This window comes from Electrophorus electricus, chromosome 4 (assembly GCF_013358815.1).
Source record: "Electrophorus electricus isolate fEleEle1 chromosome 4, fEleEle1.pri, whole genome shotgun sequence".
NCBI classification, from domain to species: Eukaryota; Metazoa; Chordata; class Actinopteri; order Gymnotiformes; family Gymnotidae; genus Electrophorus; species Electrophorus electricus.
In genome coordinates this window covers 2,644,185-2,699,184 of record NC_049538.1, presented here as the reverse complement: position 1 = coordinate 2,699,184, position 55,000 = coordinate 2,644,185, and the positions used below count along the sequence as shown (strand labels likewise).

General features: G+C 43.1%; 2 protein-coding genes across 2 annotated transcripts; both read left to right on the top strand.

Moving 5' to 3' along the window:
- Positions 1–4,227: 4,227 nt before the first annotated feature.
- On the top strand, positions 4,228–20,794 carry LOC113568409 (ectonucleotide pyrophosphatase/phosphodiesterase family member 7-like). The gene is made up of 8 exons (XM_035525075.1): positions 4,228–4,322; positions 8,924–9,001; positions 9,097–9,224; positions 13,195–13,340; positions 13,656–14,288; positions 17,845–18,079; positions 18,774–18,903; positions 20,782–20,794. Exons 1-8 carry the CDS (start codon positions 4,228–4,230, stop codon positions 20,792–20,794), a joined length of 1,458 nt encoding a protein of 485 aa, XP_035380968.1.
- Positions 20,795–21,106: 312 nt separating this feature from the next.
- Positions 21,107–27,017, top strand: cbx2 (chromobox homolog 2 (Drosophila Pc class)). Its single transcript, XM_035525803.1, has 5 exons — positions 21,107–21,413; positions 21,502–21,545; positions 23,157–23,222; positions 24,205–24,274; positions 24,478–27,017. The coding sequence occupies exons 1-5, from the start codon at positions 21,255–21,257 to the stop codon at positions 25,861–25,863; spliced, it is 1,725 nt and encodes a 574-aa protein (XP_035381696.1). The 5' UTR covers positions 21,107–21,254; the 3' UTR covers positions 25,864–27,017.
- The last annotated feature ends 27,983 nt before the right edge of the window (positions 27,018–55,000 follow it).

Here is a 55,000-nt window from a genome sequence, read left to right as displayed (position 1 = left end):
GTGTTACAGAATTCTTCATCCTTACTGACAGATTTCATATGAACAATCCACATTTGTTAGTCAGAGTGTTAATCACTCGCATCACTGTATCGCACTGGCTAGTTAGCTCATCAGTCATTGTTAATGGCTCCTACAAACCCAAACACCAGATTCAAACACACACACACACACACACACACACACACACACAGAGGCATTCCCTTTCTCTCTGTGTCTCTCTCCCTCTCTCTATCTTTCCATCATTTCATAGTAATTACTGTCAGTGACTCAGAGCTCAGTGCTGTAGACACTCGGGGGGAAAGACCACTTCACTAATCACTTACACAGAGGAATCACTGATTAGCACATTAGCGCACACTCACTTTGGCTAAATGGTTTCCACTTACTCCGTGTTTGGAAACGGTGGTGATTATGTTGAGAAATTCAGCTTTTCGTTGTCTTTAAATAGGTGTATTATGCTGGGTATATGCAAGAGGAGGAGAGGAGAAGCATATTCATAACATCAGGAGTCAAAGTCATAGGGATATTCTTTCTTTCTCATATCCGAGCTCCCATACTCCTCTTCCACTGGAAGAGCCCAGGGCTTCACTCAGATCCCAGAGCCACACTACCAAAGCTTTAGCCATGTCCCAAAATTTCAGCCATGCCCCATAACTTCAGTCACACCCCACAGCACAGCCACACCCCACAGCACAGCCACACCCCACAGCTTCAGCCACACCCCACAGCACAGCCACACCCCACAGCACAGCCACACCCCACAGCACAGCCACACCCCACAGCTTCAGCCACACCCCACAGCACAGCCACACCCCGGGGCTTCAGCCACACCCCACAGCTTCAGCCACACCCCACAGCACAGCCACACCCCACAGCAAACCCACACCCCGGGGCTTCAGTCACACCCCACAGCTTCAGCCACACCCCACAGCACAGCCACACCCCACAGCACAGCCACACCCCGGGGCTTCAGCCACACCCCACAGCACAGTCACACCCCACAGCACAGCCACACCCCACAGCACAGCCACACCCCAGGGCTTCAGCCACACCCCACAGCTTCAGCCACACCCCACAGCACAGCCACACCCCACAGCACAGCCACACCCCGGGGCTTCAGCCACACCCCACAGCACAGCCACACCCCACAGCACAGCCACACCCCAGGGCTTCAGCCAGGCTCCCTATCTTTCCCCTTCATAGGCACCAGGGCATGACGGATAGTTCAACACTGTTCAACCCTAGAGACCCCCACTCATCCCCAGAGACCCCCACTCAACCCCAGAGACCCCCACTCAACCCCAGAGACCCCCTCACAGCTGATCAACCACTCCTACTGGAGAACTGAGGCCTATCAGTTTTTCTCTCCCTCCCTCCCTCTCTCTATCTTGTGTGCTATCTCTCTCTCTCTCTTTTTTTCTCTCTTTCGCTCTCTCTGGATAAAATGCAGGTCACTTATGTGAGTTAATGCATCAACTTTCAAGAAAGACCAAAATAATGAGAAAGAGTCCTGCAGTACCTCAACACTCTACAGTCCTGCGGTACCTCAGCACTCTACAGTTCTGCGGTACCTCAACACTCTACAGTCCTGCAGTACCTCAGCACTCTACAGTCCTGCGGTACCTCAACACTCTACAGTCCTGCGGTACCTCAACACTCTACAGTCCTGCAGTACCTCAGCACTCTACAGTCCTGCAGTACCTCAGCACTCTACAGTCCTGTGGTACCTCAGCACTCTACAGTCCTGCAGTACCTCAGCACTCTACAGTCCTGCAGTACCTCAACACTCTACAGTCCTGCAGTACCTCAGCACTCTACAATCCTGCAGTACCTCAACAATCTACAATCCTGCAGCACCTCAGTACTCTACAGTCCTGCAGCACCTCAACACTCTACAGTCCTGCAGCACCTCAACACTCTACAGTCCTGCAGTACCTCAACACTCTACAGTCCTGCAGTACCTCAGCACTCTACAGTCCTGCAGCACCTCAGCACTCTACAGTCCTTTAGAACACAGCAGTATATTTTTAGTGTTGATTTAGTATGATTCACATTTAAGAATCTGTGGCCTATTTTAAACGTTTTCTCTCTCACTTGACCAACTTCCGTCTCCCTTTTCCATCAGTCCAAAATTACCTGAGCTATGACTGTATAAACAGTTTGTATATACAGAAAAGACACTCCATTTATACGTTATGTTTTTGTTTACTGTTTAGAAGTCTCAAATATGTCCTCAAAGTCCATATCAGTAGCGATGAATCACAGCATTGTTTCTCTTCCTCATTAGTGTGGAACATTAGCACACTCTCCAAAATGGATACCCTCATATCAGCTCCTCCCTCATGTCAGCTCCTCCCTCATATCAGCTCCTCCCTCATGTCAGCTCCTCCCTCATATCAGCTCCACCCTCATATCAGCTCCTCCCTCATGTCAGCTCCTCCCTCATATCAGCTCCTCCCTCATGTCAGCTCCTCCCTCATATCAGCTCCTCCCTCATGTCAGCTCCTCCCTCATATCAGCTCCACCCTCATATCAGGTCCTCCCTCATGTCAGCTCGTCCCTCATATCAGCTCCTCCCTCATGTCAGCTCCTCCCCCATGTCAGCTCCTCCCTCATGTCAGCTCCTCCCCCATGTCAGCTCCTCCCCATGTCAGCTCCTACCTCATGTCAGCTCCTCCCCCATGTCAGCTCCTCCCCCATGTCAGCTCCTACCTCATGTCAGCTCCTCCCCCATGCTACAAGCACACACCCCAGTGTGAGATTTAAGTACTATTTACACTAACTCACTGCTATATTTAATCACACATTCATTTGATTCATCTAATTATTTAAGTGTTTTACTCTTTCACAGTGCTACACAGCTCTGTGCCTGTATAACCACTAGCCTGTGCTACACAGCTCTGTGCCTGTATAACCACTGGCGTGTGTTACACAGCTCTGTGCCTGTATAACCACTAGCATGTGCTACATAGCTCTGTGCCTGTATAACCACTAGCGTGTGCTACACAGCTCTGTGCCTGTATAACCACTAGCTTGTGCTACACAGCTCTGTGCCTGTATAACCACTAGTGTGTGCTACACAGCTCTGTGCCTGTATAACCACTAGCCTGTGCTACACAGCTCTGTGCCTGTATAACCACTAGCCTGTGCTACACAGCTCTGTGCCTGTATAACCACTAGCCTGTGCTACACAGCTCTGTGCCTGTATAACCACTAGCCTGTGCTACACAGCTCTGTGCCTGTATAACCACTAGCCTGTGCTACACAGCTCTGTGCCTGTAAACCACTAGCGTGTGCTACACAGCTCTGTGCCTGTATAACCACTAGCGTGTGCTACACAGCTCTGTGCCTGTATAACCACTAGCGTGTGTTACACAGCTCTGTGCCTGTATAACCACTAGCGTGTGCTACACAGCTCTGTGCCTGTATAACCACTAGCGTGTGCTACACAGCTCTGTGCCTGTATAACCACTAGCCTGTGCTACACAGCTCTGTGCCTGTATTACCACTAGCGTGTGCTACACAGCTCTGTGCCTGTATAACCACTAGCATGTGCTACACAGCTCTGTGCCTGTATAACCACTAGCGTGTGCTACGCAGCCTGCATGTTCTCAGCCTGGGGCTCATGATCCACACTAGTTCTATTACCTGATTTTCGGCTGAACACTGAATCCCAGTCCCATCCAATATTATCCAACAGGCCTCTCCTCTCCAGGGCCTCCGGCTTCAGAACAAGTCCTCGGCTGTGTGGATGCAGGTAAGCGATCCTTATTTAGATGTGGCGGGTTAATGGAGGAGTGATAGGGAAGGTTTTGTTAGTGCAGGCAGGCAGGGCCCTGCAGTAGCAGGTACTTGTGACGTGTCCTGATGTCTTGAGGTACAGGCTGAGTTGGGGACGGACTGAGGAAGTAAGGACATCAGAGAGAGAGAGAGAGAGAGAGAGAGAGAGAGAGAGAGAGAGAGAGAGAGAGAGAGAGAGAGAGAGAGAGAGAGAGAGAGAGAGAGAGAGAGAGAGAGAGAGAGAGAGAGAGAGAGAGAGAGAGAGAGAGTTTTTAAAAAATCATACCCAGTCAAATTCTAACCAAATAAATACAACAATACCTCACTTTTGAGGCAGAATCTACAAAGGTAAAACATTTGAATACTGTGCAAAGCTAAATGAAGCTTCTGTGCCATCTGAGAGAGGGAGCAGTGGAGACAGAGCTGGGCTTCCTTCCAAAGTAGCCAATGAGGAGGACGAACTGTGAGAGAAACATCCACAAATCCACCCTGAGTCTTCAGAATGCAGCAATGAAGGAAAAGTGGCCCAGGGTTCAGAGAAGGTCAGAGGTTAAGAGGTCAAACAGTCTGTGTGGCATCCCGTTACTACCTACAGTAGACGACTCATCAGTGTCCCGTTACTACCTACAGTAGACGACTCATCAGTGTCCCGTTACTACCTACAGTAGACGACTCATCAGTGTCCCGTTACTACCTACAGTAGACGACTAATCAGTGTCCCGTTACTACCTACAGTAGACGACTAATCAGTGTCCCGTTACTACCTACAGTAGACGACTAATCAGTGTCCCGTTACTACCTAAAGTAGACGACTCATCAGTGTCCCGTTACTACCTAAAGTAGACGACTCATCAGTGTCCCGTTCCTACTTAAAGTAGACGACTCATCAGTGTCCCGTTCCTACTTAAAGTAGACGACTCATCAGTGTCCCGTTCCTACTTAAAGTAGATGACTCATCAGTGTCCCGTTACTACCTACAGTAGACGACTAATCAGTGTCCCGTTACTACCTAAAGTAGACGACTAATCAGTGTCCCGTTACTACCTAAAGTAGACGACTCATCAGTGTCCCGTTACTACCTAAAGTAGACGACTCATCAGTGTCCCGTTCCTACTTAAAGTAGATGACTCATCAGTGTCCCGTTACTACCTACAGTAGACGACTAATCAGTGTCCCGTTACTACCTAAAGTAGACGACTAATCAGTGTCCCGTTACTACCTAAAGTAGACGACTCATCAGTGTCCCGTTACTACCTAAAGTAGACGACTCATCAGTGTCCCGTTCCTACTTAAAGTAGATGACTCATCAGTGTCCCGTTCCTACTTAAAGTAGATGACTCATCAGTGTCCCGTTACTACCTACAGTAGACGACTAATCAGTGTCCCGTTACTACCTAAAGTAGACGACTCATCAGTGTCCCGTTACTACCTAAAGTAGACGACTCATCAGTGTCCCGTTACTACCTAAAGTTGTTGACTCATCAGTGCAGTTGTGTGTCTTACTTTCTCTTCATCCCTTCTTCATTTTTAGTTTTAATTGCCTTGGCACTTAATGTAACTCATAACATTTATGGCAATAAAGCACTGTTGAACTGAGAGAGAGAGAGAGAGAGAGAGAGAGAGAGAGAGAGAGAGAGAGAGAAGAACAGTGTGTGGCTCTGTTTCAGAGCAGACGACAGCTCAGTGTAAGGAGACATTGGCACCTGTCATAGGGTAGACTCTCTATGACTCACACCTATTCACACACACACACTCATTCCAGATCCACATCCACATTCTCTTGCAGCAGTGAATTATGGGGTTTTTACCCACGGAAGAGATTGTATGAGTCAGATCACCCTTGAAGTGCATTTTACTGAGTCATATGTCCACAGTATACATATCTCTGAAAATAATCCATATTGTTGTTGTTGATGATGATGATGTTGATGATGATGATGATGCAGTCATTAATAGCACAGGCACTGTAGGCGTCCATGTTTATTATTATGGAATGCGGGATTATTGTAAGAATAGCAATAGTAGGTTCGATACATTTTGCCAGCAGCCAGTAGATGGCGCTAAAACACAGGCAATGATTTAGCACACAACCTCTGAAGAGGAAAAGACGGGACGCTGTCCTCTTCTCTTAGTTATGAGTTAAACTCCACAACAGGAAAACAAAGGGTACAACTTTTTAAATATACACTTAGTAGTGATATTTTGCTACATTTTGTTAAAAGTTTCTCAAAAAATTTGACTGCTTGGGAAACATTATTTTTGATGGCATCAACATCATTGAAGAGACATAAAACACAAACTTTAGACTGTGTTCTTAACAACGAGTGTTTAGAGATCATTATAATACCAATAAAACCATCTTATCTGGCTCCTCCACAGTCCATCAGATCAGTGCAGCAAATAATAAGTCTTAAGATTACCTGTGTCTACACATTTAGCTGACACTTACAATTATGACTGAGTACAAATTCAGCAATTGAGGGTTAAGGGTCTTACTCAGGGGCCCAACAGTGGCAACTTGAACCAGCAACCTTCTGATTACAAGCCAAATACCTCAACCACTGAGCTCCGACTGCCCACCAGAGTTCTCTCTTTTGTCATTAAACATCTGAAACAAACCCACCAGTTAGCAGCATCTGTCTGCATTTCTCTTGTTTTTTCACTTGTCTGTGTTCCACCACAGGGCTCTGTGCAGGGACTCACTGTGTGCAGGGACTCTCTCTGTGCAGGGACTCACTCTGTGCAGGGACTCTCTCTGTGCAGGGACTCACTCTGTGCAGGGACTCACTGTGTGCAGGGACTCACTCTGTGCAGGGACTCTCTCTGTGCAGGGACTCACTCTGTGCAGGGACTCTCTCTGTGCAGGGACTCACTGTGTGCAGGGACTCACTCTGTGCAGGGACTCTCTCTGTGCAGGGACTCACTCTGTGCAGAGACCCTCTCTGTGCAGGGACTCACTCTGTGCAGGGACTCTCTCTGTGCAGAGACCCTCTCTGTGCAGGGACTCACTCTGTGCAGGGACTCTCTCTGTGCAGAGACCCTCTCTGTGCAGGGACTCACTCTGTGCAGAGACCCTCTCTGTGCAGGGACTCACTCTGTGCAGGGTCTCTCTCTGTGCAGGGACCCTCTCTGTGCAGGGACCCTCTCTGTGCAGGGACTCTCTCTGTGCAGAGACCCTCTCTGTGCAGGGACTCTCTCTGTGCAGGGACTCACTCTGTGCAGGGACTCACTCTGTGCAGAGACCCTCTCTGTGCAGGGACTCACTGTGTGCAGGGATTCACTCTGTGCAGGGACTCACTCTGTGCAGAGACCCTCTCTGTGCAGGGACTCACTCTGTGCAGGGACTCACTCTGTGCAGAGACCCTCTCTGTGCAGGGACTCACTCTGTGCAGGGACTCACTCTGTGCAGGGACTCACTCTGTGCAGAGACCCTCTCTGTGCAGGGACTCACTCTGTGCAGGGACTCACTCTGTGCAGAGACCCTCTCTGTGCAGGGACTCACTCTGTGCAGGGACTCACTCTGTGCACTCATCCATCTGCTGACAGAAACACTGGCAAGTAAGTAGGCGACTGTTAACTACACCAGGTGTGACTGTTAACTACACCAGGTGTGACTGTTAACTACACAGTGTGACTGTTAACTACACCAGGTGTGGCTGTTAACTACACAGTGTGACTGTTAACTACACCAGGTGTGACTGTTAACTACACCCAGGTACTTTAAGGTTTAGTGCAAACTTTATGAATGTACAAATGTAATTTTTTAACTCAAATATCTCCAATTTTAACTCATGCTACACACACACACACACACACACACACACACACACACACACACACAGCAGACCTTGACTTGAACGTGAATCTGAGTGTGATAAGGGCTGATGATCACTGCCGTTATCTCCACCATGATTAGAGCACAAGTTCCCTCTGGTTCTCAAGGACAAGAGGAAGCGGAAGAGAGAGAGAACGAGAACAAGTGTGTAAGAAAGAGAATGAGAGTGTGTGAGAAAGAAACTGAAATAAAACAGGTTATTAACTGAATACTGGTGGCACATATCTTTTTTAAATTTCTGAAACACATGGAGCAGTATTCTAGAACACAGGGAGCAGTGCTCTAGAACACAGGGAGCAGTGCTCTAGAACAGAGGGAGCAGTGCTCTAGAACACGGGGAGCAGTGCCCCAGAACATGGGGAGCAGTGCTCTAGAACACGGGGGAGCAGTGCTCTAGAACATGGGGAGCCGTGCTCCAGAACACAGGGAGCAGTGCTCTAGAACACAGGCAGCAGTGCTCTAGAAAAAGGGGGTGCGGTGCTCTAGAGCACAGGGAGCAGCTCTCTGGGGCATGGGGAGCAGTGCTCTAGAACACAGGGAGCAGTGCTCTAGAACACGGGGAGCAGTGCTCTAGAACATGGGGAGCAGTGCTCTAGAACATGGGGAGCAGTGCTCTAGAACACATGCTATAAGAACACAAAGCATAAGAACAAAACCATATAGCAGAACTTCTACTATATGGGGGGCACTGCAGTCATTTGTTTTCCTGCTGAACATATAGTTCAGCATTCTGGTGGGACCTTTACTTTCTGTAAGTAAATCTATCAAAGCAGAAACAAGCTTCTCCATCGTGTTGCTTTCTGGAGTTTCTTGTGAGAGGGTGTTGTTGTCTGACATGACTGCGCAGTGTTGTCTAACGTGAGAGGGTAGAGTTGCCCTCAAATTAAAATGTTACATGCTATATGAGTTAAATACTTTCGATTTTCTAACTTTATAACATGCCCTGCTGGGACAGCAGCTCTGTAATCGAGGAGATAACATCAGAGATAAGGAGGGTTAATCATAAAATAAAGTCCCTCTGTTCTCTAGGGTCTGAACACACAGACACCCTGTCCTCAGTCAGTCAGAGATTGAGAGTGAAGGAACAACTCAGAGAGAGAGAGAGAGAGAGAGAGAGAGAGAGGGATAGAGAAAATATTGTCAAAAGAGAAAGCAGGTCTTATTTAAGAGTCTAGTTAGCTAGCAGTGTTTCAGAGTTAGCCGAGGAGAGGCCGTGAGGACATACTGACATCACTGGAGCTGCGTGGTGGAGAGTTCTGATCCCATCATGCTGTGGGTGACGTGTGTGTGTGCGTGTGTGTGTGCCAGTTCTCTGGCTGCTCCGCTGACTCAGCGTGGCCACGCAGGCCGCACCAAGCTTCTGCTCGTCTCCTTTGATGGCTTCAGGTGGGACGCTCACAGCTCTCCTCCTCACGTGTGCCTCACGTATGCCTCACGTGTGCCTCACCTGCCTCCTCTTCCTCCTCACCAAACCCACCCAGATGGGACTATGACCGGGACGTAGACACGCCGAACCTGGATGCCATGGCCCGAGATGGGGTGAAAGCTCCGTATGTGACCCCGGCCTTCTTCACCATGACCAGCCCCACACACTTCACCCTGCTCACAGGTAAGAGTGCACCACACACACCCCTCCCCCGCTGCCTCGTCCTCTCCCAGCGTCAGTAATGCACACACTAACCCAGCTGATCCCTTACCTAATCCCTTACCTAATCCCTTACCCAATCCCATACCTAATCCCATACCTAATCCCTTACCCAATCCCTTACCTAATCACATACCTAATCCCTTACCTAATCCCTTACCTAATCCTTTACCCAATCCCTTACCTAATCACATACCTAATCCCTTACCTAATCCCATACCTAATCCCTTACCTAATCCTTTACCTAATCCCTTACCTAATCCCTTACCTAATCCTTTACCTAATCCTTTACCTAATCCCTTACCTAATCACATACCTAACCACATACCTAATCCCTTACCTAATATCATACCTAATGCCTTACCTAATCCCTTACCTAAGAACATACCTAATCCCATACCTAATCCCTTACCTAATCCCTTACCTAAGGACATACCTAATCCTTTACCCAATCCCATACCTAATCCCATACCTAATCCCTTACCCAATCCCTTACCTAATCACATACCTAATCCCTTACCTAATCCCTTACCTAATCCTTTACCCAATCCCTTACCTAATCACATACCTAATCCCTTACCTAATCCCATACCTAATCCCTTACCTAATCCTTTACCTAATCCCTTACCTAATCCCTTACCTAATCCTTTACCTAATCCTTTACCTAATCCCTTACCTAATCACATACCTAACCACATACCTAATCCCTTACCTAATATCATACCTAATGCCTTACCTAATCCCTTACCTAAGAACATACCTAATCCCATACCTAATCCCTTACCTAATCCCTTACCTAAGGACATACCTAATCCCATAACTAATCTTTACCTAATCCCTTACCCAATCCCATACCTAAGAACATACCTAATCCCTTACCTAATCCCTTACTGACCTTCAGCTCTGCCCTCTCCAGAGCATAGGTCCACCATGTTCATTTATCTGTCTCTTGATCTGGGCCAGTCTCTCTAATCTGTCCCATCCTGCCTGGGATCCATGTGCTTCACATCTGCGTCTGTGTCTTTTAACCCCAAACCAGTAATCGTGTTTATTGTATCATGCACCCTGTAGCTGGAAAGCTCCCATGGTCTGGAGGCACGTGCCTTTGTAAATTCCATCATTACTCTGTTTGGTACTAATCATCTCTCCGAACTTCTTTCTGATGACTTCCATGTTCTTGGTTTCATGCAGAACTCCACTGTTGTCACTGGGGTGATCTAGTAGTGAGAGAAAACACCTGCACTCTGACTTTACACCTGCTCCTCATTCTGGGCCAGATTGTATCATTCTGCCTCTCACTCCCCACTCACTCCACTCTCACTCCCCACTCACTCCACTCTCACTCCCCACTCACTCCACTCTCACTCCCCACTCACTCCACTCTCAGTCCACTCTCACTCCTCACTCACTCCCCATTCACTCCACTCTCACTCCCCACTCACTCCACTCTCACTCCTCACTCACTCCCCACTCGCTCCCCACTCACACCCCTCTCCTAACATACTTTGCTCCAGGCCTTTCTTAGTATTTCTCCACAGACTCTCATTCCTGATCTTCTCCAACCTTATGATTCACCAGTGCCTGATAAAAAAAAAAGGGTAGATTGACTTTATTAATCATATACCATATCATAGAAGCATCTAAATAATTATGGAATTCCTGTCATTCCTGTTATTCCTGTCATTCCTGTTATTCCTGTTATTCTTGAGATTGCTTTGGTTATTCAGCATGTCTCAGAATCAAAGAATATTCAAATATTAGAAATTAATATTCTTAATCTTGTTTACCTTGATACACAAATGAAAGTTCCATATTTTTCCGTAACATGTTATAAAGGTTATCATGTTATAGCGTGTTATCACATGAGTCACTGCTCTAAAGCTCTTCTGCAGTGCTGCACACACACGTTCTTAGCGTCGGTACACAGTGGGGATAAACAGGGCACACAGCACCCCGGCAAAGCAGCTGGTCTCTAATGACTGCACGCAAAAGCCCACATTAATGCTCACTTATCAGAACTTATCTCACTTCAGCTGATCTGCTCGTATTATTCATCCAAACCTCCATCTGTGTGAACTCCTCCACCCTGGGCCTGCATCTTGACCTTCTCCACCCTAACCCTGCACCTTGACCTTCCATTCATCTACATTTAGATTACACAGTTAATCAATTATCCAGTGCACTATATAAAAAAGCACACTGTATAAGGAACACACACTGTGTAAGAAACACACACTGTATAAGGAACACACACTGTGTAAGGAACACACACTGTATAAGAAACACACATTGTGTAAGAAAGACTTACTGTGTAAGAAACACACTGTGTAAGAAACACACACTGTATAATAAACACACACTATATAAGAAACACACACTGTACAAGGAACACACACTGTATAAGGAACACACATTGTATAAGAAAGACTTACTGTGTAAGAAACACACTGTGTAAGAAACACACACTGTATAATAAACACACACTATATAAGAAACACACACTGTACAAGGAACACACACTGTATAAGGAACACACATTGTATAAGGAACACACACTGTATAAGAAACACACACTGTATAAGAAACACACTGTGTAAGAAACACACACTGTATAACAAACACACACTATATAAGGAACACACACTGTATAAGGAACACACACTCTATAAGGAACACACATTGTGTAAGAAAAAAAACTTTTTGATCTTAATTGCTCAAATGAAATAAAACCTTGCACATCTTTCTGCAATGACACCATCCCACGAGTGGGCGTGTTTGCTGGATGTGGGCGTGTTTGCTGGATGTGGGCGTGTTTGCTGGATGTGGGCATGTTTGCTCTGCAGGGTTTAGCTGGTGGCTTTGCATTAGTCAGCAGCATACAGTATGTCCAGCACTCACCTCTGTACCACATACAGTAAGTCCAGCACTCACCTCTGTACCACATACAGTAAGTCTATCACTCACCTCTGTACCACATACAGTAAGTCCAGCACTCACCTCTGTACCACATACAGTAAGTCCAGCACTCACCTCTGTACCACATACAGTATGTCCAGCACTCACCTCTGTACCACATACAGTATGTCCAGCACTCACCTCTGTACCACATACAGTAAGTCCAGCACTCACCTCTGTACCACATACAGTATGTCCAGCACTCACCTCTGTACCACATACAGTAAGTCCAGCACTCACCTCTGTACCACATACAGTATGTCCAGCACTCACCTCTGTACCACATACAGTATGTCCAGCACTCACCTCTGTACCACATACAGTATGTCCAGCACTCACCTCTGTACCACATACAGTAAGTCCAGCACTCACCTCTGTACCACATACAGTAAGTCCAGCACTCACCTCTGTACCACATACAGTATGTCCAGCACTCACCTCTGTACCACATACAGTAAGTCCAGCACTCACCTCTGTACCACATACAGTATGTCCAGCACTCACCTCTGTACCACATACAGTATGTCCAGCACTCACCTCTGTACCACATACAGTATGTCCAGCACTCACCTCTGTACCACATACAGTATGTCCAGCACTCACCTCTGTACCACATACAGTATGTCCAGCACTCACCTCTGTACCACATACAGTATGTCCAGCACTCACCTCTGTACCACATACAGTAAGTCCAGCACTCACCTCTGTACCACATACAGTATGTCCAGCACTCACCTCTGTACCACATACAGTATGTCCAGCACTCACCTCTGTACCACATACAGTAAGTCCAGCACTCACCTCTGTACCACATACAGTAAGTCCAGCACTCACCTCTGTACCACATACAGTATGTCCAGCACTCACCTCTGTACCACATACAGTAAGTCCAGCACTCACCTCTGTACCACATACAGTATGTCCAGCACTCACCTCTGTACCACATACAGTATGTCCAGCACTCACCTCTGTACCACAGGCAAATACATCGAGAACCATGGCGTGATCCACAACATGTGGTTCAACACCAGCACGTCTGAGAAGAAGCCATACTATCAGACCCAGTTTGTCAATGAGTGGTGGGACAACGGAAGTCTGCCCATCTGGATCACAGCCCAGAGACAGGTAGACACCCTGGGCCACTCCTTACACCATCGGCTGGGCCGGGACTTCGCTGGGTTCGTCTTGCTCAAACATTACAGCCTACACTTAACGCACGAATGGTAGTGTGATTGTTACATGGCCAAATGATGGATGAAGCGTCATGCTAACCACTCCAGGGTGTGTAAGTCTTCTGGTCAGTACTGCTGAGTATAAACAAGACACGTTAACAGAAAATGTAAACATCATTCATGTCACAGCACTTGTTTTTACAAGTGCTAACGTAGCGCTATGCTAACTCGCGGAATGGTGGTTTTCGTTGTGCCATGTGGTGTGCAGGGTCTTCGCACTGGCTCCCTCCACTTCCCAGGCACTGCCTCCACCTACCAGGGTGAAGCCCCCATGATCCAGGAGGTGGAGCCTCGCTTCTACAACTACAGCAACGAGACGGCCTGGCGGGAAAACGTGGATAAGGTGATGGGCGCCTGGTTCCGGGACGCGGACCTGGACTTTGTGACGATGTATTTTGGTGAGCCGGACAGCACAGGGCACAAGCACGGGCCGGACTCGCCACAGCGGCGCCGGATGGTGGAGCAGGTGGACCGCACAGTCGGCTACCTGCGCAGCTCGGCTGTGCACCACAATATCTCGGACCACCTCAACATCATCATCACCGCCGACCACGGGATGACCACGGTGTTCCGGGGCAGCTTGGTGGAGGAGATCGTCCTGTCCAAGATTCCCGGATTTGCCTTCAAGGACCTGGCCTTCCACCTGGTGGACTACGGCCCATCCGGCCTGCTCCTGCCAAAGGAGGGCAGGTTGGAGAAGGTATATAATGCCCTAAAGGGAGCTCACCCACACCTCCACGTCTACAGGAAAGAGGAGATGCCCGCAAGGTTGCACTTTGCCAACAACAACCGAATATTACCCATCATCCTCTGGGCCGACGAAGGTTATGTCATTAATGGGGTGAGTCCAATTTCCAAGGAATTTTACAGGCCTTAGATTACACTTTAATCCGTTATGTGTTCTTAAAGTCCATTGTTAAAGCAGCACTAAGCATGTGCTACTAACAATGATACCATGACAACAATTCTACAAGATTGAGAATTCTAGAACCAGACAACCTCAAAAAAGAGTTTTGGACTCAGAATAGCTTAAGAGAGTTAGTCATAGGTGTCATGACACCAACCAATTTTTGATGGACCCAAAGCAAAGTAGAAACTACACCCTGGATTTTACCCACACACCTTTGCTAACCAGCACATCGATTGCTGTATGACAGTCAATCAGATGCATGGCATCATCCTGTTGCCATGACACTGAGAACAGGCTGAATACTGACCCAGAGAGGCTGGACTATAATGCAAAGTGTGTGGTTATGGCTGGCGTTACGGCTGACGTTACGGTGATTCAGCACACCTCATATCTACATCAGAATCCTTATGCAATAATACAGGTCCCTGTATTATTAGAGGGGATGGTCCAAAATAAATGCATCCTGTAACTGTCCGCATGCATGCACACATTGATTTTAGCTGCTAATAAATGTATCATCTTTGTCAGTCAGCTGACTGACCAGCAGCTCATGGCTATAAATCTTGTATGAAACTGAAGGTGAGATGCTTTGATTCCTTTTGGTGACTTTGAGACTTTCTGCTAATCTACCTACACTTCCACAGTCAGTTTTGCATTCAGTGTTCACCATTACATATGTTTATATTACACATGTTTACATTAGGTATGTTTACATTATATATGTTTACATTACATGTTTACATTGTGTGTGTTTACATTGTGTATGTTTACATTACACATGTTTACATTATGTGTGTTTACATATGTTACATTATGCATGTTTACATATGTTTACATTATGCATGTTTACATTACGTATGTTTACATTACATCTGATGACTCAACACACACTAAATTAGCGTTTTCTTAGCAGTTTGTATTTCACACATATACAGCTCCAGAAAAAAATAAGAGACCACTCAATTTTTTCTTAAATCGGCATCTCCACATGTACAGCAGCCATTCCATTCAAGTGTTTGTGGAATTCCTCCATAGACACACCTCATTCTAATGAGATGCTGAATAGGTGATCAGCTTAACAGAATCCTGTTCTAACGAGCAACAGTATAAAAACCGCTGCTGCTGTCATCACTGTTCTCTGGTTGTAGAACCAGCTGGATGGGAAAAGCAAAGGTTGCTTCTATCTTGAAAATTTCAAAAACTACAGTTCATAAGAACAAGGTCAAGCAGCAAACACACAGGACAACAGCAGCTACAGACTGGCAGAGGTCAAAAACGACTACTGACTGTGATGATCACCACCTCATTCGAACGTCACTTAACAACCGTAAGATGACGTCAAGTGACCTACAAAAAGAATGGCATGCAGCAGCTGGGGTAAACTGCACAGCGAGGACGTTTGAAACAGGCTTCTGGAAGCAGGGCTGAAGTCGTGCAAAGCTAGAAAAAAGTCCTTCATCAATGAGAAGCAAAGAAGAGTCAGACTGAAATTTGTGAAAGACCATAAGGACTGGACCATGGAGGACTGGAGCAAGGTCATCTTCTCTGATGAGTGCAATTTTCAGCTTTGTCCAACACCTGCTCATGTAATGGCTAGACGGAGACCTGGAGAGGCCTACAAGCCAGAGTGTCTCACACCCACTGTGAAATCTGGTGCAGGATCGGTGATGATCTGGGGGTGTTTCAGCAAGGCAGATTTGTCTTCGTGAAGGGCACATGAATCAAGTCACTTACAAAACTGTGCTGGAAAACTTGCTTCCTTCTACTCTGATAATGTTCCCCAACTCTAATGATTGTTTTTTTCACCAGGACAATGCTCCATGTCACACAGCCAGATCAATCAAAGTGTGGATGAAGGACCACCAGATCAAGACCCTGTCATGGCCAGCCCAACCTCCAGACTGGAACCCCACTGAAAACCTTTGGAATGTGATCAAAACCGGAACCCCACTGAAAACCTTTGGAATGTGATCAAAACCTGAACCCCACTGAAAACCTTTGGAATGTGATCAAAACCTGAACCCCACTGAAAACCTTTGGAATGTGATCAAAACCTGAACCCCACTGAAAACCTTTGGAATGTGATCAAAACCTGAACCCCACTGAAAACCTTTGGAATGTGATCAAAACCTGAACCCCACTGAAAACCTTTGGAATGTGATCAAAACCGGAACCCCACTGAAAACCTTTGGAATGTGATCAAAACCGGAACCCCACTGAAAACCTTTGGAATGTGATCAAAACCTGAACCCCACTGAAAACCTTTGGAATGTGATCAAAACCGGAACCCCACTGAAAACCTTTGGAATGTGATCAAAACCTGAACCCCACTGAAAACCTTTGGAATGTGATCAAAACCTGAACCCCACTGAAAACCTTTGGAATGTGATCAAAACCGGAACCCCATTGAAAACCTTTGGAATGTGATCAAAACCTGAACCCCACTGAAAACCTTTGGAATGTGAGTGAGGAAGATAGATGGTCACAAGCCATCAAACAAAGCTGAGATCCTGGAATTTCTAACTTTTTTGGCATAAATAACCTTTTTTGGCATAAAGTTACCCAACAGCAATGTGAAAGACTGGTGGAAAGCAGGCCAAGATGCACAAGCCAGGAGCTGTGATTAAAGCCGTGATTAAAAAGCAGGGTTATTCCACCAAATACTGATTTCTTGACTCATCCTGAGTTGAAATATTAGTACTGTGTTGTTTCTAAATGAATATGAGCTTGTTTTCTTTGCATAATTTGTGGTCTGAAATTTCTGAAATTGTTTTATTTTGACCATTAGTCATTTTCATAAAAAAAACATGCTCTAAAATATAATATATTTATCTGGAATTTGGAAGAAATGTTGCCAATAGTTTATAGAATAAAACGAAACTGCTCAGCCTGGTCAAACACATACCCATCAATCGTAAAACTAGAAAAACTGATGATTTTTAGTGGTCTCTTATTTTTTTCCAGAGCTGTACATCACCTTTCCGAATTTGTAACTACTGTTCTTAATATAAACATCACATAGGCAAAACTGTAAATTGCATTATGAGTATAGTGGGAATCTAACAATCCTAACAGGAATTACTAGCTGCATAAGGCAGTGTTTAATTACAACTTCACGAGTATCCACAGAAAGTTTCACATGTAAGACCATCCAGAACCGTCTCCTTCATTTATCCAACTACGCCCCCTGCTGTCCAGTAGAAACAGAACGCAGGTCTCTCAGACAGGGTCTGTCCTCAGAAGTGGCTGGGCGCTGTGGACTGGGTGAGACCACAAACAGCAACTACACTAATGAGGACAGAGAAATGAAGATAGAACCTCCAAAAACAAGTGCCAAACACATCATATCAGATTTAAAGGTTTTAACAATTTCCACAGGAGTGTCTTGATGACAGACATGAAGGCGTCTCTGTGAACACGCTCTGGTTCGACGTTTGCCGTCTCCATAAACACACCTCTCTTCCCTGTGCACTTGGTCTGCTGGCAGTATTTCCCGGTGCAAGCCAACAAAGGTGAGCACGGCTTCGACAACAACAACCTGGACATGAAGCCATTCTTCCGGGCGGTGGGACCAGCCTTCCGGAGGAACGTGGTGGTGGAACCCTTCGAGACGGTGAACATCTACCCTCTGATGTGTCACCTGCTGGGCATCACCTCTGAGCGCAGCGACGGGCACCTGGACGCCACATGGGCTATGCTACGCTCCTCCGAGCCACCAGGGGGTGAGCTGCTATAAATATTTATCCATGCATACACGCATACATACCTATACATTTTACATATACATATATGTACTTCAGAAGCAAGTGTCCTTGCCTGCACTGCTGATGAAGGACCTACATGCTAAACATGCTGTTCTCTGGAAACCTTGTATAACACATTGCCATGTTTCCTCCCTCTGTGTCTTTATCGTGGGCAGTCCTGTGCTTTGGTACATCACACTCAGTTCATTAAATGCTTGGAGAGTTGTGATTTCTACCATGTTATGAAGTAAAGCAGCATAATGTCTCATAATACCTCATAATGTCTCGTGATGAGACTGAAAACCTGCTTCAAGTCATTGATTGGTTCCAGAGAAATCACACTGACTTTCAAACAACCTGAGATCTCATGTTATCTCACAAACAACCAGAGATTTCACACTGACTCACTTTCAAACAACCAAAGATCTCACACTGACTCACTTTCAAACAAGAGATCTCATGCTGTCTCACTTTCTAATAACCAGAGGTTTCATATAGTCTGAGAAATGCCCTGAGCCACTGGAATTTTGCACTTCTTCTTAATCAGGACAGAGTAATGAGACAGGAATATAATCTGCCATTCTCTCTCTCTCTCTCTCTCTCTCTCTCTCTCTCTCTCTCTCTCTCTCTCTATCTATCTATCTGTCTGTCTGTCTATCTCTGTGCCTTGCAGACGAAGTTTCTTCCAGCAGTGTCCTGTCGAGGGTGTTCATCGGTCTGAGTGCAGTCACTGGCTTCCTGTGCCTCGTGTTTGTCATCGTAGTTACCAAAGGCACCATTAAACGCAGACAGAAAGAGCAGAGGTATGAAAAAAGATTCACACCCCTCTCTACAGTCAAAGATGGTACAGCCCTCTCTACAGTCAGAGATGGTACACCCCTCTCTACAGTCAGAGATCCACACCTCTCTCTACAGTCAGAGATCCACACCCCTCTCTACACTCAGAGATGGTACGGCCCTCTCTACAGTCAGAGATCCACACCTCTCTCTACAGTCAGAGATAGTACACCCCTCTCTACAGTCAGAGATGGTACACCCCTCTCTACAGTCAGAGATGGTACACCCCTCTCTACAGTCAGAGATCCACACCTCTCTCTACAGTCAGAGATGGTACACCCCTCTCTACAGTCAGAGATGGTACACCCCTCTCTACAGTCAGAGATGGTACACCCCTCTCTACAGTCAGAGATAGTACACCCCTCTCTACAGTCAGAGATGGTACACCCCTCTCTACAGTCAGAGATAGTACACCCCTCTCTACAGTCAGAGATAGTACACCCCTCTCTACAGTCAGAGATGGTACATCCCTCTCTACAGTCAGAGATAGTACACCCCACTCTACAGTCAGAGATGGTACAGCCCTCTCTACAGTCAGAGGTCCACACCCCTCTCTACAGTCAGAGATGGTACACCCCTCTCTACAGTCAGAGATGGTACACCCCTCTCTACAGTCAGAGATCCACACCTCTCTCTACAGTCAGAGATGGTACACCCCTCTCTACAGTCAGAGATGGTACACCCCTCTCTACAGTCAGAGATAGTACACCCCTCTCTACAGTCAGAGATGGCACAGCCCTCTCTACAGTCAGAGATGGTACACCCCTCTCTACAGTCAGAGATGGTACAGCCCTCTCTACAGTCAGAGATGGTACAGCCCTCTCTACAGTCAGAGATGGTACAGCCCTCTCTACAGTCAGAGATCCACACCCCTCTCTACAGTCAGAGATAGTACACCCCACTCTACAGTCAGAGATGGTACACCCCACTCTACAGTCAGAGATGGTACAGCCCTCTCTACAGTCAGAGAAAGTACACCCCACGCTACAGTCAGAGATCCACAGCCCTCTCTACATTCAGAGATGGTACAGCCCTCTCTACAGTCAGAGATGGTACAGCCCTCTCTACAGTCAGAGATGGTACACCCCTCTCTACAGTCAGAGAAAGTACACCCCTCTCTACAGTCAGAGAAAGTACACCCCACGCTACAGTCAGAGATCCATAGCCCTCTCTACATTCAGAGATGGTACAGCCTAACATCTCTATATGCCTCTTATTATATCTCGTTAATGAAGGCCATTCAAATTTTGTAATCTGAGTATATTAGCTTCATTTTTTATGATCTGATTTTAAATTCAATATAATTATAGTAAATAGGCAGGTAGTAAATGAATCAGCTACATTAAATTCATCAGGAAACATTTATTTTGTCCTTAATCTTTTTTTTTTTTTCTTTTTTTTTTACTTGCAGAACCGATGATTGGAAGACGTCTGATGAATGTCACAAAAAACAAACATCCTTTTAGATTGTTAGGGGCACACACACACACACACACACGTGTCAGTATTGGACATATAGTGTATGTATATTACAAGTGTGTTTGGTATGTAAAATGTGTTGTCTTAACAGCTATGAGAAAATTAGAATGTATAAAATTTATGTATGAATGTACAAAATATTTTTTGGAAAATCAAATATGACTCCACTATGTAGAGTTTGTTTTAAGTTATATTCGTACTGGTGTACTTTATAACTGTAATACTTCCACGATGTTAAATTAAACCAGTTTACTGTACGAATCCTTCTGCTTTTATTTAAGACTCTGAGATCTTTCTGATTTGTGGACACTTCTGTACAAATCTTTTGGATCTGTGACTCTAGTTCTGTGTCGGTTTCCATTCAGTTCTCGAGACTAAGAAAGAGCTTGTTTTTTTTATCAGAGCACAGAAAAGGAAAGGAGCTGACAAAACACTGCTATCTGGGGTGATGAGTGGTAGATATGTTCTTTCATAAACAACGGGAACTAGATAATTAATAATAATAATAATAATAATAATAATAATAATAATAATAATAATAATAATAATAAAGTTATATAGCGCGACACGAGGTCGCTTTACAATGATAGTGGGGGGGGAAATGGCACCAAACAGGGTCCAAGGCAGAAGAACCGCTGTGATAAAAGCCCAACATTACATATTTATACAGCATAACTGAATGGTTTTAATGGAAATGTTGATATTGGTTTTAACACACTTTCTCCGCAGCTTTATACACAGTAATATGATTTTTTTAAAGTATTTTTAAAGGATCGACATTTTCCAAACTCGCTGCACATTCTTCATTTTGAGACCCAAGAAACCCGATCCAAGCGTGATGACGCAGGCGCGGACGGTGTCCGCCGCGTGCCACTCTCGCGCTCTCGCGTTTCCTTTCTTCAGTGCGGAGCGCGGGGCTGCAGACATGGAGGAGCTGAGCGCCGTGGGAGAGCAGGTCTTCGACGCCGAGTGCATCCTCAACAAAAGGCTCCGAAAGGTGAGACCCGCGACGCCCGGCGACGCCCGCGCCCGCGCCACGAAGGCTCGGCGCATCTCGCTCACGCTCTGCACGTGTGTTTCCGCAGGGGAAGTTGGAATATCTGGTGAAGTGGCGAGGATGGTCGTCCAAGTGAGTGCAACTGTTGGCCTCGCAGATGCTTGAGGCGAACAATGAAAACAACAACAGCGCGCGAGCCCAGCGCGAGCTCCGTGCCCGCAGCCCAGGCGCTGAGTCCGTGGCGCGCGACGCGTGAGGAATATCACATGCTACGCGTTTGCACGGGATCTGGTTGTTTTTTTTTTTTTTTTTTTACGATTGTGGACTGTTGCTCTTTTGTTTGCAAAGTTTTCGCGGTGGGACAAAGCGAGGGTGTAGTTTCACGGTAGTGTTCGAGTGCACGCTCATGGGTTGTGTTTGATACTTGCACTAGGCTCCAGCAGGACAGGCTCGTGTAAAGGTTAAGTGCTAACTGGTTAACTGGTGCTAACTGGTGTCCGTCTGTGTCCAGCACTAGCACAACACTTGTCTCGTCTGTGTAATAATATGGGACATTTCGCACCGTCCACTTGGAAAACGGACGCGCTTTTGTTTTTGTTTCAACCATATTTGGCCTCGTGCCGTCTTTGAGGTGCGGTGCTGTTCTTTGGGGTGAACTCCAGCTGCCCCTTTTCACGCGACGCAACCCCCTGCTCACGTCCCCCCCCCCCACCATTGTGGCTGGTAATCCCACTCAGTGGGTATTTTATCTGTCAATCACACGCGGCTTTGACCCGCGCCACACCCCCGCCATTCCATCTGGTTGCGCTCGCGCGGGACGGGGGGCAACTCCATCGATGATTTTAATCATCTGCTTTAACCCGCGCCTCGTCGCGCACGCTGCTGAGGCGTCGACAGGACAGTTTCACTGCTCCATGTTCCATAAGATAGACTCTCCTCCATTACCATGTAATAACGATTTTGTTTAGTGTGTTAGGGCTCCTCTAAACATCCAGTGCAAAGACTCGCATGATAGTGGGGTATTTCATTGTGGTGCATTTCAGAGGGTGAGGTTTACTTTTCTGAGAGCTGAAGGTTAAGCAGGGGTGTAGATTGCTGCATGACATCTGTTAATAACTCCTTTCTCTGAGTGTTTCTGCTGATACACTCACTATGCCGTTATCCAGCACAAATCCAGCTCCATTTAGAGACCAGGCTGTGATGTCCAGAGCAGCGATTGTTTTTGTGTGGTGGTGGGCGTGTGTTCAGATCAATGAGCATGTTTGTGCTTTTATTTAGAAATGGCACTTTAAATTACACACATTCATAATCAGGAATTCAGCTGGGAAAAGTTCTCTGTCATTTTGTCCTGTCTGAACCTTTGAAGGAAACAAAAACAATAACAGTATGACAACAGTTCACAGTAGTGTGGACATGTGACGGGCGGCAGGGGAGTGTCAGAAGAATGACCTTTGACCTGCCACATGACGCTCTTCATAGCCAAACTCCTATTGAGCCTTTTCAGTTTGCTTTTCCTTTTGGCTGTGTTACGTACATCCAAAAACACACACACACACACACACACCCACCTGACAGCTTTAACCAAACACCATCCAAATGACTTTCGGGACAGTTTGCATGTGTGGGCAGGGTAAAGACCTCCTGGATGTGTGTTTTGCATGTGTGGGTGGGGCTAACGGCCTTCTGGGTTTGTGTTTTGCATGTGTGGGTGGGGCTAAATGCCTTCTGGACTTGTGTTTCCAGGCACAATAGCTGGGAGCCACAGGAGAATCTGCTTGACCCAAGGCTGCTGGCGGCATTTAACAAGAGGTGAGGGGTCGTTCACGTTGGCCAGCCAGGCATTGTGGGCATAAGGGGTAATTCCCATTGGTCGGCCAAGGGGTGGGAAAGGTGAGGGGGTCGATCCCATTTGCCGACCAGGTGGTGGTAGTATGGGGGGGTTGTGAGAGGGTTGTTCCTATTGGATGGGAGGGGGTCTCCACCATGCTGTAGTTATTTGTGTGGTTTAACCACGGAGCAAACATCAACAGATTGAGACCATTAACGTGGAGCGTAATCTGGTGTTGTGGCGTGCATGAAGGTAACAGAAAGTTACTGTTTTCTCAAAATGAAACTGTGAATCTGCATTGAGACCATGGCAGGAAGTTTCATGAAAAACAGGAACTAGATTTTGCAACCAGGTTTGGTTGACACAGCTGCACTTGTTAAGGACGTTTTAACGAATTTGGTTGTTTTCATATCAAAGCAAGAACCTCCTAGCAAACAAGGGCAGATGGAGACGCTCTGAGCCTACGTCAGCTGTTTAGAAACGCAACACAACCCGAGCCTACGCCAGCTGTTTAGAATCGTAAAAACATCCGAGACTACATCAGCTGTTTAGAAACATAACACTACCCAAGCTTAAGTCAGGTGTTTAGAAACGCAACACCACCCAAGGCCTACGTAAGCTGTTTAGAAACGCAACAGTACCCCGAGCCTACGTTAGCTGTTTAGAAACACAACACCACGCAGAGCCTACGTCTGCTGTTTAAAAACGCAACACCACACTGAGTCTACGTCAGCTGTTTAGAAATGCAACACCACCCGAGCCTACATCAGTTGTTTAGAAACGTAACAACACCACCCGAGCCTACGTCAGCTGTTTAGAAATGTAACACCACCACCTGAGCCTACATCACACTGTTTAAAAGTTCAGTTTTGAGAAGATATATTAGTGTTTCCATGTTGTATTCTTTCCTTGTGGAAGTTGTTTTGGTAATTCCGGGTTCTTGCTCTTGTATTGAACATCCAGGGAGCAGGAACGGGAGCTGCTGCTCCGGAAGAAGGGAAAACGGCCTCGTGGAAGACCTCGGAAAATCATGGTACATGACGCAACGCCGCCGAACCTCTGTCTTAACGCAGCATGTCAGGAGTCTGGTGGCAGCCTCGGTCAGGATAGCTGGGGACAAACTAGGCAGCGATGCGTCCTGCAACCGTCTAAACTGCGGAATGTTTTATGCCATTGGATGTGTATTGGCGGCGTTATTTTAACGTTATCTGTCATCTTTTTCTTTCTTTTCCGCAGAAAACTCCTACTCTCTCCAAAACAAGCAGCTCCTCGTCCTCGTCCTCTACATCCGGATCGTCCTCCACTTCCACCTCCTCGTCCTCTTCGTCCGAAGACGATGATGACGAGGACGAAGACGACGACGACGACGAGGTGGGCGGAGACCGGAAGCGGAAGCCGAGCCCCCGGGCGAGGGAGCTGCACCCTGTGCCCCAGAAGAAGGCCCAGATCGTGGTGGCTAAGCCAGGCCCTCCCACCAAGAGGCGGGGCAGGAGGCCCCTGGCGCCGGAGCTGAAGGCCCAGCGGCAGATCCAGGCCAAGGGCCCGCGGAAGCTGGCCAAGCACACGGCCAAAGACTCACTGGCCGAGCTGCGCGCCAGCATTAAAAAGCCCCTGATGCCTGCCAGCTTCACCTACACAGGGCTGAGCAGGGCAGCCGGCAGGGAGCCCATCGCCACGCACAACAGAGGGTCCTTTGGACCCGGCGCGCCCCCGAGGAGCGGGCCGGGGGTGGGCCGGCCCGCCGGCCCCACCTCCGTGCTCGGGCGGCCATTGCAAGGGAAGAGCGCAGCGGATTTAAAGCTGTCCGTCTCAGACGTGGGGGGCAGATCTGGAGGAGGAGCAGGGCTGGATTTAAAGACAGCGGCATGCAAGTCTCCGGGAGTGGCGTCGCTGAGCTTGCACGGCACGAAGTTCGCAGCCGGCAGTCCCAACGGACAGGCAGCAGGGGGCGCTCCTACCTGGATGAAAAAGATGGAAGCTCCGGCACAGAGCCTCCCGCAGCGGCCGGCGACCTCCAGACCCTCCGCATCCTCCCTGTCTCCGGCGAAAAGCCCCAGCAACCAGGCTGCCGGTCTGCAGCACGCCAGAGTTCCCGCCGCCAGCAAAGTGCCACAGGGGGGTGACACCCACACGGGCTCCGGCCTCCGAGTTCCGGAAGGCGGGGTAAAAAAAGGCCCGTCGCAGGAAAAAAGCGCCCTGACCGGTGCCGAGAGCCAGGGGGGCGGGGCGGCACCGGGGCGGCCAGGTCGGCCGGGGACGGACAGGGTGAAGGCGGAGGAGGCCAGCAGCCCCGCGGACAGGATGGGCAGGGCGGCCCAGGCCAGGCCGCACAAAGGCCCCACCCCCGACACGCCACGGGACAGGAACGGCAGCAAGGTGGGGAAGGCGCCGAGCGGGACGAGCACCGGCGAGGAGGGAAGCAGCTCGGAGTCGGAGCAGGAGTCGCCGTATCCCAGCGACAGGCAGGACGTGTCGGTGGGCGTGCAGACTGGCCCAGACTGGAGACCCACGCGCAGCCTGATCGAACACGTGTTCGTCACCGATGTCACCGCCAACCTCGTCACGGTAACCGTGAAGGAGTCGCCCACCAGCGTGGGCTTCTTCAGCATCCGGAATTACTGACGCCCTTCCGGAAGCTTCTCTCTGGAGCGACGGGAGTAGAGCGGAAGTGCCTGGCTTCGGGGAGGGATCTGGGCCTTTTGGTTCTTGAAGGTCGAGTCCAGAAACGCCCTGCCAGCGTCTCCTGGATTCCATAATCTAAACAGTCTTTTTTTTATGTTCTTCTTCTTGGTTTTTCCAACTTACTTGCGCCGTCTTAACCGGTCATTCTCTGGATGCAGGAGACTGGATGACACAGGAGTCAGTCAGGACCATGCTCTCTGCGGGCGTCTCCAGTAAGGTGCTAGCTACGTGGTGCTTCAATCCTCGAGATTCACAGCGTCCGTTTTTTTTTTTAACGCCATGACCAAGGTGTCTTCCGGGGCGTCGCCTGTCGACCGCCCCGCCATCCTGAGGTCCAGCCGTTACAGCGGATGCGGCAGTGTTGTTTACAAGAACCCAAAACTACAAACGAAGAAAACTGTAAACGTATCCAAAGTCTTTTGGTTTGTTTGTTCGACTCCTCATCAGGTTGTAAGCCAAGCTCGTCGGTGTGTGTTAGTGTTTGCCTTACTAGAGTTCTAAGCCACGGGTGTGACAGCCAAGGTTAGTGTTCTGTCCCGGTTATCCAATGGCTTTTCTGGAGAGCACACAGACTTCCCAGTCCTTATTTATTTCTTATTGTCTTTTTTTTTTAGATAAAACCTTACAAAAACAGTAAAGATTGTTTTTATGCTGTTCCTTTTAAATCAGACTTGCATGAAGCGTGAAGTTCTGACGTGACAAAATCTGGTTCCTTCTGCTTGATGGTGAAAGATGTCTGTGACTAAGGAATTTGTCCTGTTCTTTCCAAACGTCTTTTTCCATTTAGTTTTTTAAGCTCTATGATTGTAATTAAGATTGTAATCTGTTTGGGCGGGTTCAGGTTGTTCCAATCTCAAAGTGCCTTCTTCTGCTTTCAGCCAATGAGGTGCTTACCTTGCCGTGGTTCATGGACTTTATCGTGGGAGACGTTCTCTGCTCCGGTTGTTATGTACACTACCATTCTAAAGTCAGGAATCCCACCTCACAAAAAATAGCTATACAACATAAACCTAAGTAATAGAAACACCCCAAAAGGTATTTGTAGAGGTTTTATTTAGCATTTCGAGTATTGGGGGGGGGGGGGGGGGGGGTTAAATATTATTGATTGATTATTGATATACTGCAGTGATTTTTAGTTTAGTGCTATAGAGGAATTTCTCATCGGAGCATCTTCCTCGAGGATGACGATGGCTGAGGTCTTGACCTCCAGGTCTGCCAGTGTTTCTGTGAAGGAGCTGAAAGCGAGGGTCTTGCTTCGTGCATCATGGTAGAGTCGTGTGATCTGCTTATACCCACAGCAGCACACGACCTCATTTATGTAAGTGTTAGAATTCTATATTAGTGACATGAATCCCACTTCTGGACTGGTGATCCCACTCTTCTGAACTGGTGTGTGTTTGTGGGTGGGTGTGTGTGTGTTTGTGGGTGGGGGTGGGTGTGTTTGTGGGTGCGTGTGTTTGTGTGTGTTTGTGTGTGTGTGTGTGTGTGTGCGTGTGTGTGTGTGTGTGTGTGTGTGTGTGTAGGAAAGGAACCTTTGTCTCTATTTAACTTTTAGTACATTTGATTTTCAGTAACATCCAGGTAGCACATGCAGTCCAGTACAAGTACTGCTAGCGGTGACTAGCTACATGCTTAAATGTCTGATTTTTTTATTTATAGTCTCTCTGGTGACATGACACAATCATAGTCATACAGAACTGCATTAGCTATCCAGGCCTGTGTACAGTAGACACAGATGATTACAGGGTTGCAACATGTACATCGAGCAGCTAATTAAACCACATCTCGTCTGTAACAACTTGGGTTTGTGTGTGTGTGTGTGTGTGTGTGTGTGTTGCCAGATAAGGGCTGCTTTCTGTGCAGGACTACATGGGGTTTTGCGCATGTGCATGGAGTCCTGAAATGTACTGAAAAGTGAGTGTCTGTGCATTGACGTGCTAAACAACAAAACTTCTCTTTCTAGTAATGCACATAACCCTAATGAGGACACTTGGCGTGTGTGAGTAATGGGAGACACTTTATATATCAGACATGACCCATTTGTCCAGCTGGGAATGACCTGTGATGACAGAGTGAACAATTGGTTACAATCAACCCCTCAATTAACCACTGTGCTTACGAAACCCTGCCCACAGTCAAAGACCTGTGATATACTTGCCTCCAAGTGTACACACACACACCCAACCATGTCAGCCCTGTGGCTCTATAGCGGTTCATAATGACTAATCACCATAGCGACAGGAACATGCAGGCACACGTGACTCTGTGCATGCACGCGTGTGTGGCAGCATCTGCAGCTGTAGCAGGCATCTGCCAGGAACCCCCCACCCACCCATCCAGCGTGGCACCACCCACACGGGGCTCCAAAATGGGTCACCAGGCCGAGGGGCGGAGAGTTCGCTCAACCCAGCCAGTAGTGTGGAACGGGATGGCGGTGCACCAGTATCGAGTGCATGTGATTTCCATGGAGAAAAGCGTGAGCACAGCCCATCTGCTTGGGTTGTCCCTTCAACACTTCCGGGGTGCTATTATTAGCGCTGTCGCTCACCCGGTAGAGCCGGTAGAACAAGGTTCCAACATCATCAAGCTTGAGGTTCCACTGGTAAGGGATCACGCACACCAAGTTCCCCAGCAAACGACATTACAGGACAGTGTGAGGATTCACAGTTTATATCAGACACTGTTATAGACACACTTGTCATATCAGATATGGTCAGCCACAGTGTTATATACGGCATTTAGCTGAGGATTTATCCAAAGGAATTCTGACTGAATGCAACAATAATTGATTCATTGAGGGTTAAGGGTCTTGCACGGGACCAACAGTGGAAACCTGGCCATGGTGGGATTTGAACTGGCAACCTCATAACTAGTAGAGTTCCTTAAATACTGAGACACTACTGCTGTACCTCAGAATCAAATGCTAGGTCTCACGTCAGCGTGTGCGTGAACAGTCCTGCCTACCTCCCTCGTGACTCATCTGGCCCTTCCTGTGTGGTGACGAGCTTCTGCAGAAAGAACAGCACACTCCAGCTCACATATGAGGGCAAACCGGCCAGATCCGACACCCTTCGGGAGACGAGCCCTGTTCTGCACGGGACAGGTCCTCTCCGGACCGTCTTCCTTATGTGTGTTGACTCGTAAGCTCGAACGTCTCTCCGAGCGCAGGGCACACGGAAGTGCCGATCAGAACCGTGGGCGGGTGAAAGACGGAGCCGGACACGGGCAGCAGCGAGGGAGAAGTGTGAACCTTGACCTATGGAGAAAGGAGAAAGCGCACAAAAACCAGGAAGAAATGTGTCTGCGTGTCTGAGTTTTCATGCAAAACGTTCACATTCAGAAACATTCAAACACACAGTTTAGTGTGTACAGTTTTGTAGTCAAAGCTTCCCAAATACCTTAAAACTCCACACAAACTATCGTTCCCACACACTTACTCTCCCTCCCCACATCACATCATCTCCAGAGAGTCCCAACTGAATCTCCAGCCAATTAGAGCGCTGCATCTACTGACCGCTCAAGGTTTACAAGCTAAGATGGGGAGAACAATTCCAAATCTGAAATCTGAGGTGTGTCAGGGCAACGCCAGGCACATAGTCACAGCAGAAACAGCCAGAGGCACAACTAGAAATGAAACCTCCTAAATGTACTGAACTGATCAGTAGTTAACTGTAGATATCAGATAGCTAATAGACCTACTTAGCTAGCTGACTCACTCACCCTGAAGCTGAGGCCTCAGTGCCATTATCACTTCCTACAAGTTTTTCTTGCGTCTCTGGATCCAGAGCACTGATAATGTCTAGATCATGAAGTGGGGTTAACTACTACAGATGTGAAATGTGAAATGATTAACTAACCGAGACTCCGTGAACCAACCCGCTACACTCACTCACACAGCAAATGGGCCATGGCTGTGTTCACAGTCCCTGAACCGGACCTCCTCGTAGTGGCTTTACAGCAAGTCTAGCGTAGCTTTAACAGTAGACGGGTAAAGGGGATTACTCGAGTCTCCTAGCGTAGCTTTAACAGTAGACGGGTAAAGGGGATTACTCGAGTCTCCTAGCGTAGCTTTAACAGACGGGTAAAGGGGATTACTCAAGTCTCCTAGCGTAGCTTTAACAGTAGACGGGTAAAGGGGATTACTCGAGTCTCCTAGCATAGCTTTAACAGTAGACGGGTAATGGGGATTACTCGAGTCTCCTAGCGTAGCTTTAACAGACGGGTAAAGGGGATTACTCAAGTCTCCTAGCGTAGCTTTAACAGTAGACGGGTAAAGGGGATTACTCGAGTCTCCTAGCGTAGCTTTAACAGTAGACGGGTAAAGGGGATTACTCGAGTCTCCTAGCGTAGCTTTAACAGTAAACGGGTAAAGGGGATTACTCAAGTCTCCTAGCGTAGCTTTAACAGTAGACGGGTAAAGGGGATTACTCAAGTCTCCTAGCGTAGTTTATTCTTCTGTTCTATTCTTCTGTTTTCTGTATTGGGCCTGTCTGTATGTATGTGTGCACGCCAGGAGATGGCGCTGTTGTACTAGAACATTTACAGGCTGACGGGCGGCGATGGGCAGACGGTTGAGAGGTAAAGGTGCGTGTGATCAGACTGAGAGGAAACACTGCACTCCTGGCGCCACAGAGTTTCTGCAGGAGCAACAGCGCCACAGTCAGACATACATTCAGAATATAAATAAACAAATACAAACAAATAAACATCTGATTACAGGCGATGAGCGCCAGTGTTTGGATACCAAATTCAAAAATAATATAAAAGTAAAAATAAAATAAAAGTAATTAGGGGTTTAGTAATATATGTGTGTTTAGTAATTAGGGGTTTAGCAATTAGGGCTTAGTAATATATAGGGATTTAGTAATTGGGGGTGTAGTAATATATATGGGTTTAGTAACTAGGGCTTTAGTAATATATATGGGTTTAGTAACTAGGGGTTTAGTAATATATATGGGTTTAGTAACTAGGGGTTTAGTAATATATATGGGTTTAGTAATATATATGGGTTTAGTAACTAGGGCTTTAGTAATATATATGGGTTTAGTAACTAGGGCTTTAGTAATATGGGTTTAGTAACTAGGGGTTTAGTAATATATATGGGTTTAGTAATTAGGGGTTAGTAATATCTAGGGGTTTAGTAATATATATGGGTTTAGTAACTAGGGCTTTAGTAATATATATGGGTTTAGTAACTAGGGCTTTAGTAATATATATGGGTTTAGTAATATATATGGGTTTAGTAACTAGGGGTTTAGTAATATATATGGGTTTAGTAACTAGGGCTTTAGTAATATATATGGCTTTAGTAACTAGGGCTTTAGTAATATATATGGGTTTAGTAATATATATGGGTTTAGTAATATATATGGGTTTAGTAACTAGGGGTTTAGTAATATATATGGGTTTAGTAACTAGGGGTTTAGTAATATATATGGGTTTAGTAATATATATGGGTTTAGTAATATATATGGGTTTAGTAACTAGGGGTTTAGTAATATATATGGGTTTAGTAACTAGGGGTTTAGTAACTAGGGGTTTAGTAATATATATGGGTTTAGTAACTAGGGGTTTAGTAATATATATGGGTTTAGTAATATATATGGGTTTAGTAACTAGGGGTTTAGTAATATATATGGGTTTAGTAACTAGGGCTTTAGTAATATATATGGCTTTAGTAATATATATGGGTTTAGTAACTAGGGGTTTAGTAATATATATGGGTTTAGTAACTAGGGCTTTAGTAATATATATGGCTTTAGTAATATATATGGGTTTAGTAACTAGGGGTTTAGTAATATATATGGGTTTAGTAATATATATGGGTTTAGTAACTAGGGCTTTAGTAATATATATGGGTTTAGTAATATATATGGGTTTAGTAACTAGGGCTTTAGTAATATATATGGGTTTAGTAATATATATGGGTTTAGTAACTAGGGGTTTAGTAATATATATGGGTTTAGTAATATATATGGGTTTAGTAACTAGGGCTTTAGTAATATATATGGGTTTAGTAATATATATGGGTTTAGTAACTAGGGGTTTAGTAATATATATGGGTTTAGTAACTAGGGGTTTAGTAATATATATGGGTTTAGTAATATATATGGGTTTAGTAACTAGGGCTTTAGTAATATATATGGGTTTAGTAACTAGGGGTTTAGTAATATATATGGGTTTAGTAACTAGGGCTTTAGTAATATATATGGGTTTAGTAATATATATGGGTTTAGTAACTAGGGGTTTAGTAATATATATGGGTTTAGTAATATATATGGGTTTAGTAACTAGGGCTTTAGTAATATATATGGGTTTAGTAACTAGGGGTTTAGTAATATATATGGGTTTAGTAATATATATTGGTTTAGTAACTAGGGGTTTAGTAATATATATGGGTTTAGTAACTAGGGGTTTAGTAATATATATGGGTTTAGTAACTAGGGGTTTAGTAATATATATGGGTTTAGTAACTAGGGGTTTAGTAATATATATGGGTTTAGTAATATATATGGGTTTAGTAACTAGGGCTTTAGTAATATATATGGGTTTAGTAATATATATGGGTTTAGTAACTAGGGGTTTAGTAATATATATGGGTTTAGTAACTAGGGGTTTAGTAATATATATGGGTTTAGTAATATATATGGGTTTAGTAACTAGGGGTTTAGTAATATATATGGGTTTAGTAATATATATGGGTTTAGTAACTAGGGGTTTAGTAACATATATGGGTTTAGTAATATATATGGGTTTAGTAACTAGGGGTTTAGTAATATATATGGGTTTAGTAATATATATGGGTTTAGTAACTAGGGGTTTAGTAATATATATGGGTTTAGTAACTAGGGGTTTAGTAATATATATGGGTTTAGTAATATATATGGGTTTAGTAACTAGGGGTTTAGTAATATATATGGGTTTAGTAACTAGGGGTTTAGTAATATATAGGGGTTTAGTAATATATATGGGTTTAGTAACTAGGGGTCTGAGAGAAGGAGGTGGAAAGAAAAACTGACCCGATGTTTAAGTACAATTATGGCTTGTTAGCTGCTAATAATATTGTTGTTGTTTATTATTACTGTACGTCACACAGTCACACCAGAAAAGCCATCTCACCTGGTGCAAGAGAGAGAGAGAGATGGACAGAAAAGTGTCATTAATTATTTATTATTATTGTTGTTGGTATTATTATTACTGTATTTTTGTTGGTCAACATTGTTGATTAGTGACTGTTGATTCTGTATGTTTTTGTAGACAATGTATTTTCTTTGGTCTTCATTGCCAATAAGAATTACAATAAAATAAAATAATTTAAAAAATAAACAAAACTTTAAAAAAAAAGACAATAATTACAGAATAAAAGTGGAAACAGTAATGAATAAAAATAATCATTAAAATATTTTTTAGCAATATTTTATAATATTGTAAGTAGTTAAGGTAGGTGTTCCCCACTGTCTCAGGCAGTGACACACTGATAGTCACTGTGCACTGTGCGGTGTGTGTGTGCCTCTCCCAGAACTATCTGTCATTTCTCCAGTTCTGCGTTCCATAGTTTGGGATCATCTGTTTAACTCTGTCTGTGAATTTTTGACAGTGAAGAAGGAAGTGGATCTCTGTCTCCACCGCGCTGCGCTCACGGTGACCACACACACTCTCTGGACAGACAGAGCGTTATACACAGAACCACAACCCATCTGTGCTGCGGCTCTCTGACACTCAGGAGATACGCTTCAGTCTGTAGTCTCTGTTTATTACATGGAAGCATTCTAATGACAGAGAGAGAGTGAGAGTACAATGCAGACTGCTCCTTCATGCCTGACCTTTGTGTAGCATCTGACCTGTTGCCCTGCCAAACCCAGCCATGACTGATAACACACACACTAAGACTGAGAGAGACCAATATAGAGAGTGTGTGTGTGGGGGGGACAAAGTGAGAGAGTGGGTTAGAGAGAGAGAGAGAGAGGGAGAGAGAGAGAGAGTGGGTTAGAGAGAGGGAGAGAGAGAGAGAGAGTGGGTTAGAGAGAGTGGGTTAGAGAGAGGGAGAGAGAGAGTGGGTTAGAGAGAGAGAGAGTGGGTTAGAGAGAGAGGGAGAGAGTGGGTTAGAGAGAGAGTGGGTTAGAGAGAGGGAGAGGGAGAGTGGGTTAGAGAGAGAGAGAGAGAGGGAGAGAGAGAGAGTGTGGGTTAGAGAGTGGGTTAGAGAGAGAGAGAGAGTGGGTTAGAGAGGGAGAGAGAGAGTGGGTTAGAGAGAGTGGGTTAGAGAGAGGGAGAGAGAGTGGGTTAGAGAGAGGGAGAGAGTGGGTTAGAGAGAGAGGGAGAGTGGGTTAGAGAGAGGGAGAGAGTGGGTTAGAGAGAGGGAGAGGGAGAGTGGGTTAGAGAGAGGGAGAGAGAGAGAGAGAGAGTGGGTTAGAGAGAGTGGGTTAGAGAGAGGGAGAGAGAGTGGGTTAGAGAGGGAGAGAGAGTGGGTTAGAGAGAGGGAGAGAGTGGGTTAGAGAGAGGGAGAGAGAGTGGGTTAGAGAGGGAGAGGGAGAGTGGGTTAGAGAGAGAGAGAGAGCGAGGGAGAGAGAGAGACAGAGAGAGGGAGAGAGAGTGGGTTAGAGAGGGAGAGAGAGACAGAGAGTGGGTTAGAGAGAGAGAGAGAGAGAGAGAGAGAGGGAGAGTGGGTTAGAGAGGGGAATTCCCATGAGGAATCATTTTACATGATGATACATCAAAACACATGCATACAAGTATGAACGCACACACACACAGCCACACACACACACACACACACACTCACACACAGCCTACTACAGCTGGGTCCATGGGCTGGTGTAACGCTCACTTACATTCAGAATAACACTAATGAACATGCCCTGTACTCACACCTGTGTATGAACACTCTGGTGATGGACGGTCAGTGGCTGGAGGGTGTGTGTGTGTGTATGTGCATGTTTTTTGGTGTGGGTGGTGTGTGTGTATGCACGTGAGTGTTTGTCTATGTGTCCGTGTGTATATGTGTGTGTGCGTGTATGTGTGTGTGTGTGTGTGTGTGATGTTTTGTTTTGTTTTACCCAGCCTACAGAACCCCAGCAGGACTGCTGTGTTTAGGGTCTTCAGGACTTTAATGATGGTCTGGATTTCAAAGGGCTGTTTAGAAATTTGAGCTGGAGAATAGAGAATACCTTCTCACACACACACACACACACACACACACACACACACTCACACACACAAACACACACATGCACACAGAGTCTGCTTCTAAATCACTCTACTGCAGCAGGGTAAACAAACTTTAGTTTGGCCAATAATATTGAGAGTTGAAGCAAGAATACGCACACACACACACACAACCAGAGACACACACTGTCATCTGTCTTACCCCACTGACCATCTATCAACCCAGCGGAGTCGACATGTCTGACACACACACTCTCACTTTTCACACTGCTGCTCGCCTCACACGCACGCATGCACACACACACACACAGTATTCACTGACACCTGAAGTGGTGTGAAGCAGTGATGTGAAAGTGTATTGATTAGTCTCGCTGGCTGATGTCATCCTGCCATGTTTCATAAACAGTGTTAGAGTTGCCAGCTTAATACCTGTGACTGCTCCGTGTGTGTGTGTGTGTGTGTGATGGGAACAGGAGGATGTGGGTCATAGGGGCTATGAACATAAACGTGTTTGATAGTTTCTTCCACTCTTATTCTGAATAATCCAGATTTATTTACACTCACAGGGAAGAAGAAAGAGGTAGGGAGAGGGAGACAGAGAGAGAGCGTGAAAGAGCCCTTTTTCTGAGGTCATTCCCCTGTGTTTGTGCAGGTGTATATATTTCATAGTACCAGGGAGAATTAAATTAGACTGAAGTGACTTTACAGAATCCAAAGGTCTGGATAAGGACTCTCACAATTAGGGTTTAACGTCTTCATCCTAAAGTTGGATTTTATTCTTATGAACTCATAGTTTGTTCAAGGTCCCTCAATAAGACCACAAAATTTGACAATCTAAAACTACAGATTAAAATCCTGAGATGTGAACAGTTTTTCAAAAGCATACAAGCTTCTGGTGTCTCTTTGGCTTGTGTGTGTGCATGTGTGTGTGTGTGTGTGTGTGTGGTATTGGGGTGTGTATGTGTGTGGTTTTGGGGTGTGTATGTGAGTGTGTGTATGCGTGTGTGTGTGTGTGTGTGTGTGGTTTTGAGGTGTGTATGTGGGTGTGTGTGTACACAAACCCACCCTCTCTGCTGGCTCTCTGGGAGCTTACTGCCTCCCCTGGTGAGAGTCTCCACAGTGTGAAGCAGAGTTGACAAACTCAAACTGGATTTAATCAAAGTCCTTACGGAGGAACCCAGAGCTATGGTTTCCTTTCCACCTTCCTCACACACACACACACACACACACACACACACACACACACACACACACACACACACACTCTCAACACACACTTTCTTTCTCCATCCATCTTTCTCTTGGATCTTTCACTCTCTCTCTCTCCACCTCCCCTCTCTCTCTCCACCCCCCCTCTCTCTCCACCCCCCTCTCTCTCCACCCCCCCTCTCTCTCTCCACCCCCCCTCTCTCCACCCCCTCTCTCTCCAACCCCCCCCGCTCTCCAACCCCCCCCGCTCTCCACCCCCCTCTCTCTCTCCACCCCCCCTCTCTCCACCCCCCTCTCTCTCCACCCCCCTCTCTCTCCACCCCCCCCTCTCTCCACCCCCCCTCTCTCCACCCCCACTCTCCACCCCCCACCCCTCTCTCTCTCCACCCCCCCTCTCTCTCCACCCCCCTCTCTCTCCACCCCCCTCTCTCTCCACCCCCCTCTCTCTCTCCACCCCCCCTCTCTCTCTCCACCCCCCCTCTCTCTCCACCCCCACTCTCCACCCCCCACCCCTCTCTCCACCTCCCACCCCTCTCTCTCTCCACCCCCCCCCCCTCTCGTCCCTAAGCTTCACTCAGCTCTTAGGCTGGCTGGTTCTTGATTAAGCTGAGCTGCAGAGCAAACCACTCCGCAGACATCAAAGGCTCTCCGCTCCATGCCTCCCTCCGCCACTGCCCCTGCTCCCGGGGCTCGCGGGGGGTGGTAGGGGGGCTCCTGGCTCCTCTGTACTCCCTCGAGACTTTTCATGGAGGAAGCGGGCCCCTCCTCCCCAGCCGAGCCGCCATGGACGCACCCGGGCCCTGCTGGAGCTGCCGTGTGGTGTCAGGACGCCCAGCGCCGATCAGGGGCCCAAATAAATGAAAAACAACAACAAAAATGATATACAGGCTGGCACTAGGGAAGGGTCATGTTAATAAATCACACTGTGGGTCAGCCTGAGGAGGGGAGGAGAGGAGGAGAGAGGAGAGACAAGTAATTTTATAGAGAAGGAAAGAGGAGAATGCTGAAGAATATCTATAAAAGCAAGAGACATAGCAACTCATGGAGGGAACAATATAGGAAAAGAGAGAGACACAGAGAGAGACAGACACAGAGAGAGAGAGACACACAGAGAGAGAGAGAGAGAGAGAGAGAGAGAGAGACACAGAGAGAGAGAGAGAGAGAGAGAGACAGAGAGAGAGAGAGACAGAGAGAGAGAGAGACAGAGAGATAGCAAGCAGAGCAGTCTGGGTGTTGGTGCCAGGTTTGCAGTGTTCAGCAGGACGTCTCTATCTGGGAATTTCACAGTCCATTACTCTGGCTCCAGAGCCCAGGGTCTACAGCGCAGCACGACCTGGCCGACTCCGCCTCTTCCCCTCCCGCGCTCTGATTGGCCGGTATTAGGCTAGCACGACTCCTCCCCTTCCCCTCCCGCGCTCTGATTGGGCAGTATTAGGCTAGCAGGCTTATAATACATTTCTTCCAGCCAAATGTGCCTGATTAAAAAGGCCTTTAAAAGTCAAGTATCTCTTTTTCCTCTAGTCTGCTCTCTCTTTTTCTTGCTCTCTTCCTTTACTTCTCCCTCGTTCGTTCCCTTCCTTTTTTTCTCCACACCCTGCTTGTTTGGCGTGATGCATCGCTGTTTGCACTGTGTGTGTGTGTGTGTGTGTGTGTGTGTGTGTGATTCCAGAGTGAAAAGGTTCCTCTCCAGGATAAGAGACAATGAGGAGCACAGTGACACCATCCGCACACACACACACACACACACACACACACAGACACACACACACACATACACACGCACACACACACACAGACACACACACACACATACACACATACACACGCACACACGCACACACACACACACAGACAAACACATGCACGGGCACACACACATGTATGCATACACACACACACGCACACACACACACACATACACACACACACATGCACGCACACATACGCACGTATACACACATGCATGCACGTACACACACGCGCACACAAACCCCCTCAGAATTCATCACCACAAAAAATTATAAGATGTAGGACAAAGTTGAAAGACACTCACACTGACACACGTTCCATCTAACCAAAGCATTTTAAACACACACACACACACACCAGTGTAAGGGCTGATTTTTTAGTGTAAACACTTTCCACTGAGTGTAAAACTCTGGTGATAAAGATGATTTCAGTTCACTTACATTTCCAACTATTTACCATTACAGACTATCAATCACACACAGCCAAAGAGCCCCACTCTAGACCTCCAGACACAGAGAGACTATACCATCTTACAGAGAGACCCTACCATCTTACAGAGAGACTATACCATCTTACAGGGACCACACCAGCTGTTTTGCCATCACAGCCAGTTTTAACAGGGCATCTCTATCACCAAAGCCTGGGGTTAATTGAGGGATACCCAGGGTGTGAGGTTGAGTGAGGGATACCCAGGGTGTGGGGTTAATTGAGGGATACCCAGGGTGTGGGGTTGAGTGAGGGATACCCAGGGTGTGAGGTTGAGTGAGGGAGACCCAGGGTGTGGGGTTAATTGAGGGAGACCCAGGGTGTGGGGTTAATTGAGGGAGACCCAGGGTGTGGGGTTAATTGAGGGAGACCCAGGGTGTGGGGTTGAGTGAGGGAGACACAGGATGTGGGGTTAATTGAGGGAGACCGAGGGTGTGGGGTTAATTGAGGGAGACCCAGGGTGTGGGGTTAATTGAGGGAGACCCAGGGTGTGGGGTTGAGTGAGGAAGACCCAGGGTGTGGGGTTAATTGAGGGAGACCCAGGGTGTGTGGTTAATTGAGGGAGACCCAGGGTGTGGGGTTGAGTGAGGGAGACCCAGGGTGTGGGGTTGAGTGAGGAAGACCCAGGGTGTGGGGTTAATTGAGGGAGACCCAGGGTGTGGGGTTGAGTGAGGGAGACCCAGGGTGTGGGGTTAATTGAGGGAGACCCAGGGTGTGGGGTTGAGTGAGGAAGACCCAGGGTGTGGGGTTAATTGAGGGAGACCCAGGGTGTGGGGTTGAGTGAGGGAGACCCAGGGTGTGGGGTTGAGTGAGGAAGACCCAGGGTGTGGGGTTGAGTGAGGGAGACCCAGGGTGTGGGGTTGAGTGAGGGAGACCCAGGGTGTGGGGTTGAGTGAGAGTTTGGCTGAACTGTGATAGTTTGTCAGTAGGTGTGTGAGTCTAGACGTATGCATGTTCATCTGCTCAGTGAAACTATCCTGGATCATAAGCAGAAATGGGAAGCACTTGAGGAAGAGAGTCTATTAGTGAGAGCTGTGTGTGTGTGTGCGTGTGTGTGCGTGCGTGTGTGCGTGTGTGTGTGCGTGCGTGTGTGTATGTGTGTGTGTGTGCGTATGTGTGTGCGTACGTGTGTGTGTGTGCGTGCGTGTGTGTATGTGTGTGTGCGTGTGCGTGCGTGAGTCCATGTGCGTGTGTGTGTGTGTGTGTGTGTGTGTGTGTGTGTGCTGGCTGGCTGCAGACACACAGGAGCGTGAAGCTGGGGGAGGAGCACTGTTCATTTAGTCTGTGCAGATCAGTCAGCTGGGAGCCCCGACACAGCAAATCTCCCTCCCAGCCTGTCTGCAAGAACTCAAGCAGAGAGAGAGAGAGAGAGAGAGAGAGAGGGAGAGAGAGAGAGTGAGAGAGAGGGATGGAGCGAGAGAGAGAGGCGCCAGATAGTAATGAAGGTGTAGATTAAGTTTACAAGAGTGGGTTAGTCCCTTTATTACCTCCAGTCCACAAACCACCACTCACGGCTCAGAGTATGTAAATAGTGTGTGTGTGTGAGTGTATGTGTGTGTGTGTGTGGGTTTTGGTGTGTGTGTGTGAGTGTGTGTGTGAGTGTGTGTGTGAGTGTGTGTGTGTGTGTGTGGGTGTGTGTGTGTGAGTGTGCATGTGTGGGTGTTGGTGTGTGTGTGTGTAAACCTAAAGTGTCCTGGGGCTGCCCTGTTTATCTTTACACACTGTATAGGCGCCTTTCACACCTCTGATCGCTGGACCTCTGATCGCTGGACCTCTGATCACTGGACCTCTGATCGCTGGACCTCTGATCACTGGACCTCTGATCGCTGGACCTCTGATCACTGGACCTCTGATCGCTGGACCTCTGATCGCTGGACCTCTGATCACTGGACCTCTGATCGCTGGACCTCTGATCGCTGGACCTCTGATCGCTGGACCTCTGCCCGTGAGGAATCCTCCTCTCTCCTCCTCCTCACACACACACACACACACACACACACACACACTCACACTCACACACACACACACACACACACACACACACACACAGCAGTGGTTTCCTTTTTCTCATTCAACTAGATATAGCATAGACCGATAGACCTGTCCAAATAAATCTGTTCACACACTCACGTACACACCTGTCCAAATAGATCTGTTCACACACTCATGTAAACACACACCCACCTGCTACAAAGAGCTCTTCATCACAGACATAACGATAGTCAAATTGAACCAAATATTAGCAACAATAACAGAAACAATGATCGTCACTTCATTAATAATCCTCACTTCAATAATAATCCTCACTTCAATAATGATCGTCACTTCAGTAATAATCCTCACTTCAGTAATAATCCTCACTTCAGTAATAATCCTCACTTCAGTTATGATCATAACTTTAGTAAGAATCCTCACTTCAATAATGATCCTCACTTCAGTAATAATCTGCACTTCAGTAATAATGCTCACTTCAGTAATGATCCTCACTTCGGTAATAATCCTTACTTCGGTAATAATACTCACTTCAGTAATAATCCTCACTTCAATAATGATCCTCACTTCAGTAATAATCCTTACTTCAATGATTGTCACTTCAATAATAATCCTCACTTCAGTAATTATCCTGACTTCAATACTAATCCTCACTTAAGTATTAATCGTCACTTCAGTAATAATCCTCACTTAAGTAATAATCGTGACTTCAGTAATGATCCTTACTTCAGTAATAATCCTCACTTCAGTAATAATCCTCATTTCAAAGATAATCCTCACTTCAGTAATAATCCTCACTTCAAAGATAATCCTCACTTCAGTAATAATCCTCACTTCAATAATGATCCTCGCTTCAGTAATAATCCTCAATTCAATAATAATCCTCACTTCAGTAATAATCCTCACTTCAATAATAATCCTCACTTCAGTAATGATCCTCACTTCAATAATGATCGTCACTTCAATAATGATCCTCACTTCAGTAATAATCCTGACTTCAGTAATGATCATAACTTTAGTAACAATCGTCACTTCAATAATGATCCTCACTTCAGTAATAATCTGCACTTCAGTAATAATGCTCACTTCAGTAATAATCCTCACTTCAATAATAATCCTCACTTCAGTAAAGATCCTCACTTCAGTAATGATCCTCACTTCAATAATGATCGTCACTTCAATAATAATCCTCACTTCAATAATGATCGTCACTTCAGTAATAATCCTCACTTCAGTAATAATCCTCACTTCAATAATGGTCATCACTTCAATAATAATCCTCACTTCAATAATGATCGTCACTTCAGTAATAATGCTCACTTCAGTAATGATCCTCACTTCAGTAATGATCCTCACTTCAGTAATAATCCTCACTTCAATAATAATCCTCACTTCAGTAATGATCCTTACTTCGGTAATAATCCTCACTTCAGTAATAATCCTCACTTCAATAATGATCCTCACTTCAGTAATAATCCTTACTTCAATGATTGTCACTTCAATAATAATCCTCACTTCAGTAATTATTCTCACTTCAATACTAATCCTCACTTAAGTATTAATCGTCACTTCAGTAATAATCCTCACTTAAGTAATAATCGTGACTTCAGTAATGATCCTTACTTCAGTAATAATCCTCACTTCAGTAATAATCCTCATTTCAAAGATAATCCTCACTTCAGTAATAATCCTCACTTAAATGATAATCCTCACTTCAGTAATAATCCTCACTTCAATAATAATCCTCACTTCAGTAATGATCCTCACTTCAATAATGATTATCACTTCAATAATGATCCTCACTTCAGTAATGATCCTGACTTCAGTAATGATCATAACTTTAGTAACAATCCTCACTTCAATAATGATCCTCACTTCAGTAATAATCCTCACTTCAATAATAATCCTCACTTCAGTAATGATCCTCACTTCAATAATGATCGTCACTTCAATAATGATCCTCACTTCAGTAATGATCCTGACTTCAGTAATGATCATAACTTTAGTAACAATCGTCACTTCAATAATGATCCTCACTTCAGTAATAATCTGCACTTCAGTAATAATGCTCACTTCAGTAATAATCCTCACTTCAATAATAATCCTCACTTCAGTAATGATCCTCACTTCAGTAATGATCCTCACTTCAATAATGATCGTCACTTCAATAATAATCCTCACTTCAATAATGATCGTCACTTCAGTAATAATCCTCACTTCAGTAATAATCCTTACTTCAATGATTGTCATTTCAATAATAATCCTCACTTCAGTAATTATCCTCACTTCAATACTAATCCTCACTTAAGTATTAATCGTCACTTCAGTAATAATCCTCACTTAAGTAATAATCGTGACTTCAGTAATAATCCTCACTTCAATAATGATCGTCAATTCAATGATCCACACTTCAGTAATAATCGTCACTTCAGTAATAATCCTCACTTCAATAATGATCATCACTTCAATAATAATCCTCACTTCAATAATGATCGTCACTTCAGTAATAATGCTCACTTCAGTAATGATCCTCACTTCAGTAATAATCCTCACTTCAATAATAATCCTCAATTCAGTAATGATCCTTACTTCGGTAATAATCCTCACTTCAGTAATAATCCTCACTTCAATAATGATCCTCACTTCAGTAATATTCCTTACTTCAATGATTGTCACTTCAATAATAATCCTCACTTCAGTAATTATCCTCACTTCAATACTAATCCTCACTTAAGTATTAATCGTCACTTCAGTAATAATCCTCACTTAAGTAATAATCGTGACTTCAGTAATGATCCTTACTTCAGTAATAATCCTCACTTCAGTAATAATCCTCATTTCAAAGATAATCCTCACTTCAGTAATAATCCTCACTTAAAAGATAATCCTCACTTCAGTAATAATCCTCACTTCAATAATGATCCTCGCTTCAGTAATAATCCTCAATTCAATAATAATCCTCACTTCAGTAATAATCCTCACTTCAATAATGATCCTCACTTCAGTAATAATCCTTACTTCAATGATTGTCAATTCAATAATAATCCTCACTTCAGTAATAATCCTCACTTCAATAATAATCCTCACTTCAGTAATGATCCTCACTTCAATAATGATCGTCACTTCAATAATGATCCTCACTTCAGTAATGATACTGACTTCAGTAATGATCATAACTTTAGTAACAATCCTCACTTCAATAATGATCCTAACTTCAGTAATAATCCTCACTTCAATAATAATCCTCACTTCAGTAATGATCCTCACTTCAGTAATGATCCTCACTTCAATAATGATCGTCACTTGAATAATAATCCTCACTTCAGTAATGATCCTCACTTCAGTAATAATCCTCATTTCAATAATAATCCTCACTTCAGTAATAATCCTCACTTCAATAATGATCGTCAATTCAATGATCCACACTTCAGTAATAATCGTCACTTCAGTAATAATCCTCACTTCAATAATAATCATCACTTCAATAATGATCCTCACTTCAGAAATAATCCTCAATTCAATAATAATCCTCACTTCAGTAATAATCCTCACTTCAAAGATAATCCTCACTTCAGTAATAATCCTCATTCCAATAATGATCCTCGCTTCAGTAATAATCATCAATTCAATAATAATCCTCACTTCAGTAATAATCCTCACTTCAATAATAATCCTCACTTCAGTAATGATCCTCACTTCAATAATGATCGTCACTTCAATAATGATCCTCACTTCAGTAATGATCCTGACTTCAGTAATGATCATAACTTTAGTAACAATCGTCACTTCAATAATGATCCTCACTTCAGTAATAATCTGCACTTCAGTAATAATGCTCACTTCAGTAATAATCCTCACTTCAATAATAATCCTCACTTCAGTAATGATCCTCACTTCAGTAATGATCCTCACTTCAATAATGATCGTCACTTCAATAATAATCCTCACTTCAATAATGATCGTCACTTCAGTAATAATCCTCACTTCAGTAATAATCCTCACTTCAATAATGGTCATCACATCAATAATAATCCTCACTTCAATAATGATCGTCACTTCAGTAATAATGCTCACTTCAGTAATGATCCTCACTTCAGTAATAATCCTCACTTCAATAATAATCCTCACTTCAGTAATGATCCGTACTTCGGTAATAATCCTCACTTCAGTAATAATCCTCACTTCAATAATGATCCTCACTTCAGTAATAATCCTTACTTCAATGATTGTCATTTCAATAATAATCCTCACTTCAGTAATTATCCTCACTTCAATACTAATCCTCACTTAAGTATTAATCGTCACTTCAGTAATAATCCTCACTTAAGTAATAATCGTGACTTCAGTAATGATCCTTACTTCAGTAATAATCCTCACTTCAGTAATAATCCTCATTTCAAAGATAATCCTCACTTCAGTAATAATCCTCACTTAAAAGATAATCCTCACTTCAGTAATAATCCTCACTTCAATAATGATCCTCACTTCAGTAATAATCCTCACTTCAATAATAATCCTCACTTCAGTAATAATCCTCACTTCAATAATGATCCTCACTTCAGTAATAATCCTTACTTCAATGATTGTCAATTCAATAATAATCCTCACTTCAGTAATAATCCTCACTTCAATAATAATCCTCACTTCAGTAATGATCCTCACTTCAATGATGATCGTCACTTCAATAATGATCCTCACTTCAGTAATGATCCTGACTTCAGTAATGATCATAACTTTAGTAACAATCCTCACTTCAATAATGATCCTCACTTCAGTAATAATCCTCACTTCAATAATAATCCTCACTTCAGTAATAATCCTCACTTCAGTAATGATCCTCACTTCAATAATGATCGTCACTTCAATAATAATCCTCACTTCAGTAATGATCCTCACTTCAGTAATAATCCTCACTTCAATAATAATCCTCACTTCAGTAATAATCCTCACTTCAATAATGATCGTCAATTCAATGATCCACACTTCAGTAATAATCGTCACTTCAGTAATAATCCTCACTTCAATAATGATCATCACTTCAATAATAATCCTCACTTCAATAATGATCGTCACTTCAGTAATAATGCTCACTTCAGTAATGATCCTCACTTCTGTAATAATCCTCACTTCAATAATAATCCTCACTTCAGTAATGATCCGTACTTCGGTAATAATCCTCACTTCAGTAATAATCCTCACTTCAATAATGATCCTCACTTCAGTAATAATCCTTACTTCAATGATTGTCATTTCAATAATAATCCTCACTTCAGTAATTATCCTCACTTCAATACTAATCCTCACTTAAGTATTAATCGTCACTTCAGTAATAATCCTCACTTAAGTAATAATCGTGACTTCAGTAATGATCCTTACTTCAGTAATAATCCTCACTTCAGTAATAATCCTCATTTCAAAGATAATCCTCACTTCAGTAATAATCCTCACTTAAAAGATAATCCTCACTTCAGTAATAATCCTCACTTCAATAATGATCCTCGCTTCAGTAATAATCCTCAATTCAATAATAATCCTCACTTCAGTAATAATCCTCACTTCAATAATGATCCTCACTTCAGTAATAATCCTTACTTCAATGATTGTCAATTCAATAATAATCCTCACTTCAGTAATAATCCTCACTTCAATAATAATCCTCACTTCAGTAATGATCCTCACTTCAATGATGATCGTCACTTCAATAATGATCCTCACTTCAGTAATGATCCTGACTTCAGTAATGATCATAACTTTAGTAACAATCCTCACTTCAATAATGATCCTCACTTCAGTAATAATCCTCACTTCAGTAATAATCCTCACTTCAGTAATGATCCTCACTTCAGTAATGATCCTCACTTCAATAATTATCGTCAATTCAATAATAATCCTCACTTCAGTAATGATCCTCACTTCAGTAATAATCCTCATTTCAATAATAATCCTCACTTCAGTAATAATCCTCACTTCAATAATGATCAGTCAATTCAATGATCCACACTTCAGTAATAATCCGTCACTTCAGTAATAATCCTCACTTCAATAGTGATCATCACTTCAATAATGATCCTCACTTCAGTAATAATCCTCACTTCAATAATAATCCTCACTTCAGTAATAATCCGTCGACTTCAGTAATGAATCATCAATTCAATAATGATCCTCACTTCAGTAATAATCCTCACTTCAATAATAATCGTAACTTCAGAAATTATCCTTCACTTCGTATAATCCTCACTTCAGTAATAATCCTCACTTCAAGTAATGAATCCGTCACTTCAGTAATAGATCCTTACTTCAGAATGATCCTCACTTCAGTAATAATCTCACTTCGGTATGATCCTCACTTCAGTAATTAATCCTCACTTCAATAATATCCTCACTTAAGTAATAATCGTCACTTCAGTAATGATCCTCACTTCAAATAGATCCTCACTTCAGTATAATCCTCACATCAATAATGATCATCCCTTCAATAATGATCTTCACTTCAGTAATAATCCTCACTTCAGCAATAATCCTCACTTCAATAGTGATTGTCACTTCAATAATAATTCTCACTCCAGTAATAATCCTCACTTCAATAATAATTCTCACTCCAGTAATAATCTTCACTTCGGTAATGATCCTCACTTCAGTAATGATCATCACTTCAGTAATAATTGTCACTTCAATAATGATCCTCACTTCAATAATAATCCTCAATTCAGTAATAATCCTCACTTCAATAATAATCCTCACTTCAGTAATAATCGTCACTTCAGTAATAATCCTCACTTCAGTAATGATCCTCACTTCAGTAATAATCTTCACTTCAAAAATAATCCTCACTTAAGTAATAATCGTCACTTCAATAATAATCCTCACATAAGTAATAATCGTCAGTTCGGTAATAATAGTTACTTCAATGATCCTCACTTGAGTAATAATCTTCACTTCAGTAATAATCCTCACTTCAATAGTGATCCTCACTGCAATAATAATACTCATTTCAGTAATAATCTTCACTTCAGTAATAATCCTCACTTCAGTAATAATCCTCACTTCAATAATAATCCTCTCTTCAGTAATAATCCTCACTTCAATAATGATCCTTACTTCAGTAATTATCCTTACTTCAGTAATGATCCTCACTTCAGTAATTATCCTCACTTCAATACTAATCCTCACTTCAGTAATAATCCTCACTTCAATAATGATCGTCACTTCAGTAGTAATCGTCACTTCAGTAATAATCCTCACTTCAGCAATAATCCTCACTTCAATAATAATCCTCAATTCAGTAATAATCCTCACTTCAATAATAATCCTCACTTCAGTAATAATCATCACTTCAATAATAATCCTCATTTCAGTAATAATCCTCACTTCAATAATAATCGTCACTTCAGTAATAATCATCAATTCAATAAAGATCCTCACTTCAGTAATAATCCTCACTTCAGTAATGATCCTCAATCCAGTAATAATCCTCACTCCAGTAATAATCCTCACTTCTTTAATGATCCTCACTTCAATAATAATCGTCACTTCAGTAATAATCAACAATGATCCTCACTTCAGTAATAATCCTCATTTCAATAATAATTCTCATTTCAGTAATAATCGTCACTTCAGTAATAATCCTCACTTCAGTAATGATCCTCACTTCAGTAATAATCTTCACTTCAAAAATAATCCTCACTTAAGTAATAATCGTCACTTCAATAATAATCCTCACATAAGTAATAATCGTCAGTTCGGTAATAATAGTTACTTCAATGATCCTCACTTGAGTAATAATCTTCACTTCAGTAATAATCCTCACTTCAATAGTGATCCTCACTGCAATAATAATACTCATTTCAGTAATAATCCTCACTTCAGTAATAATCCTCACTTCAATAATAATCCTCTCTTCAGTAATAATCCTCACTTCAATAATGATCCTTACTTCAGTAATTATCCTTACTTCAGTAATGATCCTCACTTCAGTAATTATCCTCACTTCAATACTAATCCTCACTTCAGTAATAATCCTCACTTCAATAATGATCGTCACTTCAGTAGTAATCGTCACTTCAGTAATAATCCTCACTTCAGCAATAATCCTCACTTCAATAATAATCCTCAATTCAGTAATAATCCTCACTTCAATAATAATCCTCACTTCAGTAATAATCATCACTTCAATAATAATCCTCACTTCAATAATAATCCTCATTTCAGTAATAATCCTCACTTCAATAATAATCGTCACTTCAGTAATAATCATCAATTCAATAAAGATCCTCACTTCAGTAATAATCCTCACTTCAGTAATGATCCTCAATCCAGTAATAATCCTCACTCCAGTAATAATCCTCACTTCTTTAATGATCCTCACTTCAATAATAATCGTCACTTCAGTAATAATCAACAATGATCCTCACTTCAGTAATAATCCTCATTTCAATAATAATTCTCATTTCAGTAACAATTCTCGCTTCAGTAATAATCCTCACTTCAGTAATGATCCTTACTTCAGTAATAATTCTCACTTCAAAAATGATCCTCACTTCAGTGATTATCCTCACTTCAATACTAATCCTCACTTCAATAATAATTCTCACTTCAGTAATATTCCTCACTTCAGTAATAATCCTCACTTCAGTAATGATCCTTACTTCAGTAATTATCCTCACTTCAATACTAATCCTCACTTAAGTAATAATCGTCACTTTAGTAATAATCCTCACTTAAGTAATAATCCAGACTTCAGTAATGATCCTTAGTTCAGTAATAATAATCACGTCAGTAATAATCCTCATTTCAAAGATAATCCTCACTTCAGAAATAATCCTGACTTCAAAGATAATCCTCACTTGAGTAATAATCATCACTTCAATAATGATCCTCACTTCATTAATAATCCTCACTTCAGTAATGATCCTCACTTCAATAATAATCTTCACTTCAGTAATAATCCTCACTTCAGTAATAATCCTCACATCAATAATGATCATCCCTTCAATAATGATCTTCACTTCAGTAATAATCCTCACTTCAGCAATAATCCTCACTTCAATAATGATCAACACTTCAATGATCCTCCCTTCAGTAATAATCCTCACTTCAATAATAATTCTCACTTCAGTAATAATCCTCGCTTCAGTAATAATCCTCACTTCGGTGATGATCCTCACTTCAGCAATGATCATCACTTCAGGAATAATCGTCAATCAATAATGATCCTCACTTCAGTAATAATCCTCAATTCAGTAATAATCCTCACTTCAATAGTAATCGTCACTTCAGTAATAATCATCAATTCAATAATGATCCTCACTTCAGTAATAATCCTCACTTCAGTAATGATCCTCAATCCAGTAATAATCCTCACTCCAGTAATAATCCTCACTTCTGTAATGATCCTCACTTCAGTAATGATCCTCACTTCAATAATAATCGTCAATTCAGTAATAATCATCACTTCAATGATCCTCACTTCAGTAATAATCCTCACTTCAGCAATAATCCTCACTTCAATAGTGATCGTCACTTCAATAATGATCAACACTTCAATGATCCTCCCTCCAGTAATAATCCTCACTTCAATAATAATTCTCACTTTAGTAATAATCCTCACTTCAATAATGATCCTCACCTCAGTAATAATCCTCACTTCATTAATGATTGTCACTTCAATAATAATCCTCACTTCAATAATAATCCTCACTTCAGTAATAAACCTCACTTCAGTAATAATCCTCACTTCAAAGATAATCCTCACTTCAGTAATAATCGTCTCTTCAATAATGATCCACACTTCAGTAATAATCCTCACTTTAGTAATAATCCTCACTTCAATAATAATCCTTACTTCAATAATGATCGTCACTTCAGTAATAATCCTCACTTCAGTAATGATCCTCACTTCAGTAATAATCTTCACTTCAAAAATAATCCTCACTTAAGTAATAATCGTCACTTCAATAATAATCCTCACATAAGTAATAATCGTCAGTTCGGTAATAATAGTTACTTCAATGATCCTCACTTGAGTAATAATCTTCACTTCAGTAATAATCCTCACTTCAATAGTGATCCTCACTGCAATAATAATACTCATTTCAGTAATAATCTTCACTTCAGTAATAATCCTCACTTCAGTAATAATCCTCACTTCAATAATAATCCTCACTTCAGTAATAATCCTCACTTCAATAATGATCCTTACTTCAGTAATTATCCTTACTTCAGTAATGATCCTCACTTCAGTAATTATCCTCACTTCAATACTAATCCTCACTTCAGTAATAATCCTCACTTCAATAATGATCGTCACTTCAGTAGTAATCGTCACTTCAGTAATAATCCTCACTTCAGCAATAATCCTCACTTCAATAATAATCCTCAATTCAGTAATAATCCTCACTTCAATAATAATCCTCACTTCAGTAATAATCATCACTTCAATAATAATCCTCACTTCAATAATAATCCTCATTTCAGTAATAATCCTCACTTCAATAATAATCGTCACTTCAGTAATAATCAACAATGATCCTCACTTCAGTAATAATCCTCATTTCAATAATAATTCTCATTTCAGTAACAATTCTCGCTTCAGTAATAATCCTCACTTCAGTAATGATCCTTACTTCAGTAATAATTCTCACTTCAAAAATGATCCTCACTTCAGTGATTATCCTCACTTCAATACTAATCCTCACTTCAATAATAATTCTCACTTCAGTAATATTCCTCACTTCAGTAATAATCCTCACTTCAGTAATGATCCTTACTTCAGTAATTATCCTCACTTCAATACTAATCCTCACTTAAGTAATAATCGTCACTTTAGTAATAATCCTCACTTAAGTAATAATCCAGACTTCAGTAATGATCCTTACTTCAGTAATAATAATCACGTCAGTAATAATCCTCATTTCAAAGATAATCCTCACTTCAGAAATAATCCTGACTTCAAAGATAATCCTCACTTGAGTAATAATCATCACTTCAATAATGATCCTCACTTCATTAATAATCCTCACTTCAGTAATGATCCTCACTTCAATAATAATCTTCACTTCAGTAATAATCCTCACTTCAGTAATAATTCTCACATCAATAATGATCATCCCTTCAATAATGATCTTCACTTCAGTAATAATCCTCACTTCAGCAATAATCCTCACTTCAATAATGATCAACACTTCAATGATCCTCCCTTCAGTAATAATCCTCACTTCAATAATAATTCTCACTTCAGTAATAATCCTCGCTTCAGTAATAATCCTCACTTCGGTGATGATCCTCACTTCAGCAATGATCATCACTTCAGGAATAATCGTCAATCAATAATGATCCTCACTTCAGTAATAATCCTCAATTCAGTAATAATCCTCACTTCAATAGTAATCGTCACTTCAGTAATAATCATCAATTCAATAATGATCCTCACTTCAGTAATAATCCTCACTTCAGTAATGATCCTCAATCCAGTAATAATCCTCACTCCAGTAATAATCCTCACTTCTGTAATGATCCTCACTTCAGTAATGATCCTCACTTCAATAATAATCGTCACTTCAGTAATAATCATCACTTCAATAGTGATCGTCACTTCAATAATGATCAACACTTCAATGATCCTCCCTCCAGTAATAATCCTCACTTCAATAATAATTCTCACTTTAGTAATAATCCTCACTTCAATAATGATCCTCACCTCAGTAATAATCCTCACTTCATTAATGATTGTCACTTCAATAATAATCCTCACTTCAATAATAATCCTCACTTCAGTAATAAACCTCACTTCAGTAATAATCCTCACTTCAAAGATAATCCTCACTTCAGTAATAATCGTTTCTTCAATAATGATCCACACTTCAGTAATAATCCTCACTTCAGTAATAATCCTCACTTCAATAAAAATCCTTACTTCAATAATGATCGTCACTTCAGTAATAATCCTCACTTCAGTAATGATCCTCACTTCAGTAATAATCTTCACGTCAAAAATAATCCTCACTTAAGTAATAATCGTCACTTCAATAATAATCCTCACATAAGTAATAATCGTCAGTTCGGTAATAATAGTTACTTCAATGATCCTCACTTGAGTAATAATCTTCACTTCAGTAATAATCCTCACTTCAATAGTGATCCTCACTGCAATAATAATACTCATTTCAGTAATAATCTTCACTTCAGTAATAATCCTCACTTCAGTAATAATCCTCACTTCAATAATGATCGTCACTTCAGTAGTAATCGTCACTTCAGTAATAATCATCACTTCAATGATCCTCACTTCAGTAATAATCCTCACTTCAACAATGATCCTCACTTCAGTAATAATCATCACTTCAATAATAATCCTCACTTCAATAATAATCCTCATTTCAGTAATAATCCTCACTTCAATAATAATCGTCACTTCAGTAATAATCAATTCAATAATGATCCTCACTTCAGTAATCATCCTCACTTTAGTAATGATCCTCAATCCAGAAATAATCGTCACTTCAGTAATAATCCTCACTAAAGTAATAATCGTGACTTCAGTAATGATCCTCACTTCAATAATGAACGTCACTTCAATAATGATCCTCCCTTCAGTAATGATCCTGACTTCAGTAATGATCATAACTTTAGTAGCAATCCTCACTTCAATAATGATCCTCACTTCAGTAATAATCTGCACTTAGGTAATAATGCTCACTTCAGTAATAATCCTCACTTCAATAATGATCGTCACTTCAGTAGTAATCGTCACTTCAGTAATAATCATCACTTCAATGATCCTCACTTCAGTAATAATCCTCACTTCATAAATGATCCTCACTTCAGTAATAATCATCAATTCAATAATGATCCTCATTTCAATAATAATCATCACTTCAATAATGATCCTCACTTCAATAATAATCCTCATTTCAGTAATAATCCTCACTTCCATAATAATCGTCACTTCAGTAATAATCATCAATTCAATAATGATCCTCATTTCAATAATAATCCTCACTTCAATAATGATCCTCACTTCAAAAATAATCTTCACTTCAGTAATAATCCTCACTTCAATAATGATCCTCACTTCAGTAATAATCCTCACTTCAATAATGATTGTCACTTCAGTAATAATCGTCACTTCTATGATCCTCACTTCAGTAATAATCCGCAATTCAGTAATAATCCTCACTTTAGTAATAATCCTCACTTCAGTAATAATCCTCATTTCAAAGACAATCCTCATTTCAGTAATAATCCTCACTTCAAAGATAATCCTCACTTCAGTAATAATCCTCACTTCAATAATGAGCCTCGCTTCAGTAATAATCCTCACTTTAATAATGATTGTCACTTCAATTATAATCCTCACTTCAGTAATAATCCTTAATTTAATAATAATCGTCACTTCAGTAATGATCCTTACTTCGGTAATAATCCTCACTTCAGTAATGATCCTCACTTCAATAATAATCGTCACTTCAGTAATAATCATCACTTCAATGAACCTCACTTCAGTAATAATCCTCACTTCAGCAATAATCGTCACTTCAATAGTGATCGTCACTTCAATAATGATCAACCCTTCAGTAATAATCCTCACTTCAATAATAATTCTCACTTCAGTAATAATCCTCGCTTCAGTCATAATCCTCACTTCAATAATGATCCTTACTTCAGTAATAATCCTCACTTCAATAATGATCCTCACTTCAATACTAATCCTCACTTAAGTAATAATCGTTACTTCAGTAATAATCCTCACTTAAGTAATAATCGTGACTTCAGTAATGATCCTTACTTCAGTAATAATCCTCACTTCAGTAATATTCCTCACTTCGGTAATGATCCTCACTTCAGTAATAATCCTCACTTCAATAATGATCGTCACTTCAGTAGTAATCGTCACTTCAGTAATAATCATCACTTCAATGATACTAACTTCAGTTATAATCCTCACATCAATAATGATCATCCCTTCAATAATGATCTTCACTTCAGTAATAATCCTCACTTCAGCAATAATCCTCACTTCAATAGTGATTGTCACTTTAATAATAATTCTCACTCCAGTAATAATCCTCACTTCAATAATAATTCTCACTCCAGTAATAATCCTCTATTCAGTAATAATCCTCACTTCAATAATAATCCTCACTTCAGTAATAATCATCACTTCAATAATAATCCTCACTTCAATAATAATCCTCATTTCAGTAATAATCCTCACTTCAATAATAATCGTCACTTCAGTAATAATCATCAATTCAATAAAGATCCTCACTTCAGTAATAATCCTCACTTCAGTAATGATCCTCAATCCAGTAATAATCCTCACTCCAGTAATAATCCTCACTTCTTTAATGATCCTCACTTCAGTAATGATCCTCACTTCAATAATAATCGTCACTTCAGTAATAATCAACAATGATCCTCACTTCAGTAATAATCCTCATTTCAATAATAATTCTCATTTCAGTAATAATCCTCGCTTCAG

Excerpts from the sequence above, each read along its gene's own strand:
- LOC113568409 (XM_035525075.1), top strand. The coding sequence starts at position 4,228 with ATGAGGAGGACGAACTGTGAGAGAAACATCCACAAATCCACCCTGAGT. Across the intron at positions 4,323-8,923 it reads TGGCCCAGGGTTCAGAGAAG|TTCTCTGGCTGCTCCGCTGA; the intron begins GTCAGAGGTTAA and ends TGTGTGTGCCAG. Across the intron at positions 9,225-13,194 it reads ACACTTCACCCTGCTCACAG|GCAAATACATCGAGAACCAT; the intron begins GTAAGAGTGCAC and ends TCTGTACCACAG.
- cbx2 (XM_035525803.1), top strand. The coding sequence starts at position 21,255 with ATGACGCAGGCGCGGACGGTGTCCGCCGCGTGCCACTCTCGCGCTCTC. Across the intron at positions 21,414-21,501 it reads TCAACAAAAGGCTCCGAAAG|GGGAAGTTGGAATATCTGGT; the intron begins GTGAGACCCGCG and ends GTGTTTCCGCAG. Across the intron at positions 21,546-23,156 it reads TGGCGAGGATGGTCGTCCAA|GCACAATAGCTGGGAGCCAC; the intron begins GTGAGTGCAACT and ends TTGTGTTTCCAG.